The 71060-nt window shown below is 41.2% G+C and overlaps 3 protein-coding genes and 1 long non-coding RNA gene across 6 annotated transcripts in view; 2 read left to right on the top strand and 2 right to left on the bottom strand.

Moving 5' to 3' along the window:
* The first annotated feature begins 4272 nt into the window (after positions 1–4272).
* On the top strand, positions 4273–23861 carry STAMBPL1 (STAM binding protein like 1). 2 transcript variants are annotated; one of them, XM_015866806.2, is made up of 11 exons: positions 4273–4539; positions 13536–13733; positions 14410–14627; positions 16073–16148; positions 17503–17598; positions 18446–18800; positions 19403–19527; positions 19608–19745; positions 20284–20396; positions 21560–21659; positions 23538–23861. In XM_015866806.2, the coding sequence occupies exons 2-11, from the start codon at positions 13650–13652 to the stop codon at positions 23592–23594; spliced, it is 1362 nt and encodes a 453-aa protein (XP_015722292.1). In that variant the 5' UTR covers positions 4273–4539; positions 13536–13649; the 3' UTR covers positions 23595–23861. The 2 variants fall into 2 exon arrangements, with proteins under 2 accessions (XP_015722292.1, XP_015722293.1); XM_015866807.2 differs by lacking the exon at positions 4273–4539 and adding an exon at positions 4699–4820.
* Positions 23862–24284: 423 nt separating this feature from the next.
* ACTA2 (actin alpha 2, smooth muscle) lies at positions 24285–33668 on the bottom strand. The gene is made up of 9 exons (XM_015866808.2): positions 33556–33668; positions 31127–31298; positions 29473–29601; positions 28918–29028; positions 28347–28431; positions 28104–28265; positions 27680–27871; positions 26541–26722; positions 24285–25749 (listed from the first exon to the last, which is right to left on the bottom strand). Exons 2-9 carry the CDS (start codon positions 31253–31255, stop codon positions 25606–25608), a joined length of 1134 nt encoding a protein of 377 aa, XP_015722294.1. The 5' UTR covers positions 31256–31298; positions 33556–33668; the 3' UTR covers positions 24285–25605.
* Positions 33669–48328: 14660 nt separating this feature from the next.
* Positions 48329–62547, top strand: FAS (Fas cell surface death receptor). Of its 2 annotated transcripts, XM_015866845.2 has the most exons (9): positions 48329–48456; positions 54429–54597; positions 55201–55332; positions 57814–57922; positions 58360–58424; positions 58731–58814; positions 58957–59030; positions 59477–59501; positions 60252–62547. In XM_015866845.2, exons 1-9 carry the CDS (start codon positions 48427–48429, stop codon positions 60665–60667), a joined length of 1104 nt encoding a protein of 367 aa, XP_015722331.1. In that variant the 5' UTR covers positions 48329–48426; the 3' UTR covers positions 60668–62547. The 2 variants fall into 2 exon arrangements, with proteins under 2 accessions (XP_015722331.1, XP_015722332.1); XM_015866846.2 differs by lacking the exon at positions 58731–58814.
* A 4183-nt stretch (positions 62548–66730) lies between these two features.
* LOC107315927 overlaps positions 66731–71060 on the bottom strand; it is a 14982-nt gene continuing 10652 nt past the window's right edge. The window contains exon 4 of the long non-coding RNA XR_004307764.1: positions 66731–71060. This exon is cut by the window's right edge and continues 2309 nt beyond it. This is a non-coding gene — a long non-coding RNA (uncharacterized LOC107315927).

Raw genomic sequence — 71060 nt, forward strand, 5'->3', positions numbered from 1 at the left:
TCATTACTCAGAAAAGTTGCTGCACTCCTGCAATGCTGACAACTTGCCTGACAGATTTTAAGTTTTAAACTGATATGTTGACTTCTAGCAATATTTTCTATGTCGGGACAGGCTGTTTTAAGGCTGATATGATATTTCACAGGCAGAAAAATCTTCTGAAGATTTATCAGACACTTTCCATCCACTTATGGTGTTCAAATACCAGTCTGAATTAGGTGAAGTTCTATTCCCAATATATGTTTAGGAAACCTCATGACAGAAAATGAGAAAAATAATAGAAGCGCGTTCAGATAATAGAGGTTAATGTCAAAGCATTTTTTGCAGTGTCTCTCATCAGCCTGTAGACTAATCCTGCATAAAGTTACTTAGCTCAGGGCTCAGAAGATCCCTGCTCTGTGTTTGGTCAGTTTCTCTGTGACAACAGGCAACGCAAGTAGATTCACTGGCTATTACTCCCTAGGCAGCTATGATGTAACTGTCACTGAAAGAGTGCTTGGTTTGACACAACACAACTAAAATTGTCTCTCTCTCTCTCTGTGCCACATATAAGCATGAAGAGAAAAAAAAAAAAAAAAAGGAAAAAAAAATGGGACACACAAACAACATCTCTGCAGTTCTCTCCTGATAAACACAAACACTGCTCTTTCCATACCCCTATCTATGATCAGAATAAGTAGGTGTCAAAGTTCAGGACAACTCATAACCATCCACTGAAGAAAAGCCTAGAAACAGGATGGATTATTCCCTTCCATGATATGTAGGGATTGGGTCTAGGGAAACATGCATTAAGAGAGTGGACTTGATCTCTACTGTTTTCCTGTAGCGAATGGAGAAGAGAAACAGAAGCCTGCACAGAATCATTTTTTTAAACATTTCCCAACATAGCAGCATTCACTCAGATGCCCTCCCTTTCTTACAGACTACTCCTCCTGCATATGAGATAGAGAAGATAAGCACACCCACTGCAGTTTGGAGTGGTAGACAAGACAAATTTGCAGATCCCAAAGACATGTCAAAACTACTTTCTCAGATTAATAATCTCTATTACCATGAGAATTTTCCTTTCTGGGGCCATCTTGATTTTGTCTGGGGCCTTGATGCAGCTGAGAAAATGTATTGGAAAATTGCTGAACTAATCAGAAAATAGCCTTAAAGATTCATACAGAAAGCTCCTTCATCCAGAAAAGACCTCAAAGATTTGTGTTTAGCAGTAGAACATAGGTATAGGGATTGGTATAGGGGTTTGTTTCTTTCTTGCATTGTATTCCTGGGTTTTATGGTATTTTGGTGAAGATGGGTAGGTAGGTAGGGTTAGGTATGTTAGGAAGATAAGAAACATGAGGATGATCACTGGATACACAATTTAGAAGGCAGTGCGAGTTACTTAGGAATATTTTAACAGTTACAGGGCTGATTTTGCTACAAACAAGCTTTTATCTCCCTTGTATATTAGTATTATACATTCCACTCGAGACAGAGGTGTTATCATAAAAACATGAAAATCGGAAATAGTCATTTCTCTGTTTAATTATTACTGATCTTTGCTTAAATTAAATCATTATCCTCTTCTTTAAGTGCTTGGCCTGTTTCTGTTTTCTCATGTTATCAAGAACAAGAAGCCTGAACCAAGATCTTCTGTCATAAGGCTACCCTAGCATCTGAACATACAGTAATTTGCCTTATGTACCTATGTTAGAGAGAAACCACTTGTTAGAGAGATGCAGGTACTTTCTCTTCCTTTGTACCCACATATCAGCAACTGTTTTGTTTACTCTCTGAGTACAAAGTGTACAAACATCTCTGCAGCTATAACCTGGCAACTGAGGAAATGCAGCTGTATGAGGGAGCCTGCACATCAGTGACTAGAGCACCCACCTCAAGAAACATTCCTGACATTGTAATTAAGCTTATTTCGGGATTTTCTAACTTCTCAGTTCACTGTGTCCACATGTTCTGCCATTCACCTACAAAATAATCCAGAAGGTGAAAGATCACACCAAGGGTTCAGCAGTACACCCCAAGTAAGAGTAATCCAGGTACTGTGGGTGATCCTGGGTGTGAGGTTAAGCCCAGATTCCTCAAGCAAGATTTGTGGTAAATGAAATCCATTTGATCGCTATCTGGAGACAATAATCAATATAAAAACAAAATGTATTTGTCCATGTAATAGAGAAAATGTACACAAAGGAGATGAAACACCTCATCTAGCACCTACCACTAGGAACTGAACTTACAACATACAGAGAGGTTTATAGTCCAGAACTGAGAGTGGGTTCTCACCCACACCATATCACCTACCATCTACCAGCACCCTGAGCACCTCAGAGGATTCTGAACAGACCTACTCCTGCTCCTCAGGGGAGCACAGGAGACACAGCACTACCCCTTGTAAGGTGGAATGATACAAAGATGATAACAGATATTCAAAGGGTTATTTATAAGGAAAGACTCACCATTACAGATGCCCTCACTGGAAAATGCTGAGGCAGCCTCCACCAAGGAGCAACCTCCAAGAGATACTACCTTAGTGGTGGTCAGCCCTTAAATGAGGTCTAGAGGAGGTGGAGTCAAGCTCCATCCCTTCCAGGAGCACAGCTAAATTACTCTCACCTGTGCTCCCACAGCTGACCCAACACTTGCCTCAGCTGATTAATCAGAGGTTCAGGCTGTGATTACCAACTTCCCATACACCCCCATACAAACATGAGCTTTGGGTCTGAAGGGCTGGGAGCAAGACCACAAACTTGAGCTCAGGTAAAAATGAAGTGAGTGCCTCTTCCAACATAGCAAAGCCCTTCACCTGTACCCTCACACTCCTTCAGAACCACACAACACACAGACATGCTTCACACTGTGAACTGAATGCCATGACACTGCACAAAACACATATGAGGCAGGATAGAAAACAACAGATCACAAAATCAAACTCATTCCAGCCTCATCAGTGGTGCATTTTCCCTGATGCAGAAGTAGAGCTGAACAGGAGCTAGCTCACATTCTCTTTTGACAGTGCACATGGTTCTGCCCCACTGAAGAAAGCAGAGGGCAGGCAATGGGGACCATGCTTCCTGGGTGACAAAAGAACAAGAATATAGCAGCTCTCCAAAAGCCAGTTGTGTGAATACAGGGCTAAGATCAAGCACACACAGCCCAGAACAAGATGCCAAGGGGCACTCAAGGAAATCAGCTTATCCAGAGAGCCTTTCCATGTTCAACTGGAAGAAGCAGCCACAGGTACGCTCTGAGTGGTCACAGGGAAGCATTTGAGTCAGTGAAGCACTACTCAGAAAAGAAAGCAATTAGTCTAACACCACCTCTGGCCCAAGGTTTATAAAGGGTTGCCAAAATTTCTTACAGAAGACAAAAACAAATTCCAAACAATTAGATAGGCTTGACACTTGATGATAAGGATTCCCACAAACAATGATTAACTTCATATTAGAATCCATCAGGAACACAATCCTGTAATGGCTTGTGTCAGCACAAGAAAGCATTCACCTCTTATATGTCCTGTCAGTAGACTTTCAGCTACCCAGACTACATCCCTGCAGTGCTGTGAGGGGCCCTTGCTCCTGTTGGAAATACCCCAATAATTTTGGTCAGGATGGTATCTCTGATAAAAGCAGTTTTTATTCACGATAGCAATGGCAGGTGCCCTGCTAGCAGAAGCGTGCCTAGGGACATGATATTACAGTCTGTATACCTTGTCTCCCATGCGTTTCCCCTCCCCTGTTTCCCCTTTAGTTGGGTACTCCGGGTTACAATTTTATCCGAGGTTTGCATTTATTAATGACATTCTGACACTTGTTAATTTATGTTCTATCTTGTGCCAGGCAGTCGCTATCCTGCTGTTTGTTTCCAAGATGTCTCGGTACTCTTATCGTGTTGATATGTTGATTCCCTTAAAAGCTTCTTCCATTCTCTCCGAGGGACACTTGGTTAAACAAAAAGCCCCGGGGGGAGGCCAGGGAGGCCAGTCCTTCCTGATATCTCTTCAAGCACATCTTTAGGTATGTCCACGACTCTTCCCTCAGACGGTTAGCGACCGCTGTTGCTCCTTACCTAAAGGAGACTTAGATTCGCCCGAATGAACCGTGTGAGCCTGCTACTACATTCGGGCAGACGTGAACGTACTGAAAAGGTGCCTGCCCTGCCCTGCCCTTTCCTGCCCTGCCCTACGGACCGGAGCTCGGAAGGGATGCGGCTCCAGGTGCCCGGCGCTGGGGGCGGCAGCCGTGCGGAGTGCCCCGCTCGCCTCCGGGCTGTAACGGCCGCCACGGGCGCACGGCGGCGCCCCGGCCGCTGGGGATGCAGGCAGCGGCCCTGCCGCGCTGCCCGGCGCCGCGCAGGCTCCTCCCTTCGCCCCGCACCGCGCCGTGACCCGGGCCGGCTGCGGCAGCGTGGGGGGCTGCGCTGCGCTTCGCTCCTTTCCGCGGCGCCGGCGGAGCGCAGGAGAGGCCCGGGCCGCCTCCGCTGCCGGGCGCCTTCGCTTTGTCTCCCGCCAGGGTCGGCCACGGGCTTGCGAGACCCGGTTCGGCGGTAAGCAGCCGCCACCTTCCCCGGCCTCCCTCCCTGCCTCCCTCCCGCTGCTTTGCGCCGGTGCTTGCTAAGGGAAAAGAGGTCGCGCCGCGCCGTGCCTTTCCGGGGTGCGCTGCTCCATCAGCCCCGCCACCTCCCTTCTGCTCTGCCTGCTCGCAGGTGCCGGCAGCCAGCGGGTCACAACCGCCCCGGGCGGAGCCGCGATCACTGACAGCCTGCCGGGGCCGCAGCGTGTGCCCGGAGGGAGCTGTCAGCCGTCAGTGCCTGGCCCAGCTGCGGAGGTAAAGCACAGCTTGTGCCCATACTCCGTTTGTAAATCCTTCCTGTCTCCAGCCATGTACCTATGAAATATTGTCATCGGATCAGAAGGTGAAAGAATGTAAAAAAGGAAGAAGTGATGTTAATTGGTGCACCCATAACTGTCTTGTGAGGTGCTGCTGCTGCTCTTCCTCATTTTGTACCTGTGTCGAGGTGATCTCTGTAGGATCTCAGGTATCTCTCAGATGCACACCAAGCAGTGTAACTTAATGGTTCTGTTATGTGGATGCATGCTCCCATTTCAGAAGGATGACAGAAAGTCCCTTTGGGAGAAGTCCATTTACTCTGGATTTCTTTTATTTACTATGCGTGCAGTGCAGAGTGTATATCCAAGAAGATCCAAGAAGCCATGGGCAGAAGTGGCATACCTGGTGCTGCGTGGTCTGTTTTCACGTGAGCAGGTTTTTCCTTGTGGTAGGCTGACATGATGGAGTGCACAAAGCTGGAGCTTGCGTATGTTGGAGGAACTGCCTTAGAGCAGCAGGTCCTAGGAAGTTGTATACAGGCCCGCAACCTTGTGAAGTACTCCTAGAAGGTGGATGCTGCTGGGACAATGCATTTTTTTTGTCTCATATATTGCATTTCTATGTGCTCAGGGCACCAATCACTAAACCAGGTGCCACAGCTGACAAATCCAGAAGTTCCTAGATCATGGAGAGTACAAGAAGCATTGTTCCCAAATGCAATACAACACCATCGGCACAAATTACATGCTTGTTTTTTTCCAGTAGTACTCTTAAGAGCCTGAAAGAGCAAGGAGTTTTAGTGCGTGGTTTTAGGTTTGAAAGTAGGAGTCAGTGGCTCGATCAATGAGACTACCGGAAAGGTGTTTCTTGTGGTTCTCTTTATGTGTCTGAATAGATTCTCAGTGAGGCCTTAAGGTATTTCCTGGAAGTTGATCACCATGCCAAGGGAAATTGCAGCTCAAGGTGAGGGATGTCATGAAATCCTCAGCAGCTCAGAGAGTGACAAAGTGATTTATGTGTGAAGACACTGAAGGGAATGCAGTATAAAAATTATTGCTTCATCTGTGTTTGCCCAACTTGTATGCGTAGGGTGTTTCTTTTTCCTGGTCTTATCTGGCTCCCAATATTTTATTTCTGTATCAAAGGTTACAGTTCCAGTTTGTGTTCTGAATAGCAGGTTGCTGCCTTGTAATGGAAGCCTTTTTCTATATCATTTCAATAAATATCTAACACTGGCATTGCTGTGCCAAAAAACAAACTTTCAGGGGGAAGTTTCAACTAGGAGTGTCTGTCCATGGAAGCAAGTGATCTTACCAGTACAGTCCAGATCCTGACTGATCTACATATTTCTGAGTACTGTTCCTGCATGGAGATCTTTTGTATAAAAAAAGTCAGCATTTTAGATCTTACGTGGGTGATGTTATGATACCTCTCAGTGATGCCATGGGTCAGGCACCTGCTCAGACTCATCCTTTGCCTATCACTTCCTACTGGCAGCTCCAGGTGACTCACAGTGTTGAACTGAGCTAGGGAGGCAGTGGACTTTGCATAATCATTGGAGAAGGTACCTGCCTGTTTCAGAATCTCTGGATCACTGTCAGAAGACCTCCAGTGACCTCCAGCTTTTTCCATTGACTAAGAGTAAAGTCTGGATTGGGAGGGGGGGAGGGTTAATATTATCAGATTCATCCTGAAAGGGCAAGTAATTAATTGGGAAATTATTTTGGTCCAGAGATGGACTGTGCATAGCTTCCCTGGGTGAGCTACACAGCACTGTGCTTGGCTTTCAGACTCTGGGTAATCCAGTTGGTTTAAGGGCAGCTGCTCAATTACATTCAGTGCTGCTCTGAGGAGTGTGTCTATTGTCGTCAGCCTTAGAAACTTACAAACAAGAAATTAGAAATCCTTCTTTAACAACAAGAAAAAAATAGATTAAAGCACAGTGAATCCTTCCTGTAAAGGCAAACACTTTTGTTTTTTGTTTCCCCCATCTGCTCATAGCACAAGAGATCCTGCAACTAGGTTAGAGAAGGAGGTCAAAGACTTCATTATGAAATCATGAAATTCATTATGAAATACTTACAGTATTATCTTAACATGTTTCTGCAGCATGGTGCTTACACCTGATTAACTGGTGGGTATGTTAGTTGACCACACTCCATTCCATAGGTAATGGCACTATCAGGTTTTTACCTGCATTTTGCTCACTTAAACATTAGGATGCGAAGTAGTCAGAATCTATTGAACTAATGCTCCAATTTTTTTTATTATTATTATTTTTATTTTTTAGATTTGATGCCACAGGACAGGCATGGCACTGTGCAGATAATTTGACTCCAGGTGGACTGTGAATTTGTGCCAGAAATGTCTGATAAATTTAATTCTCCTTTTTCTCGTCATGTGCATTATGAGCTGTAATAAATAAGACAATAGGAAATTGTCTGCCAACAGAAGCCAAGATGGATTGTTGCGCATGGTTACCCTACTGAAAAGTGTCCTTATTAGTAGTTACAGAATTTGGAATTGTTATACAATTAAATAGCAGAAGAACCATTACCTTTCCTTTGTCTTTGAGACAAGTAGGGCTGCAGGCAGGGAAGCTATGAATCCTGAGAATTTGGAAATAATCCTGCTCTGTTTGTTTCTTGGGAACCTCTAATGTGTCACAGACCGCTGTGCTGATCTTAGACTTTCATTTGTTTCCCTTGGCAACACAGCTTCTAGTCTTCATGATGTTCAAGGTTAGTTTTATCCACTATGACATGTATTGCAGGTATCTTCTCTCAGTACTTCAGCTGAATCATCAAAGAACAAATCTCATCATAACGGCTATTTCCTTCATTTCTTCCCTCTTCTAGTTTAATATACCTTGGTACAGTCACATTGGTGGGAGACTGTTGTGAATTTCCTAGACGAAGGACTGGGTTTTGTTCCTCCATGCCTTGTCTAAATTAACCTTGTAATAGGTCATTGGAGAGAAGCCATGCTGTGCTGCCGGCAGCCTGAAGGTGCTACAGATTCAAGGCATTCTGGTGATACTTTGTTACATCAAAAATGGGGAATGGTGTTGCCGGAAAGAGGGAGGAAGGGAGGGATTAAGTTTTGTTTCAATACAAGAAGCCATTATAGAAAAGAACCCTGTGGGCTCACTGGTCTGTAGTTCGCAGGTGCAGGTTTCAGTGTTCAGAATTTCCAGACTGTTTTTCAGGACGCTGTTTTATAAATGGCCAGTATCATTGCAGGTAGAGCACATTTTGCTGCAACACAGGCACTACAGATCTTGACTTCAGAAATCTACTTAAAAATGAAGGAGAAAACACATGAAGGTCAGAGTCCTTTGTGCTCTGAAGCAATGAGAAATGTCTGTAGGTTCCACATTCACGTTCTCTGCGGCAGCAATGTTTGTCCTGAGGACAATTAATTCCATTTCTTATTCCACATATTCTTACCCTAAATTTTAAGCATATATCAGCACATGGTCCCATCCAGTTGCTAGCCTCTAGCAGCTAACCTCCATGGGCGGCATCAGCATTCTGTGTGCCATATGTTAGAGAGGAACTGAAATAACATCATCCTAAATTAAGATCATGCTAAACTGGAAGAGGATTGAGTGGTGGAATAAATAGTCAGTTTTGAGTGATTGCTCAGAATGGCAGGTAAGGCTTTATTTTGTGAGCTGCCTTTTTGCAGAAGGGGAGCTGATGAGATGCATTTTATTTCTTGTGGGTAAAGATAAGAGAGTTTGCTCATGGATGGTTGAATGGGTTTATTTCTTGCCATGGACATAAAATGTGAATGAATAAAAGATTTTGCTGTGTTAAATTATGAACATTTATTGGGACAATCTTTTACTGAGCCCAGCCTATGAAGAGCAGCTTCTCCATTGACCAAGCTGGGGCAGTCAGCAAGAAGTTCCTTGTGCTTCTCTTCATTAAAAGGCCCTTCTGTTGTTTATTGTTAGCTGCCTTTTTTCTCTGCACAAGAGAATGGTCTTGCTGTGACGTTCAGTGCTTTGTGTTTTTTTTCCAGAAGAGACTACTTACTCTACGGGCTGAATCACTTGCTGTGATAGGAAACTGCTGTTTCAGAACACATGCTGACAGATAAACATGCTGTTTCTTTTTGGAGAGAACCAACAGAAGGCCATTTGCTTTTTAGGCTGTTTTTAGCATATTCTGTATCGAACCCAAGCATGTGTGGAAATGATTATATGCCGTACCAATATGCTTGGTGTTTCAAACAGAGCTTGAATGAGTTAGATGCCTGCTTTTCTAGCTAATTTTTTTTCTCTCCACCAAATTTAGCCAAACATCAACTTCAAAATGCAGAAGTATGAATATTTGCACAATGGGTGACTTGTTGGCATGAAACCATCCTTTGCCTTCATCTAGCAATGACTGGATGTTCTCTATTTCATGTTTCCTGAGATGATTAAGTTCCATCATGGGAAATTAAAAGGGTTTTTTTGCACTTTCTTATTTGACTATTTTAGTGAGAAGTGACCTTCTTGTGGTTTGAGACATCTTTATTTTAGAGTTCTATAACCATCACACTTCATAGAGTAGTAAACCAGAGCTTTACAGAGTTTTAGCTTATTATTGCAGTATTAAAGTAAGCTTTTTTTGTAATCATGGTATGAATATAGAGCATTACTTTTGAGAGTATCTTGTAGAAAGGTGGAACCATGACACATTTTAGCTCTTATATTAGCTAACATCTCTACACCTTGATTGCAAAGAACTGAAGCAAAAGAATCAGTGTGCTTTACATTCTACCAAAGTGTCTAACAAAGGGTGAATATTTCTAAAATAATCTACTGTTAAAAACATGCAGAGAGTAAATGATTGCTACTGCCCCAGGCTTCTGTAAGTTTTAGCAGAAGTTTGGCTTGCACATTAAGACATGCTCTGTAAAGTTTTACTGGTGATCTCTGTAACAAAGCTTTGTTTATTGACAAGCACTGCTGGTGGAAGTCAGTGTAATGCAACTACATCTCTTGAAATGTAAACAGTATGTTACAGGGAGGCAAAGTGAAAACCAGCGATTAAACTAGTAATATATTGAAGTTCAGCTGTTCATTATTTATAGATCTAAAAGATCATTCAGCATCTAAAAATCTCATCTGAAGACACAAGAAAGACAAGCAACCTCAAGCTGGCAATAAAACCTGGTGCAATTTCATCCTCATGCTTCTGCAGCCTTCAAGTGGCAGCAGCTCTCTGAGCTCCTCTCTGCACTCAGAGGCCCAGAGCTGTGTGGCCGCTTCTTCCTCCACAGTGCTTGTGGCTGGTGGCCTGGCCAGTCTTGTTGGCATGCTGCAATCTCACATGGACTGGTTGTGAGGCCCGCTGGTGTTCCAGAGCCTGTCCTAGGCCTGGGTGTAGGTGGCGTGAGCTCCTTTTGCCCAGACCAAGCTGGCTGTGCACAGCCATTGCAGACACAAACCATGTGACTTTGTTAGTTCAGTACTTCACCAGGGCTAATTAGCCTTGCTGTGCAGCCAAGCGTACCACCTGCTGCTACCGCATGTCATGGTTCTGCAGCTTGCCATCTTAGCTAGGCTCAGGCAAAGGAACTTGCTCTTTGTGCTCACACTACTTGCTAAATCTTGTGCAGCTTCCTGTGAGAGTGCTGGAGAGTTTATAATGAATTATGAAGTTTTACCTCTCAGAAAACCATGAGTATGTTCTCCACATCTTCTCATTAAGACTTCTGTCTCGTAAGCCTACTCTTGATACATGTTGATATATTTCATGTAGCTTGATGTTTCAGTATGCTCTATATTAAAAGTGCTCTCTGTTTTTCCTTTGCCTTCCACTTGATTCTGTGCTTTTTAAATTGAACTGAAAGAATAGTTTTCAATAACATTTTAAACAGTATTTTTCTTTGCACTGATATTTCTTCTTAATCAGACATTACCTAAGTCCATCTAAATTAATTGGAGTGCCTGAAACCGTACAGCAGAAAATTGCATGTTCACTCTTAGACTTTAGAGCGCTTTATGCTGTAATAGATGAAGACAGCTCCAGGCTGCTGTTGGCATTTATCCTCCATGCCTGGGGCTGGAATTTTGTTCCCTGTATTAGCATAACTATTTTGTGTTTCTGAATATAAAATCTGTTTCAGTTTCTTGTGTTTCTCTTTGCTGTTGTAGAGTAAAACTTGAAATTGTTTCCACAAGACAAGGAGCCGTTGTTCAGAGCCCCTGAAGCTAAGTTTAAAAAATGCATTTCCTCTTTCATCTGTTGTGATTCCCCTGCTCCCCCATACTCAGTGACCTGGCTGTGCTCGGTGCCTCACTCTCTGCACAGACACTGCATCCTTTCCGAGCGCTGGCACAATTTGAGGAAGTGGGAGTTTCTTCTTCTCTTTAAAATACCCAGTGTCATATGTGGGTTTTTGCTCTTATTATTAATGCTTCTTTTGGTTAAAAATGGCTCAAATAACTTCTTCTTTTAGCCTTAGTATTCTTAGAGGCATCCAAGATGTTCCATGACACTCTCTTACTAGTTCACAAGATTTTGGCTTGGAGATACCACAAGCTTCTTTAACAGACTTTTTTGGTAATGATGGAGGAAGAACAAATGGAAAAAAAAATAAAAATAAAAATGAAACTTACATGTTTCTCAATTGCTGCCCTAAGATTTTCCCATTTTTTGACCAGCAAGGCTGTAAGGCCTTTAAGCTGCGGGATCAATTGAAAGAAGTGTATAATCCATATCTCATCTTGTGCCCATTTCCATGCTAGATTTTGGAGAAGGCCCATAAGGGACATGGTGCTTGAGAAACAGTCTTCCCATCAAAGCACAGACCCAAATGCCAGAATTTAAGGAACATCTGAGCAATGCTCTCATCTCAGACACAGGGTCTGCATTTTGGATGGCCCTGTGTAGAACAGGGAATTGGAGTTGATCATTCTTGTGGGAGTGCCAACATGGGATGTTCTATGACTCCATGATTCTGTGATTAAAATGCACGCTTTTTAGAACCGAGGGTTTTTTTAATTAGTTTTCCTAAGCCAGACAGTATGAATGCAGAGCCTCTTACTGAAATTGTAACTTGTGCTGAGCATCAGAGCTGCAGGGAAAGAAGACTGATGTAAACTCTTCACTCTCCAGGCTGGCAGTCCTCCCCTTTCACAGCCTACTAGGGCTGCCATGATCCAGCTAAGTTTGGGTGGAACTAGCCACAGGGAACTATAAGCTTAGTTTTCCTTTAGCCAAGGCTATTTCATTACTGTGGTCCCGTGAGGCCTCTGCAGACTGTGAATCAGCAATGAATAGGACTCTCCTGCCAAGATGATCATTTGCACCAGAGCTCCATTTGTATAAAATTAAATCATTTAGAGAACATTTTCCATTGGTGCTACCACCACAGCTAATATCGATGTCTTGGGTGTAAAAGCCAAGCTTCATCATTTGTTTGTTTTTTTTAACATCCATTGGTGTGTCACAAATTTTGCAAGGGCTTTGAATGCCTTACACTGAAAAAAGATGGTCTTTAAATTAGGTGCACAGATCTGTGGTATGCCAGATGACATGAATAAAATTCTTGAAAATGGAAAACATGGCAGTAAAGTCAAGCAAGAATAAGTTACTTGAGATTAGGGGATGATACATAAAAACAGGGTAAGACTCATTCAGCAAGCGTGCCAAGTAAGGAATTTTGCAATTAAGCAGGACAATTCAAATTATTTTTAAAGAAAATACATTGCTGATGTAGATTCAGTGTCTCCTATAATGTTTCATTATAACATTAACGGTTAAAACTGAAGGCTGACCTAACAGGTAGTGGTAGTTCCTATAAAAACGAGGAAGACCCAGATTCAGAAATCGATGCTGAAAACACGTTAGGATTGTTCTCCTCCAACCCAGAGCCCTCTGGCTTCCAGAGAGGAAAACTCTGAAAAAAGATCTGTGCTGAACCTACAGTGTATGCTTAAAATATGATGCAATACATATATTACTTCATATGAAGCATCTTTGACATTCAGAATAAAGTCTGTTAGGTTTGAGAGCACAGAAGTAAAAGGCCACATTAGCAGCTTCACGTTTATATTTCCAGTATAATTTAGATAATTAATTTTCTTCTTTTTTTATGACCACAGTGTCTCTAAATATTTGTCTTAACTTGTTCAGAGCTGCTCAAGGAGTAATTACCATCAGTCAACTTGTCATATTTCATTGTAATTTGAGCAGAGTTGGAGTCAACAAGTTATACAGTTTGAGCACGTGGTACTTCATATTGCTGATATGAGTTTGTATGCTGTTTTAATTATAGGCTTAGCAGGAAAAAATATGGGAGATTCATGCTGGTTTAAATAATGCTTGTCATGACATGTGCACAAGGAAATAGACTCTGTGCTTAGTCTTTGAACTTTTAAGACTTAATGCTTAGAAGTTGGTTTATTTTCTTGGGCTTTTTTTTTTATTTTTTATTTTTTTTAATCCAAGTTGCTGTAAAGATTGTAAAGATAATTTGATATGTTGTGTTTGAGTCCACTTTGATAATGCTGGAGTAATCAGCTTGTTCACAAATGTTCTGTGAGACCCCATGCATTCCCTACTTCAAACTTGAGATGCCTGCTAAATTTTAGATTGCTAGTAAGCATGTAAGCACTTGAAACTGAATTAATGAGTGGATACAGGCATGCAAACTGATGCGACATTTGAATGTATTTCTAACCAGAATGATTTGTCCTGTTTCATCCAGCACCTGACCACGATCAGCCTACTTCTGTTCAAGTTTCCCCTGGGCTCTGAGGCAGCTGGCTGCAAATACCAAGCACTGGATTAATACTTGAGGCAACCTGTCCTTCGCAGCCAGATGGAGGCTCTGGAGAAAAAGAGCGACCTCCTTGGTTTGCAAACAGAGGGCAACATGGAACAACCATTCAGTATTAGTTCCTTGGTATGTATCACAAAGTGATGCTTTAATGGCTTAGCACCTCTTCAAGTAGGCAATGGTTTCAGAACAGTTTAGCAGCACTGATGTCAGCTGAAAGAGAATTTTCTTGAATTCTGACAGCTTCTCACCTCTTCTTCCTGTTGGTTTCACTGGAATTTTGTTTCCATATATATGGCCTTTAGGGTTTTAGTTTGTTTCAGTGGTCACAGTTTTAAAGATTTGAAGCAAACATTTAAAATAGAAAAGGTAAACCTTTTCAGCAGTCTAAGAGGAAACAACTTGCAGTAGCCACTTATTTAACCACACAGAAGCATGTAACAGTGATTTGCACCTTCAGGCCTTCCACTAGATTACTTCAATAACTGAAGGAAGAACCTTATCTCATTTTTGAAGATTTCTGAAGAAGACATGCTTTGTGTTGCCTTTGATCGTTTCTGATGGGGTTTACTTACTTTTTTCATAACTTAATTTCTGAGATTTTCTTACAGTTTGAAAAATTAGTGAAAGGATCCTTTCTTTTTTGTAATGCAACTGAGAAACATTGGGACACTTTAACAGCTACTAGCAGTGTGGAAACTGATACCTATTCTGAAGATTTCCTTTGAGTTTCTTGAATGAGATCATTTACTGAAAGTGAAATGCAGTACCTGGTTCTCCTCAATACTCTGTTCTTTTTCAGAAAAAGCTCGTAGCTATTCCTGACCACACGGATATCTCTGTGACCCCAGAAGAGAGAGTGCGTGCCTTAAGCAAACTTGGCAGCAATATTGCAATCAATGAGGACATCACTCCACGTCGTTACTTCAGATCTGGAGTAGAAATGGAGCGAATGGCATCGATATATATGGAGGAGGGAAATCTGGAGAATGCTTTTGTTTTTTATAACAAGTTCATAACGTAAGAAACAGGTTATAGTAATTGTAGCAACTATTCTAAACTACAGTACTATAGCTGCAGTTGTAAGTGAAGGGGAAAAAAATATTTGCAATGAAATTGAGCACCCTTTTAGCTTGGGAGAAGAAAAGCTCACTGTTTTCTTGCAGAATAACTACCTTCTTTTGAGATCTTCAATCTAACTTCAGTCTTTATTATAATGTCTTCTCTACTGCTAGTGGAGTAGCCCTACTTGCTTTCTGACTGCCAAGGTGAATTAACATTATGTAAGGAGGCTGAAGCTTGCAGTACCAGGCTATACCATGAGCACCGTTCCCCACAGGTTACTGTGTATAGATCAGCATGTTGTTAAAATACAGCATAAGCCTTAACAATCAATGTTTGCATAAGATTTGAGACTAATCATTAAGCCCCATGAACCTCAGCAGATTTTAAAGGAGAAAACATGGCACAGTATTCAAAAGGAAAAAAAAAAACCATGGAAAAAAAAACCCAGCTTTTTGCCCCAAAAGTATAAAGCATTATTTACTGCTTCTTAAAGCAGTAAATGCAAAATCCACAATATACATTCATTGTATGATTGTGTTCCCCATCACAAAATAATAATAATAAAAAAATTAAATAAAAAAATCTGGGCAGCTTTCATTACAACTTCCGAAGTAATCAGTTGAAAACTGTCTCAGTGGCAGAGGTAAAATTTAAGTAGCGCTCCTTGCTGTAGCAGTGATCGATTTATTTTGCTGCTTCTAAAATATGCATATAAGAAAAGTCTTTCTAGATTTTTTTCAGAAGAAACCTTCCCTCCCCTTCCCAGTATTCTGAAAACTAAACCAAATCTTTCCTCAACTATGTTAAACACACACATCTGTCTGGAAAGAATGTCTAGAGGTGAACATAGGTGAACAGAGGTGAACATTTCCAATTGCTGGAAAAATGATAGCACCTGTGAATTCCAAACTTTTCTGCAGCTGAGTGTTGCCATAATTTAGATGTCTGGATGGGTTAATAATGCTGTATTTAGCTGTACAGCTTAATCTGGTAGAAATAGCTGCTTTAATGATCGAGTCTTATTTAAGATTCAGCATTTCAGCTGAGGAAACAGATCAAGATGGCAGAAATAAGATTTAGTAACAGTGGCTGGTGTGGAGGGTATTTGCAGGTGCTGAGTGCTACTTAATCCTTTTTTAACCCAGCCCACTGATAATGAGAAACAAAATATATTCAGACAGAAAATAACCTCCTGTCATTAACCCACATGTCTCATACCAGGCCATACAAAAGTTTAAGCAATAGTTTAAACAAACAAGTGGTGTAGAAGTCTGCTCCAAAATTATCTAGAATCCAGTGTTTAACAGCTATAACACGTGAAACTGATTTTTCTGCCAAAGAAAAGCTAACAGAGATATTCCTCTGGCTATCAAGGCAAATATGCATGTTTAATTTTCTAGCTTGTTTGTGGAGAAGCTGCCCAGTCACCGAGACTATCACCAATGTGCAGTACCAGAAAAACAAGTTATTATTAAGGTAGGGTTCCCATTTCCTGAACTTTGAGATGTGTTTCCCCCATTTCTGTTCTTTCTTATCATTCCTTTTCCCCCCACTGCATACTTAGCCTAAGGCAGTCAACAGAGCTTGAAATTCTGATAACTTTCTCTACGAGATGGTTGTGTTTTATCTTAGTTTAACCACTTGGTCATTGCTACACATTCCAAAAGGTGAGTAAGACCAACCTCTGAATAATCTGGTAGATTGCTGAAACCCAGGTACATCTATTTTGGAAAGTTTACTTCAAGAAAACACACTAACCTAACTGCATAGTTTCATTCTGATCCTAACTGTATGAATGGCTGATCCAAACTCCACTGGAAACAGAAGGAAAGAGAGACACCTTATTATTGTCTTCACATTATTTGCTTACCAGCTTAAGAGTCAAAGAATATTTTTGCATATTACCAAATATATATACTTGTATTTTTCAGTTTTTTTCCCCCTCCAACATAGTTTATCAATATCAGATTTCAAATACAGCCTTATAAAGAACTTAAAACATCTGGAGTTACTCACTGAGAATTGTTAGAACAATAATTAGTGTCTTTTCTGCTTTATGCTGCTGTATTTGCATGGATTTTACTACCATTAAAGTTACATAATGTCATATTCAAAGCTAAAATCCTTCTTGCCAAATGTTGATTGTTATCCACAATCCGGGATAACATCCCTGCTGAGAAAGGGGCAAGGGCTCTAATGTATGTTCTCCTCTATTGCATGCAGTTACTTCCCTTCCCTTGCTTACAGCCTCTAACTTATTCCATAGCAGCCTCTGTATCAGCTGTAAACACTGACAGTGCTGGTTTTAAGTTAAGAATCTGCCTGAGTTTTCACAGGACCCACATGTGCAACTATAGCCTTTCTTTTTTTTCTCCACATAGAAATGGGCATTTTATGCTTTATTTCTGTACAGGGTGCTCCAGAGTAAATGAGTTGATCCTACATGAAACACTGAAAGTTAGCCCTGGATTTATTTATAAAAATATGTCTACTTAAAGAAAAAAAAGTGATGTTAGTCATCATACACCTGTTAAACAGGGGTAACAGACTACTGGAAAAACAATCTAACAGTCTTTTCATTACATAACAAGTAGTCTTATAAAAGCTTCTACTGATGTAAATTAATATAGCTTATCAGTGTGCTATGTAACTGATGTGCAATGTAAGTGTAATAAGCTGATTGTTCACTGCGTAATTCCTCTTTGCTTTCCTGGGAGAAGAGTAGGTTTTCTTAATTGTTTTATATGCATATCACAGATGAGTTTGCTTTTCAGGTGATGCTTTTATAAAGTGAAAAGTTAACTTGCGTATCTTTCTACCCTACCCAAAGAAACTGAAGGAGGTTGCATTTCCACGGACAGATGAACTGAAGAGAGATCTTTTAAAAAAATATAGCTTAGAATATCAAGAATACATGCAAAACAAAGTAAGTTTTACTTGGTTATAAAATCACTGCTGTATGAATATTTTTTGCATCTATACAACTTCATAAGGGTAAAGAAATAAAATATCCACCCTGTACAAACCTAGTCACTGCTTAGAGTGACCTAGAATCTGATCAGTTGGACATTTGAAAGTAAGCAGAGCAAGTGTGAGCTTGGAAATAGATGTGCTGTGGTAGCTGCATAATAGCCAAAGAAGTTCAAAACAGATCTTTGATATGCTTAGGTTCAGTTTCATAGGGAGGACATTGTTCAGACACTTGCATGCGTCTGTAGAAAATGCATATTGGCTTTCAGACCAGAGGGATGGAAGAGATGGCATCTAGCGTGTCTGAGGCTGGGGTTGGCATATACACAGCATTGGGGTTAAGCCCCCCTCAGCACAGGGAGTAATTCAGAGCAAGTTAAGGAAAGAAATAAACAGGAGAAAGTCAACCAACCTGTGCTAACATCACTTGTTGCATTGAAAACTCTAAGGAGTTATACTTGTGTCTCATCAATTTACCACTGCTATTCTGAAAACTCTTTTTTTAGTAAACTGATTTAGTGAGGACAGCGATCTCACTGCTCAAGTAAAACACAAACCATCACAGGTACGCAGGTTAGAAGGTTTGTGTTAGGACTTCTTTGTTTACAATACTTCATTCTGTATCATACTACTCTGGGGGATAGGGTTGTATTTGGCACTTCAGCTAACAGCTGCCAGAAGGCTTTTTAAGAAGTGAGTTTTAATATAATATACTAATAATATTCTCTAATACAGTTAGATTGCTGCTTTTCCCTCCTTTTTATAGCTTATTTTAGCAACCGTGTATTTTGCATATGTTTCAGAACAAGTGTAAAACTGAATCTCTGAAGAAACTAGAGCAGCAGAAGCTGATAGAGGCAGAGAAGAAAAGAATTGCACATATGCGACAGCAGCAGCTTGAATCAGAACAGTTTCAATTCTTTGAGGATCAGCTTAAGAAGCAAGAACTGGCTCGAGATCAGAAGATCAAAGAGAGCATGGTTATGTCTGAGCAGATAGATGGAAGTATGCTATCCTGCATTTCTGTACCTGGGAACAGTTCCTCACCTACCACACTACTAGAGAAAAAAGAGAAGAGTGGCATATGTGTCTCTACTGGAGATTCACCTCCAGCAAACCAGGCCCTAAAGCCAGCAGCTGCTTTAAGTGCTGTCCAGAGTAAGTGCACATGTTCTGTACTCCTTATCTGCATCTCTACTTCTTATAGCAGACCATGTGTTGCACATGCATGTGATAATGGTTAGACTCGGAGGTCTTTTCCAACCTAATGATTCCATGGTTTGCACACTTTGAGAGCATCTGTAGTGGAATAAGTACGAATAGGTAAATGCACCCACAACAGTTCTACAGTTTCCTCATTTTAAGAAAGATGTTTACAGTTCTACAATTTCCATCTGAGCACCAGTAGATGCATCTGGAGATGAAGCCTCAGTGTTCCTATAGCATGAAGTCCACTTGAATCTTGAGAACAGAAACAGAACTTGCAGTTGCTTCAGTTAGATATTTTTCAGAAGCCCTGGCCTGAAAAACGAGATCAACTCCGTCACCACAAGAGGCAGGCTATAGCATATCTTATGAGTTGGTAACCTCAGTTTAGCATGATGTACTTGTGTTGGTGTAATCTCGTTTTAGAGATCTGTGATGTGGTGAGATTAATTTCTTAATCTTCAATAATTTCCTCTGTGGATAATGACTTATAGGGAGAGTCACTGCGTAGGCTATATATGCATTTTTATCTCTCTCTCTCATTTGTTTGCTAGCTCAATTGGCTGAAGCACTCAGAGGTGTAATTTTACCCAGGGATCTCTGTCACAGATTTCTGCTGCTGGCAGAGGCGAATACATTGAGAGGAATAGAGACATGTGGAATTCTCTGTGGAAAACTGGTACAGTTAACTTTCACATTTGTATGGGGAAGACGCTCCTCCTTCCACTTCAAGTTACCATCTCAGTGTTTGTTTTACAGACACACAACGAATTTACTATTACTCATGTAATAGTGCCAAAGCAATCTTCAGGACCAGACTACTGTGACATGGAGAACGTGGAAGAATTATTTGGTATTCAGGACCAGTTTGATCTCCTCACTTTGGGCTGGATACATGTACGTACGTCACAGATTCTAGCTTTCTTGTATCAGTTCTGCATATTATGTTTAATCCTGGAAATGATGAACCAAAGAAATAACTGACATGATTCAAATGAATTTCTTTGTTTAATTCTAATCATAGGGATTTGTTTCTCTCATTTTTGGGATATGTTATTACTTTCTAGTGCCATCTGTTTTCCACTGTATTCAAAAACCACTGAAAAATCTGAGGGTATTGTGTGATTTAAACTCATTAATTATTTGGATTTCACTCTAGAGATTTTGAACAATAAAATAATTTCCCTCTTATCTTGTACTTCTTTCCACTTCTTTTTCTTAATAATTGAAAAATGGTTTGTGCATCTTCTTGAGATTAAGTCCCATGAACTGATAAGCCACCCTAACAACCATGAATCTGTATTAATAAAGAAAATGCCAACCTGGGAAGTACCAATGCTTTTACTTGTTAAGAATTATTGTCCCTTGTTGAATGCACGTTGTCCTTATCTTTCAAGAAATATTTCACTATACTGAATTTTCTTTCTTTTTGTAGACACATCCAACACAAACCGCATTCTTATCCAGTGTTGATCTTCATACTCATTGTTCTTATCAGCTAATGTTACCAGAGGCCATTGCAATTGTTTGTTCACCAAAACATAATGAGTGAGTTCTGATTTTTCTAAGTTAATATGGTGTTATATTTGCCTACTCCTTATCTTAAAACAGGATCAAATACAAACAGCACGTGTCAGCTGGGATGAAGGAGTGTATCACAAGTTTGTTTTCTTTGACCTATTTAGACTTGCATTCCACTCAGTCTGTAAAAGCACAATATTTTTTCTGGCTTCTTTTTCCTCCTCCATTCCCACCTCCAGGTTTCAGATTTTGATTTATTTTTATACTCTGCACAAACAAGTACTAATGACAGGAGCTGTTTCTGTAGACTTCATTGCCAGTGGCCTACCACAGACCTATCTTCATTCCATCTGATGGAGGAAGTGGAAGTGTTAGACATACTTCTGTAGGATGGTGTGAAAGCCTGAGCTTTGGGAATAGGTTGTTAAAGGTCACTCTTTGCCTAACAAGATTCTATTTTCTTATTTCATAAAATACAAGCAGTAAGAACCTAGTAAAAATTGAAACTGTAAGAGCAAATGAGATATACTGTTAGAAGATGTCCAGAGACACTGTTAAAACTCCATACTCAGAACCTGAGTGGACGTTGTCCTGGTCAGCCTATTCAACGTGACTCGGCTTGTGAAGGGAGGTCAGACCAGCTAATCTTCAGAGGTTCCTTTCAGTTTCAAAAGCTCTATGGTTATTGTTCGATGTGTGTGACATTTCAAGGCCTCATGGTTAACTTTGATATTTAGGCTGCGCATTTCTTGAGACCGTCTTTCTGGCCTTCTGCTTCCATAGATAACTTCTATGAATCCCATTCTAGTTGGCCAGCTTTTTGTATGAGCCATTCAGATAGCAGAGCTGTAAATACAGCTGGAATGGTAAGTGCACAAGCACTACACAGCAGTGTCTGCATACCTTCTCCAATCTCTGTAGTCTCATAATCTTCATAACTTCAGCTGGTACCCTGTAACTAACTCTAACCTGTTACTCCTGTCTGTAAAATTAATTAATCTGGTGTCATCTTGTAGTTATTAGATTATTACTGTTTCTTGGTGAAAATAAGCATAGTTTAATATGAGTCCAAGGTATCAGAGGTGACTGAGTACAATCCCATTATCCTTTTGTTAAATTATTTGTGCATGAATTTCTGTACTTGCATTACACAGACATTGCATAACAGTAGTTTCATGCTTGTTTTCCAGTACTGGCATCTTCAGGCTGACTAATGCTGGCATGCTTGAAGTTTCTGCTTGCAAAAAGAAGGGATTTCATCCACATACAAAGGACCCTAGGTTGTTTGATGTAAGTATGTAATCCAACATGTTTTTGATTGAGTTCTTGTGCATAGTCCTGCAAGCAGAAATTAAACCTGCTGCAGTTTAGCTTCCTTTGTACATTATTTCTATCCTAATGACTCTTTGCATATATTTCACCATCTAAGGTAGACATCAGGACTTAAGCAGTCAGTAGCAGCCATAAGACTTTTGTTATGCTCTGTCATTCAAATAGCACCTAACCACAAGCAGCTGCCGTCAGTCACCCTGTTTGTCCTACAAAGCAGCAAAACTGCTTCTGACAAGTTCTTTGCAATACCAGGCAAAGTATTATTAGGAATACCAATAATCATAAACAGGAAAAAAAAGTTGACTCACCCAGCATGTAGTGAGGAGCAGTGATCGGGGAACATTCCTTCTCAGGAAGCAGCCTTCATCCAGCAAATGATCTCCTGTCTTAGGCTAGCTCTTAAATGAGCCCAGGGGGATCCAGAGCCCACCCCTTCTAGTCAGGAGGGAAGCACAGGTGAATTGCTTGCATCTGTGTTCTCTGAGTCAGCCACCTCCAGCCCTTCACCAGGTGCTCAATCATCACTACAGGCCGTGACATAACAGCTCCCCTACACACCACTTACTTTCAGAAATAAAAGCCACAGTTTCAATAGTTGTTCCTGAGCCCTCCAGTTTTTAACAACAACAACAAAAAAAAAAATAGCTCATCTCTCCCACTGTGTCATCCCAACACAGCATTCCAGTTGCTGAACAGTTCATTTTCCATTTTTTTTTCTACCTTCTCATAGGCTTTTTTTAGTAACTACTGTTATCTTCTGATGTTTTAGGAGCATAGCATGCTATGTGTATGGCACAGCCTTTCAGAATTATCAGAAATGTCACTGCTATCTGGAAAAAAAAAAACAAAAAAACAAAAAAAACCAGTTGATGCCTCTGGCTCAAAATATGTAACTAAAAGACTTTAAACATTACTTCTTTGTTGTAGGACTCTGGGAATATCAGTACTACTCAGAAAGTAAGAGAGCTTGGGTTCTGTGTTTTGCTTTATTCCTTTACAACTGACTCTAGGGGGACTGAGAAGGTCGTCCAAGTCTGATACAAAATCCTAAAGCTTTTGTTCTAGACAAAATCTTTTTAGTGGTCTTTTACTGACCTAGTGCATGAATGAAATTACTGGGTACTGTTTCATAAACATTAGACATGTTGCTGGCATGCTGAATACAAAACATCCTGTCAAATATAATTCCCAAAACACATTCATCTTCCAACAAGAACAGTAAGAACACAGTATTTTTTTTCCTGAGGGAAAAATATTAGGGGTGCTAATAGAGGAAGCTTTCTGAAACAACCTTTATGTGAGACTCTCTGATTTACAACAAAACCACTTCTCCACAAATCCAACATACGTTCTCATTTTGTCATGGCTGTGTCAGAGGACACAATCCTAAATGCTTTAAAAAACACCCCCAAAAATGTATGGGCAGACACTTCTGCAGGAAGTGAGCAGAGCTCAAGCTTCCCTTGCAGCTGTCCTCCATGCACCTGTTCTAACACAGCACGCAGCTCCTTCCTCCTCCATTTCAGGTATCTGCTGCTGTGATATGCAAAGGATCACACTGTACTACTCTACTGTACACTACACCGTGTCACAACCACGCATGAAGAAATATCCTCTACTGAAATTTATTTCTTTTTCTATGTTACAGTCCTTGCTTTATACAGCAGTATAGGCAGTACACAGCTGTGAAGACATGGTTTGTCTGTCAACAGACACAGTGGTAGGCAGAGTTAAGGATATATAGGCAAATTATTAAGCAGACACAGGAAGAAATAGTCTGAAACACGCTACTAATTTACTGACAATGGTTTGTGAATAATGTATCTTCTTCCACAGCCATGCACCCATGTGGTTGGGAAAGACATAAAGATAATTGTGCTGGATCTGAGGTGATACGGATGGACAGTCGCAATGTTGCTATAAAGTGGCCAAAAGAGAAAAATGGCTTCCTGTTTTTCTTACGTTTTCAAAAATGACTTTTATATTTATACATTTTAGATTGAATGGTTTGGTATTTATTGCTTTTTGCCTGTTTTGGAGTTATTTTGTTGCCCTGGCAAGATGGAATTCAGTGGCGTTACTCCTGAAACTGTAGATGTATCATCTCACTAAAAACAACAATAAAATGAACTTCAAGTTACAGTAACAAAGTTGAAATAAGTAATGCTCCTTTTGTCTTTTGTTATTATTAACTGAGAATTACAGATATTTTTAACCGGGGTTGGCTTTTTATCTATTTATCTAATTAATCTCTTCATAGCTTCCCTGAATTTACATTGTATGTAGCAGAAGCAAACACATCAATTCAGAGATTTTGTTTTCACTCCTACATATCTCAAGTTTCTGCTAAGTCATTAACAGAAGACATAGTTAAGTCCTTCACCTGAGTGCTGACTCTCATTGTATCCTGGAATAGTAGAGAAGAATCAGAGTCCTTTGGATAACTGTGTTTTTTCCAGCAACTCTCTAGCAGAAACTCCGATTTGAAATCAAGCTCTGATCCTGACAGTGATTTCCCGGACATGGCTAGAGTTAGGTAAAAAAGATCTATCTAGAGTTAAAAGGAAGAACCATACAAAGGTATTTGCTCTTATAAGAGTTTATTTAGTATCTGTTCCAAGAACCTAGATGATCTAGACTTTAAATAACAAGGTTAGTAAAAAAGAGTATGGAATATGCACTGAATCTGAAGATGGACAAGATCTGCAACCCAGCAGTTGTGCAGCTGTGGTAAATAACAGGTGTAGCTGCAAAAAGCTTGCAGGTTGAAAAGTAAGGAGTAACAGGTAGGTGAGGTAAGTAAACAGTTGAGTTTAAGGCAGAAAAATAAGTAACAATAATAAATAGTATCCTTTATCCTGAACTCTAATGAATATGGATTGCAGCAAGGTCCTTAGAACTGACCTTTTTCAGGTCTGTCTCAATTAATTCTTTGGTCATAAACATATATTTATTTATTTATATATACTTCTAAAACAGCAGTATTGGCTTCAACATTTATGCGTATGCTTCTCTTAAAATCAGTCTCAATGTATTTAAGACAATAAGTGGAATCAGAAAAGACATAGAAAAAGAACATTGTCTAAAACCATTTTATCTGCTCTGATTACATTACATCCTCCCCTCCAGAAAAACAAACAAACAAACTTCTGAAGAGCAATTGTATTAAGCCAGCTTAATTACCCTTTAGACTCTGCTGAAAATCACAACAATGTAAGCTACACTCATTCTGAGGACATATAATAGCAAAGTCACCTATTCAAGCTAATATCAGAACATAGATAAGCTCCCAGAAGGTTTAATTTCCATTAAAAATAAAACAAAATAAAATGATCATTGAAAAGATATGTCAAGCATCATACACTTCTGGGCCACAGAATATAAGAAGTGCCTTTTTCAGCACAGTAGCTGTGAAGTGCTAAGTGATGTGGACAGATAATATTTCTGCAGAGCAGTTGCAAAGCAGAGCACACGTGCTCCTCCTGGTATCAAGCAGATGCTGTTCCCCTCTGGTGATGCCCAGAACTTTGGGAACACCATGACTAGTTCTGCTTGCAGACTGAAATGCATACCAAGGCTGAACACTGGCACCGTACAGGCTGGGAGCTGAGTGTTTTCTGGTGTTGATACCATTGGGCAACAGGTACCACTTCTAAGCCCACAGCTCAGTAACAACTTTACGCCACAAGATGGAGCTTCACACCAGCTGTAATGGCAACTCCGCAACTGCATCTCTAAAATAGGAGCAGCAATTTCATTTGGATATTTAAAATTTATTCCAAAAAATACACCATATCCAATTAACCAGCCATTACGATGAAAGATTTATGGAATGAAATTTAAGAATGTATTTTCCTGAATACATTCACAGTAATATCTAAAAAGAATACAAGGATAAAGCGATTTAAAAGCATTTGCGGTGAACAATGGATGGTCCAGCTTCATCATATTCCTGTTTGCTGATCCACATCTGCTGGAAGGTAGAGAGGGAGGCGAGAATAGAGCCTCCAATCCAGACGGAGTACTTACGTTCAGGAGGAGCAATGATCTGGTAAGAAATGAAACCATTAAACACAACGTTAAGCTATGAATTTGTTACACAAAACTATTAAAGCAGTAATGCTTTATATTAGTGAAAACACTGTATGCAAGCACTAATGTCAGTTAGCCATTGCAGCAAGCCATGAAGTTACAAAGTTGTTTCCTGAGTCTGAGCCTATACCCTTAGTTCTTCTGGTTGAATCAGACTGCCCAACACAGCAACATATGTGTGTATGTGCATTCATGACCATGAAAGATTAAAGGGGAGGCAACCACTGTCATGGCATGAGACAAACATTAATGGTAGCCCAGGGGGGACTGGAAGAATGAAAGACCAACGGAACATTCCTAGTGGTACAGCTGACAAAATGTTTGCAAAGCAAAGAAGGGGAGAGCTGAAGCAGCAGAAGGACAAATAACTTGTTAGTCTTTTTCTTAACTTATAAGCCAAGGACAGAAGCAGCATTTCCTACACCTGAATTCCATTAGCCAAAAATTGCTGAGGAAGTTGCTGCTCTACAAAAATGTATGTTGCTGATTCCATGCTATTTTTCCTTGGCCTTGCTAGGTCAGTTTGCAGAACACAGCATGAGGAAGGAAGGGAGAAGAGAGAAGGCTCCTCTCTTTTTTCAGCAACCAGGGTAACTAGTCCAGTTACCAGGAGATGATTTAGTAGAACATACAGACTTGACTAAAAATATGTACAAAGCCCTTTGTAAAGAGTTGTTATTTTTTTGTTAGATTTTTGAGGATTTTTTACATGCCTCCTTAAGTAGTTTACAAATAATTGCACTGTACCTTGATCTTCATGGTGCTGGGAGCTAGAGCAGTTATTTCCTTTTGCATCCTGTCTGCAATGCCCGGGTACATTGTAGTGCCACCAGAAAGCACATTGTTGGCATAGAGATCCTTTCTGATGTCTATGTCACACTTCATGATGCTGTTGTAAGTGGTTTCATGAATGCCAGCAGATTCCATCCCTATGGAAATGACAGCAAAACTCTGAGAAAGCAACTCCGTACAGAGATTTAAATTGTTAACACCGAACAGACAGTGTGAGCTGCAGTTTTTCTTTGGAAGACAACAGTCTTCAAGCCTGCTGAAATATGAAAAGTCATTCTGCATCTGTTTGAATTATTTACTAGGGAGCTCCTTCAGGAACAGCCTTCCTTCACCACCCCTGTGTACACACTCAACTCCTCACTGAGAAGAAACTCTATGGGTATGGAGCAATACAGTTTCCAGTAGGCTTTTGCAGACAACCTCATATGTCCTGAGAATTCCTTATATGGTGCTGGAATAATTTGTTTTCTTGTTCTTACTTTTTCCCCCTTTTTTTCGCTCTTCTTAAACTGAGCCAGCTCAGAGACAAAACAGTCAAAACATGTCCCAATGCTTCTCATTATTCAGTAACTTAATCTATTTCTGAGCTGATATTCTATCAAATTGGACTTTTATGTGACCTTGCTGCAAGCTTGCATCCCTGACCATTGATTTGTTATGCAAATGTGATGCACTCTGGATTCAGATTTTGGGACAGTCTATCAGTAGAATAAAAGTAGTGATTTTTGTTTGTTTGTTTGTTTTTTAATCCCTCTCTGAAAGCACATTCAGACTATAACCCTCATACTATTTAGAAAAGTGTTTCTGCTGCCAAAAGTTTCATAGTAACCAATACATAATATACAAAGTGGTGTGGGCTCAAAGCCAGAAATAAACACTCAGGGTTTATTTTGAGAAAGCATTTTGTTTTACTGCTTGACATAAAGTTCCTCCCAGTGTATTAATAGTACTGTTCTGAAAGATTATTTTATAATGGGCACGGGGACATACTTGGGTATATATCTAAATGAGCAAGAAGTGGGATACAATCAGAAGAAAATAGAGACTCAATATTTATGAGCAGCTTAGCAAAGCACAACAGTCATGCAACCTACCGATGAAAGATGGCTGGAAGAGAGTCTCTGGGCAGCGGAAACGTTCATTTCCAATGGTGATGACCTGGCCATCAGGAAGCTCATAGCTTTTTTCCAGAGAGGAGGAAGAGGCAGCAGTGGCCATCTCATTTTCAAAGTCCAGGGCCACATAACACAGTTTCTCCTTGATATCACGGACAATTTCACGCTCCGCTGTTGAGAAGATTCAGTTTTTAGAATGGCACTCAGCCACACTTTCATTCTCCAACATCCTCTCCATTATAACACAGATCCTCTCTGCCAGTCCTGCAGAGAAACTACTTTTTCCCTGTTAGATTCTTTCTTGATAATAAAACAACCGCAGAACCACTGCTATTCCTTCTAAGGCCACTAGAAACATTGCATGTTAAACAACTTCCCTTCTCATCTAGCAGAACGTCCTTACCAGTGGTCACAAAGGAGTAGCCACGTTCTGTCAGGATCTTCATGAGGTAGTCTGTCAGGTCACGGCCAGCCAGATCCAGACGCATGATGGCATGGGGCAGGGCATAGCCTTCATAGATGGGCACGTTGTGGGTGACACCATCCCCAGAGTCCAGCACAATCCCTTTGAGAAGATAACACACGATTACACTCAGACGCTCACACACAACTGTTTTGAACACCAGTGCCACCCCCAGAAGCCTACCTGTGGTACGTCCAGAAGCATACAGGGACAGAACAGCTTGAATAGCTACATACATGGCTGGGACATTGAAAGTCTCAAACATAATCTGAAATGCAATTAACATAATTAGCTTAGCAGTAGGGATTTTAGCTTAGTTGTAGCATTACAACAAAGAAAAGGGAAAACACAATTTTTTCATATTTAGTGATGGTTGGTAATAACAAGGAAGGAAAATACATTTGAATAAAATGTTTGTCCTTTCAGACCCCTCTGTATCTGATCTATATCTACGATGTATTAATACAGACACATTGAAGATCATTTTATAGTAGGCCTGGACACACACACAGAAAAAGATGAAAGTGACAACACTTGGACAGACTGGAGTTCTCACATCCAAAACTGATACAAAGACTTTCTCAAGTAAATGGAATAACACAGAAAACAGATACAGAGTCACTTTCTATTTTCCCTTACTGAGAGATAAACACTACAGAACATTCAAGTCGTCACAGCTAACTGAAATGATGATGTTCACACTCTGCTGAATCTACAAACTTGGAATTATTCCATAGCTGCAGGATGAGATTACCTGGGTCATTTTCTCTCGATTGGCTTTGGGATTCAGTGGTGCTTCAGTCAGCAGAGTTGGGTGCTCCTCAGGTGCAACACGGAGCTCATTATAGAAGGAGTGATGCCAGATCTGAGGACAATGACAGAAGGCAAAGGAGAAAAATACCATCAACTAGCAGCTCAGCATGACTTTCAGGCAGGTTTAATGCTCCAGCATTCTGCTTATAGGACTTTAGAGAATGGTAAGGTATGTTTGGCATGCATTTGTTCTTACAGCCTCGGTAGAAATTACCAAGGTACCTGGAAAAGGAAACACTCAATCCTCAGGTTAGAAATATCATTGCTAATGATAATCTATATCTTCAAAGGGCACAAAAATGAATGAAAATAAATAGAATCTTATAACAGGAAAGGGAAATGCACAGGCTTAATTACAGCTTGCTGCTAACAAGCTTCTCATTAAACCACACCTGACAGCACAACACTTTCATCTAAAATTTACCAAGTAATGTGTTAAACATTCTGTTCAAGTGATTGTCTACCAATGATGCACATTATTTCAGTACTGATGTACCTTCTCCATGTCATCCCAGTTGGTAATGATGCCATGTTCTATGGGGTATTTCAAGGTCAGGATTCCTCTCTTGCTTTGAGCTTCATCACCTACATAGCTGTCTTTTTGACCCATACCAACCATCACACCCTATAAAATAACACAAATAGAGTTAGTCTCTCGAGGAGAGGTGCCACAGAATAGTTACATCAGCTGAGATAAATTCAGTTGCCAATAATACAAATTACCAAATACTTCATAAATACTAATGACTGGAGAATCAATTGTTCTTTAATTTCCAAAATGGAATATTAAGCCAACTCAAATCTCTTGAGTTCATTTTTCCACTACAATTAAAGTAAACAGCAAACAAGTACATTTTTTATAGGATATTCAATTGTATTCACACAGAAGAAGTACAGTGTTAAATTCATCAGGATGAAATAGAGTAATAGGCTTGTTTTGTTGTTACTCAGGGATAACCTGTCTGCTGAAGTGTAAGACATCGGAAGGGGACACTGCCATCTAAGGGCCAGAATGCGGCAATACACAATTCAGATTTTCCAAGTCTATGTACAGGAAGTTGGAAACTATTCTGGATGTACGGTAGTCTCTATGCTTTAAGTTATAAATACTGTTAAAAATAGTATACTGTAGGATGCTTTGACTACCTAACACTCTTACCAGAACTTCAGTCATTTTGTGCTCCAAGACGCTAGAAATCTGCTGTATATTTTCCTTTTATGACTGTCTGATTTATTTTTGAGCAATTAATATAATTAATCCTGTCTATAGAAGATAACATTTGAATATTTACTTTTTAAAATCATGGTAATGTTCAGAAGCTTCAGTTAGAAGCTATACCAAATTCAATTAGGCTATACCAAAAGGCACGTACTTCACTTGCCCTCAATGGCTTGAAAACTTATTAGCAGGGTGCATAAAGTGACTCATCTTACAGCCTATCTCTTCTTATTTCAACATGTCCTTAGGTGACACAGAAGATATGGATTTTAAAACCCAGCAGCCAGCTAAGTTTGTAATGACCAAGCTAAGCTACTCTAGGTCTCTATAATGTTGATATGGCTCAGCAACCTTGTGTTTAACAACTCAGCTAATAAGTACAATTTGCAAACTATTAAAATTGATGGGAATGTATCATATGCTCAAATGTAAAACAAAACAAAACAAAACAAAACAAAACCAAAAAAAAACAAAAAAAAAAACCTAAGAAGAAGAAAATAATTCTTAGAAACCCCAGAGAGGTGTCTGTAACACAGTTAAAAGTAGAAGGAAGGTTGATAGGAAGCAAACTGACAACTTCTTCTTCCTCCCTTAGTTCCCTGCATTTCATCTATTGTCAGTTTTAGAGCAGTCAAAAATTGGAGATATTTCTCCAGTATCCTTTGCTTTTAAACTGCCTGTACTCCCCAAGTTCTCTGGGAGATGCAAAGTAGAGGGAGAAAGAGCATAGAAGGAAGTGCAAGAAACTGAGGATTCCTCTCACAAGGCTAACTAATCTGCTTGGACTGCTGGACACATTTTGCCTATAAATACCATGTTACTCAGACCGTCTGGTTAGCCCCAGATGCAGGAAAAGGTAACTCTGGGATGGAGAGTTGGGGATGGGGCACGTGTCCAAGCCCAGTGTGGAATAACTAAAGCACTTCATCACCTGGTGCCTGGGACGACCCACGATGGAGGGGAAAACTGCTCTTGGAGCATCATCCCCAGCGAAGCCGGCCTTACAAAGCCCTGACCCATTATCACAGACAAGGGCAGTGCTGTCTTCCTCCTCACACATCTTCTATGTCAGTGTCTGCAGGTGCTCCAAGCAGAAAACAGCCCTATGAAAACAACAGGAAAAGAATAATTGAAAAAAAAACCAAACAAACAACAAAGTGAGGTATCACCATAAGAGTGAATATGGTATAAAAAGAACTGATGCTCAGGAGGGTTGTATGCACCAGACATAATTCAAGGTATTCCATAGAACAATTGCAGTCCTGCTGCATGGACAGACAAGTAAATAACAGCTTTGAGACAGCAAATGTTTATCTAAATTCAGTCACGGAAATCCACCGCTGGGGAGTAGGTGGGAGATAAAGATGACTGCTGGACTGACAGCTGCATAAACAAAGGTCCCATTGCATCAGAATCAGCCTGATGTCCCCTGCCTCTATCATCCTGACAAGACTGAAGCATGTAGAAAGATGATAACCTGACTTTAAAATGCAGTCAAGGACAGCGTGTGTTTTAAAACTGTCCATAGTATGTGCTCCATCATCATTTCAAACCAGCTAATAAGCTGCATTTGTAGAATAACAGAGTAATTTATGCTGGCTCCCTGCTTCACTAAAACAGAAATTGCTTTTCTCCTCAGGCAACAGGAAGATAACAAGGGTAATAAAAATGCTTTAAAGGGTTTGTATTAAAGTCAATTATGGAAACAAGCCCTGAATACCGGCACTTGAGAAAAACTATTTGCCCACAATTTATAGTGTGTCAGGGAATCACTTGACTAGCTGGGAACCCGGACTTCCATGCAGAGTTCAACAAATTGCAATGTGTTAACAGCTAAAGGAGACAGATGTCATCCTGCAGCCCAGCTGGCTCCTCATGCAGCCACTCAAACCTACTGCCATGGGAATGCTGAAAGCGCAGGACAAAGCAGCAGTGGAGTCAGTGAGAGCCATGGCTGATGAGTATGGGAGCACGAGGCAGCGTTCGGACTCCACCATAGGTGGACAAGCAAGGACAGCCTCCACCGAACCCTTCGCTGCTGACCCTTCACAGCCACAAGACATGGCTGCTGGGCTGCCACTGCAGGCTGCAGTTCTGTACAGGCATTGTAGCTCCCAGGAGAAGGCACAGACAAGGAAATCCCACCTTGATGTGCTCCAGATATTTTGTCATTATTCCCAGGAAAGGAAAATAGGTTGCAATTTTTGCATTTATTAAACTCTTGGGAAAACAGGCTCTTTATATTTAAGCATTTAGTCAATGGAGTACAATTGTTATCTAACATGAATGAACAGAGTGGTTTAGACAAACCATTTCCTAATTAGGAAATATGCTTTCCAACAGTCTGTTTTTGGAACAGAGTTTGAGGTCAGGGGGTTTGCTCAAACCAATGCAGAGAATGCAATGCCAAAAATCACTTTGGGGAGGGGGGAGGAGGGAGCAGGAAAGGCTACATTTCTGAGCTTGGTGAACTCTAATGAAAACCATATTTAGTAATAAAGTACAAAAAGCTGGAAAACCAAAACTGAATCATTCAGGCAGGACACTGCTTCCAAGGAGTGAGTTACAGCTCAGGACTGTCATGGTATGCAGTAGTAACATCCTCCAGCAGCAAAAGTCACTCAGCACTGCAGAATAAAGGAAAACATTCTCCCCAGCAATTAATACAGTATTTAGCCTCTTACTTCTATCTGCTGTACAGTGAAAGATAATCATTCACTTTCCCAGCCTTCACAGCATGCTATCACGAGAACAACTCCAGCCTCACAGGGAACGCTGTGTGTAACACAACCTTTAATAAAATGTTTGGCACTTTGTAGAACACAGTTTCATATATATACATAGACAGATGTATATATATATGCACATGCACCCTCATCGCATCAGACTAGATACTGCTATTTTTCATCTTCCAGCTCCTCTTACAGTCACACTCCAAAACACTCATGTCAGTTTAAGCTTTATTTAAGAGCACTAAAGCAAAGCTGCTGAGAAACCATTACACAGCATGCAAATTCACCCATTCAGGAACTCTGTTCTGTCCAAAACTAACTCCCCAAGGGCACACAGGTTCACTTAAATTCCAGCTGTGCCATTACACAGTCTGTGTCTTAATATTGATGTTGGAGTGTTGGTGGAATCGGCAAAATCATCAGATCCATTTCCCTTCAAAAAGTGCTATAAAACAAATACAACTCAGCGTTGTACATTAAAAGCATTCTACCAATTCAATTCTAGTAAGAAATGCCTAAGCAAACTGCAGCACAGCAGTACATCCTCCTGAATAGCTTCCATTTGACATTACATAATTAAAGTAATCCAGAAAACCATAAATCACACTGTTGGTTCAGTGCCACTTACCCTGACAGTGCTTGGCTGGGGTAGCAGCTCTAGGATGGTGCACTGTATCCAGATGCACCAGGGTTATATAGCCCCTTCAGCTCTTCTCCTCCCACCAGCCTCCCAAACAAGGAGCAGAGACGAGAGAGACAGAGCTGAAGTCTCTAACAAAACCATATAGGGACCTTATTACAAAAACCTCTAATCTGGGTGGCCACAGGCCCTGAGTCCCTTCTACTGCATTCCAATGCAGAGCTCATGAAACAGGAGGAGACTTTCAGCTGTGTAAGATAAACACTGCAGAACGTCAGGAGTGTTGCTAAAATGCAGCAAGAAAACCGTGCCCATGGCAGACACTCTCTGGCAGAAAGAGCACACTTTCGAACAACAGAGAGAGGTCCAGGCCTCCACAGTTACATTCAAGAGGCAGTGAAAACTGAAAGAGCAGACATTTGTAACAGGGAAGGCATTTTTAAGGAGACACTTTGCTTTTGTCAAAGGTTTGGGCCAAAGCAATGAAAATACTTTTGGCAAGCTAAACAGCTGCCGAATTTTGTCACAAATTCACTTAAAAGGTCCTCACTTAGGGATACTGAAAAAGGTACCTGCTGTTACATAGGGTTCATGGCAAGGTCTTTGAAGGTTGTGTAAGTGTTCTCCTGACAGACTGTTATGGTGCCTCATAGCCTGTGATGGGTGAAAATCAATATCCTGTCTCCATCAGCTTATTTCCAAAGCACTAGGAACTGTGGAAGAGTTTTGTCCTAGTGTCAGCTCCACTGATGGACACAAATTGTAAACTCCTGTCTCAAAACATTTGTAATAAAGTTGTTGAATTTCATAACTTCCAGCTAACTTTGCCCCGAGCATATTTTTAGTAACTAAAGCAAAGGTTCTCAATGTATGAGCTATTTTCAGAGGGCTGGATTTCTATGGCTACAGCCAGCTGTTCTCTAGGCAGACTGTGTCTCACAAGCAGCCCTTTCACAGTCAACAATACATTGCCCTTGAGTTATCACTGGAGATCAGAAATTAGCATCTCTAAGCTCTATCACTAAACCACTACAAATTCAAAAATGGCCTACGCACATGAGCCAAGGAGGACACATGAATCTAAATGCAATCCTTGCTTTGTGAGTCTTGTTGCAACAGGGAGAAGCATGATGTGTTTGCTTATGGAGTCCTGCCTAACTGAGGTCTTAATGCAAGAGATTTCCCATACAACAATTCTGGGATTTCTTCTGATGCAGAGATTTGAGTACAAGGCAACACGTAAAGACAGCAGATAGGAAGAATTATGGACTGGACACCAAAAGGAATTTAACTTCTAAGAAAAGGAGCTTCTAAAGAATGTAACTGCCTTGGAGGCACAGATACAGAAGTTAACAAGTGTTGGATCATGAGCCTCACTGGGCAGCCTGTTCCAGGACCTAACCACTCTTCTAGTAAAGAACTTTCCCCTAACATCCAACCTAAATCTTCCCTCCTTCAACTTAAAACCATTTCCCCTAGTCCTGCTATTATCAGCCCTTTCGAAGAGTTTACTCCCCTCCTGGGAGTAAGTTCCCTTCAGGTACTGAAAGGCTGCAATGAGGTCACCCCGCAACCTTCTCTTCTCCAGGCTGAACAAACCCAACTCCCTCAGCCTGTCCTCATAGGGGAGGTGCTCCAGCCCCCTGATCATCTTTGTGGCCCTCCTCTGGACCCTTTCCAAAATCTCCATATCTTTTTTGTACTGAGGGCTCCACCCCTGGACACAGTACTCCAGATGGGGCCTCACAAGAGCAGAGTAGAGAGGGACGATCACCTCCCTATCCCTGCTGACCACCCCTCTCCTGATGGAGCCCAGGATCCCGTTTGCTTTCTGGGCTGCCAGAGCGCACTGCTGGCTCATGTTAAGTTTCTCATCTATCAGGACCCCTAGGTCTTTTTCTGCCGAGCTGCTCTCAAGGACAACTCCTCCCAGGCTGTACAGGTGCCTGGGGTTCTTCCGGCCCAAGTGCAAAACCTTGCACTTTGCCGTGTTGAACCTCATTAGGTTCACCCGAGCCCAGCTTTCCAGCCTGTCAAGGTCCCTCTGAATGGCATCTGTTCCCTCCACCGTATCGACTGCACCACTCAGCTTGGTGTCATCAGCAAACTTGCTGAGGGTGCACTCCATTCCCTCATCGATGTCATTAATAAAGATGTTAAAGAGCACCGGTCCCAAGACAGACCCTTGAGGGACACCGCTCGTTACCGGCCTCCACCTGGACATAGAGCCATTGACCACCACCCTCTGTCTGCGGCCTTTCAACCAATTGCTTATCCATCTAGTTGTCCACCCATCAAATCCACCTCCCTCCAATTTGGAGATGAGGATGTGATGGGGGACCATGTCAAAGGCCTTGCTCAGGTCCAGGTAAATGACATCGGTCGCCTTCCCTTCGTCCACCAACGCCGTCACTCCATCATAGAAGACCACAAGATTAGTTAAGCATGACCTTCCCCTGGTGAAGCCATGCTGGCTGTCTCGGATCACATGCTCGTTCTTTATGTGATCAAGCATGTTGTCCAGGAGGATCTGTTCCATAATCTTCCAGTTGGGGCAATAGCTGCTGTGAGGAGTGGTTGTATGGGTGGGGAACATACACCACTTTGAAATACCTTGCATGTCAGAGGCATCAAAGATTTGGGAATTCCAACTTTCAGGGTTCTTGTGAAAAATACAGGTGACACAGAAGCTTACCCTGAGAAAGCAGTTATTGATACAGCAAGGAGGACACAGTGTTTAGTTGGACTGCTTCCAGGGTATCTGCTAGAGTTAGGACTGTGCAGACTGGAAGGGAGATGTAAGCCCAGAAGATAACTTAGCAGTAGTTGTGGATAAACAGAAGCAGCACAGCAAAACTCTCAAGACACAGCACAACCATGCCTCCAGTACACAAAGGAGAGCCAGAGCACTGCAGACAGCTGTCTCTGGGGTGTTACACTATGGAAGGTCCCGGGGCAGGAAGGAAGGCAGGCAAACAGGTAAACTATGCAAGGAAATGAGCTCAGTACAGCTTGAGGGACATTACAAAATACAGGCATTTCTTTTCTTTATAGTGATTCCATTGCTTAAGATATGATCACAGATATTGCTAAATAAAAACACATGGAGAATCAAATGATATTAATAGTTTATACCTTTCTTCTCAGAGACATAGGTCATTGTCAGAGGGGTGGGAAATAGGGAGTGAATGTATGTGGCATGAGATAGGAATAAGAACCTAAATAGAACAGGGCAGAACAAGAATTCTGAGAACCAAATCTAAGTGTCGGGGATAAAATCTCTGAACTTTCCTCTATGGCTACAGACACATACCAGCTTAGCCCAGTCATGTTTCTGTTTTCACCAGAAAAAGAACAAATACCAAATTATCACTTCTGAAAGCAGCCGAGCTCCCCCTGAGGAGGCCACTTCCATCACCACTTTTTCCCCTCTTCTTACAGTAGTACAAGTACTTACAGTGCTCATTTGTATAGAAACCACCAAGTACAATTTGCCTGGTGTGTTTATACCCCAAGGCTCTCTTCTTTCACCGCAACCATTGCCAAAAACTGTTTTCATGTTGTTTATCTGTCCAAAATGTTGTCCATCAGAGGAGTATGTCTGGAATACACTGAGAGAAAGGAAAATAACTGAAAAAGCAATTTTATTGCTTTTTTTCCATATACTTTCTCCCGATCTTTGTAGTATTACGAGCAAAGCTCCCATGTACAATGGAAACTTCTTCAATGTCTATCTTTCAAGGTGTCAGTGGAAAGTCTTAGCTACGTGCTTCTTAAGAAAAGTTCTTCATTTTTTAGTAACTCGCACATATTTTCATCTGAACAGAAAATATGCTTAGGACTGCATGCCAACAGGAGCTGCATTGCTCTGCCTAGGAAACAGTCTTTGGCTGTCCCGAGGAATGCAGGCTCAAAGGCCATGCACTAGCTTGTAGATGTCATACTTTTTTGGTAAAGAAAGGCAGAAGCTGAAGTTTTATCACAACTGCTATAGAAAACTGGGAAAAAAGTACCTCCTTTACTCATAACATTACAACTCATTACTTTATAAGGGAAAACAGTGTCTCAGATGTGCATGAAAACCTTCCTGCTTAAATCTAATTGGCTGCTTAGGAATGAGACTGCTAAATATGTCTCTGACTCCCTTTTATTTGGGGATTCCTTTCATCTTCTCAGCATTAGCAGAATCCCAAAATGTTTCTGTTTGTCTGGCTTCAGGCCCTCTCTTCTATCTCACTGATAGGCTTTACGCTTTTCTTCTTCCCCTCCCCCCATCCTTTTAAGAATGCCAGGAATAAATAAGCTTTAGGAAGCAGAAAGTCCTAATAACCTGATTTATTCCAGCTGTCATGTGGTGCACATCTGTAAAGCGTCAGAGCAACCATTACCTGTCAGCTACACAGACTGACTTGCTCTATCACTGTTAGGCTCTAATATCTTAAGACAAAACAGCTCAAATCTTTCTCAAGACAGTAAAACACAGGAGTTTTCAACTTGCAAAATTTGGAAAACAGTTTTGTCAGTGCTGTTTAAGAGCTAAAGGACAAGTGCTTGCCTGCAGGGCGGGGTGATGAGCATTTTAATTCACAATTTCATCTTCTTAACAGGGATCTTCCTCCATGATAACATTAAGTAAAGTTGCCCCTCATTCAACAATCAAAAGAAAATACTCAAAGTAAAAATGAGCTAACAGCTCCCTCCCCCCCCCCCCAATCCTTCTTTGATAAATAAACAGACCATAAGAATGAGTCCTGCTTCATCAGGCTGATATCATGTCTCTGTGATTTCCTTCCATCTTAAGCAAAGTTTCAAGAATGAAAGGGGACAGTGATAATTTTCTTTCTGTACCCTTCCAGCTTTCATATGAGCAGCAGAAGGATTTCTCAAGACAAGAGTTTGTATCAATATCACCATGTGTAGTAGCTGCTGACAGACTTTTTCCCCCAAAAATGTGCTCAGTTTAAACACAGTTTTGGAGAGACATTGTTCTCCATGATTTGCTCTGGAAAGAAGCTCTACGTTGCATCTGCAAGGCACCACCCACATCTCAAATAGCAGCTGGAGTGGACATACCTCACGTCAGAAAGAAAATATCAAATATATCAGAAGCACAGCCAAAGGAACACTGTCTCTGTACCAAGAGCTGCAAATCCACCAGAGATCCTGGATCAGGACTCAAGCCACTAGCCAAGGCTGAGTTCTGCCCTACTGTGTCTTAGCGCAGCAGCTGCTCAGTAGCTAGTCCACAGTTCATGAAGACTGATCTTCCCTAAATGACACTGCATACAAGGGTTTCTGATAACATTACATAAGCACATTTCCTAAGAGTCATGAGAGAACAGATTCCCCCAGAATCAGAACCACTCTGATAACACACTTGAAACTTGCCCAATACAAATGACATATTCCCCACCACATTACTGTGAAAAGCAAGCACTGGACTTGTAAGAAACTCAGACCCACATGACATGTGTACTTGGGCAGGCAGAAAGCAGGGGTTCTTCCTCCTCTCTTCATTCACATACATTCTTAGCTCCTTAATTAGCATATTCCTGTGCTGGCAGCAATAAGAAAACCAAACAGCTGCGTGGAAGAGAAACCCTACTGTTCTCTCACCAAAAGAAAAGTTTCAAGATGAGCTTGTGCACTATGAGAGATCAGATATTTCTCATCAGAAAATATGTTCTGGAAGCAGGTTTCATAAGGCTACTACTTTCATTGGATTCATTGCATGTTTAGTCAAATCACAGTTCCACAATGTACAGTGCCTGTATCAGCCAGTCAAGATGCCCCTCCAGAGAGCAGCAAGGAAAAGGACCACTAGAGGGCATTTTTTTTCCGCAACTGAATGTACCAATTCTTTTCTGACCAGCACATAGCTGCTCTGCATGCAGGCTCTGGCTGATAGCAAACTGTGGAGTTCCCCTCAAGACAGACTTTCCCAAGCAGGTAGTTACCTCTCCCAGGTGAGCTAGCCATGGCTTCAAACTCTTTTCTCCTGGCTCCTGGACTGGGCACATGCAGCATAATTAGGTGTCACTGCCAGGCAGGACCAGGAAACCTGTCCTCACAGCAAATTCCTGGATCAGTTACTCAGCACAACTAACAAACAACTCCTGAGAGCTGAGTACAGTTGAACTTTTTTGTTTTTTAAACTTCCACGAGAAACACTATGTCACAATGAAGAGACGAGCATCAAATATCAATAAACTGAAGAACATGAAAACAAGTGGAAATATACAACCAGTAAGAGTGAAATTAACACATATTTTTTAAATATCTTAGGAAAAAAAGGAAATGCACTTTTGAGACCAGCATAGCACTATGTGGAAATAAGTGCTCTTACATGTAATTGTAAAAAACAATGCACCAAATGCAAGCATGTTTAACACGTGTGTTTTTTGTATCAGAAAAGAGCCATGTGGGAATTCAAAGCATTGTAAAATGGACTGGGGCTATTTCATCTCCACTGCAGGAAACTGAAAGAACAGGCAGTAAAGTTAGGCATGTGTAGTGCAGCAGTTCTGGATAGCCCATATCCATCCAGGTAGCCCAAGACAATAGGCTGAACTGAGCAATTAATGCTTCTTTTCATTAGCCCTTAGAAGTGATTAAGGGGATTTTACAAAACAGGAAGAAAGATGGCTTCCCCAAAATGCCCAACACGTAACAGGAAAAAAGTAGCACCTTACAAACTTGTCAGGTAAACACATTCTAAGTGCCAGAGCCACCAACACAAAACAGAAATAAGTAAAAAAGTAAAAGGGGATGTTACAATAGACAGTGAATATGGCTTTATGAAATGACTTCTCAAACATCTTTTTCTTTAAAGAGAAATATTACAAATTCAGGTGTAAAAAGTTATTCCTAAAGTTTCTAACTTTCTAAAACATAGTGCTGTTAAAAATCAGGCCAATACAGAATTGACAAGCAGATGTTTGTAAGTCTCACAACACAGCAGTGCAGGGATGTCACTGCTGAGTGGGTGTGACTGTGTGGGACCTTCCCTTCTCATCACTGGTTATGACATTTAATGATTTTAGCAGTCGTATGAGTGATAACAATTACAGATCAGCAAAGTGTCTGCAAGTATATTTACAACTTGGTATAATCTGTGTTGCAGATCTAGAAGAGTCCTCCCCTGCAGGATACTGTATATAATATGAAGCCCTGAAAAAAACCTTTGCATCTCTGAACTGTGCAAAGGAATTTCCACCTCTATCTGTAGGATTTTTGCTGGGTGTCACTTTGGTTGATACAAACAGGGTGCAGACAAACACACCTGGCAAAGGGGTGCCTAACTCAGTGCTGGTGGTAGGAAGGACAGAACAACACTAGTGCCACTCTCTGTCCTCTGAGCAGTGTCCAACTGCCTCTGCGACATCTCCCCACAGACATCTTGACCTCTGCTTGGGCCTAGAATATCCTCTCTGTTATTCTCTGTAGTGCTCCAGTCAACTGATGGCCAAAGATGGTTTGGTCACTTAGCCAGGATAAACTTACCACACAGCTGTTGTTCCTACTCCAGCACTTCCAGTTTATGAACTCCTCCCCAAATGACAACCAAGTCTCACAAAAAGACTGAGGTAAGCAGGTTTTCACCTTTACTTTGCAGATGCATCTTTTTTTTACATAAGGTAGGTCTTCCTCTTTCATGCAGACAGTTTTGACAACTACTGAGAAGCACAAGATAATGTCATTTTTGTTTAATAATTTGCTTGGTTTTCTGAAAGTGTATCACTATTTTCCAGCCAAATGCTCCGTTTTCCTTTCCCACTAAATGTGTTTTACATCCCCACCTTTATTTACCCAAATTCTTTATCAGACCAAAGAATATTTTACTGTTTTCCTTTTATGAATATAAGAGAGAGTCAGACATAGATTTCTGAAACAAATGTAAGAGAAACAAACAAACAGAACTCTACAGAGTTTTCATTCATTCTAGCCTATTTCAAGGTCAGTTTTTCACTGGAATCAATGGCAAGACAACTTCTGGCTTCTTAAGGGGTGGAAAACGAGAGGACTTGGATCTGATCTGCTGGTTGTCCAGCTGCAGTCTTCTCTGACCTCAACTGCTTTTCGATGTATTTCTTAACAAGGAAAAGAACACAGGTACTGTTCTGTAATGCCCATACACATGTACTGCACACATACAGACTGTTATAGACACAGCTCTTGCTGCACACTGGTCTCTGTTCCACAGATGGAAGGCTAACATCTGCCCAGTTTCACTAAGTTTATCAGGACTTCATGAATATCCCAAGTATTCATGAGCAGAAAACAATATAACCTCCTTGTCCATGTTCTGCTCTTCTAACAAGTCTAACAGCACTAAATAAAAGAAAAGCTTTTGTATACTTCTGTCTCGGAATTACTGTTTCTACCACGTTGTCACTGTTTTGGGTACTTCCCAGGTTTTTCTTTCAGTTCCTCGCTAGTAACTCCTTGAACAGACATAGTAACTTCTTTTGCTGCTACAAAATGCTGCTGTCCAGGCATCTGAAAAAGCCTGGATAGCTTTCACAGGAGGATACCAGAACTACACACACATCTTTTGGCATCCTAATTAGAGTCTGTCACTTCCTGTATTGTACTTAGCTGTCTCTGGGAATTCACTGACAAGGCCAAATGCTCATACCTCTTCAACACAACATAAATCTTTCCTTTGCACTCTGATTGGTCTGCATTACACAGCATGAACATATTGCTTAACAAAAGGAGAAAATTCTATAATTAGCAGGTCTGCAGCATAAACACGTTTCCCTTTCTGGACTGTATAAAAGTAAAGCAGTGTAGGCATAGTAGTGGCATCATTAAAAACTCAGCACCACTCCCATTGCAAACAGCCTGGCCTCCTCAGAAACATGGGCTGCAGGGGGGAGTGGGGGACAACACCACTTGGGAAAAAGGGCTTTCATTTGTTTTATTTTTCTCTGCTTACACCATACAGACTGTTGTTTCCATGAAGTTAAATCTTCCCTGTCTGGTTCATTTTTAATAATTTATATTTATTCTTTGGCAGACTTTTTTGCCAGATCCCTTTTTAAATGTAGGCCCTCTAAAGAGAAATCAACGTGGTGGGTTCTGAACCAGGTCACCCAGGAGTAGAGGAACTGTGGCTGGGAGAACCAAGAAGATGCTCCTCATGGTAAAAGTCAACACACCAAGCCAGGATGGTCCAGGCTCTGCCATGTGTGAGGCACAGGGCAGAGCATCTGCCCTCTTGTGAGGCTGAGGGAGAAGGGAGCCAGCCCTGCCTGCAGAGGGAGGGAAGTCCCCTGTTACTAACACAACACATCTTGACATCCGCTTAGTGCACATGTGGTAAAATCTTAGCTTCGCTGAAGAAAACATCAAAATGACCACTGATCTCACACATGGCTCACCAAAGTGACTCAATAAGAGTGGAGAACCTTTCTGCTTGTTCTCCTTCAGGATCCTTCATCCCATCCATTCTTGAGGGAGACAGAGGCTGGTGGCAGCAGGAGAGAAGGAGATCCCATGCAGAGTGGAAAGAATGCCATTTTGGGAATGCTTGGCTTCAAAGAAGAATGTATATGAGAAATGAGTCAGCTGAAAACTATCATGAACATCCTATCCAGGAACTAAACAGACTGCTTCATCAAACACTAACATTACTGTATCCCTTGTTACAACCACCCCTGAAGACATGCAGGATTCTAAACCCATCATTTAATTGCTGATGAGACCGACAGAAAACAATCAACTGTTTTTTCACAGAATAATAAAATAGTCTGTACATACTCCTTTTATCTGCTTCATTCTCACAGAAGCTCAACTCAGAAGAGCTTGTGCAGCTGAGCAGAGGAGATATGACTCATCCCTGTCGCTGTGTGATCTGCCCAGGCTTGTTTGTGCAGATGTGTAGTGGATGTGGGTGTGTGGGTGAGGGCAGGGAACGGTGATAGTCCACCAGGTCCAAACCTGCTTCTGCCACAAGTCCACTTTACCAACATTTCGCTCTTGATCATCTCCCTGAAGCTCAAACCCCACTGAAAAAGCACACATCAGTGCCTGGAGACTAATATTCAGAGTGAGAACACTGCATCCTGTTCTCACTCTGAAGAATGTTTGATGTTGCAGAGGATGGCAAATTGCATCTGAGATGCTAGTGGGAGGGATAAAATTTTCCCCTTTACTGTTCCACCCCCAGAAGAATTTTAAAGGTTAAATGATATTAAAAACACAAGAGAGTTGGAAGCATCAGCCACCAGGCACTGCATTATCCAATGTGCTAATCTTACTTGTCAGATGATATCCCCATATAGGAGCATGACAGAATAAAGTGGACTGGAGGTCCTAATCACAAAGGCACAGTATTTGCTAGTTTTAGAAGCTGTAATCAAGGACAGTATACTAAGATCTTTCACTTTTAGTTTCTCTTCTTCACTGTCGCCTTTAATATAATCTTTGTTAACTTTAAACATGTTATGAAGAAAATGCTTTTTCCCAGTGTGCAGTTGGTTTTGTGTCACTTAATACCTGAAACTAAGCCATCTGCCAAGCTTATTACTTTCACCTTTGGACCAACAGTTAAAAGCAAAACTAGATACCTCCTTTTACACACATTTACCCATTGACTCCAGACATTTATCTACAGATATGTCTGTCTTACTGTCACTGTTATGGTTCAGCCTTGGATATAATTCACAGTTGTAGGAAACAGTAACAGAAATCAAAGACCAAATTATGCCAGGCAGTGCTCAAAAAAACAGGCTTAAGCACTTCCTCACTCATTCCCTGGAAGACATCTAGACTGCCTTGCACGTTATCTCTTGAGCATTTACAGTTCATCTGTAACACATTTGATAGTTAGCATTTGCTTTATACCAAGCTTTGCAAGAAGAAAATTTGATCTCAGTATTACTACCTGCAAAAAAAAGCAGCTAAGAGAAAAAAACCTGCCAGCAAGACACTTGAAGCTAAGCTGCCAGCTGCAAACTCTGGATAAGGACAGAGGTCTTTTAAAAGATTCCAAAGAGATGCATTTATGATATATGGGATAGTCACAAAGTCAAACTTTATCTGAGTGAGTGAGATGTGCAAAATATTTGCTAAGAAGTGCAGCTTTCAGGATCTCAGCACTCGCAGTTGTAGGGCGCACACCCAAACAACTGGGACGGGACAGTCCCAGGGCTAAAATAAAATCAATGATCAACCCTAAGATAGAAATACATCTACATTTATGGTAAGGTTATAGTGATTGGCTGTGAGAGCTACCAGGCATCCAGCCAATTTGCTTTTCCAGTCTAAAGAAATGCTTGGTTTGTTTGAAAAATGATTTTTTTTTTTTCCTGCTGTGAAGAATGCATTGACGTCATCAAACCGGGACTGCTGAACAAAAGCATGGAGCAGGAGTGGCATCAAGAAGCTGAATGGTGGGAGTAAGGGTACACATCTATTTTAGCTTTCAGTGCCAGGGACAGTTCCCAGGTTTTATTCATCCCCTCTAGAAGAGAACTGCTAAAGGGACAAGTGACTTGTAACAAGTTTCAGTTTCCTGATGTTTTCTTACAGCCAAACACAGCTGCAACCCTGAATCTCACCCAGGTTCAGACACCATCTATATCCCCCATTCCAGCAGTCCTACTACTGATACTTCTGTCACCAATGAGATTTTTTACATTCTACTCCCTTCCCCACACCCCTCCCCCCTCCCCCCACCAAAAAAAAAAAAAGTATATTTTTTTTACTTTTAAATATACCATAATCTATGGCTCTACACACCTGATTATCCAACTACTATTTCTTCTGGCAGGAACATGCTGGAACTCCCCAATCTGTTTGATTGACACCACACAGCAGCAGCCTTATAGAACACAGGAAGCAGTAAAGTTTACAAACTTCTCTGTTGATACACTGCTTTCCCATTTCTATGCTGTCATGCTGACAGAGTGTTTGGGGCTTTGCTACCACATCATCTGATAAAGAACCTTTCACTATACCACCAACCCAAGTGGTTATCAGTATCATTTTAGAAAGGGTGAAGAGCGATCCTGACATTTTAGGAACAGGCTACATCACACTGCAATGTAGAAAACAACACTTACAGTCATTGAATATTTCTAATGTTCTCTCACAATTTCCTCCCTTTTCATCCAAATCAGGTTGTCCAAGTAGAACTGTTGTCCTCCTTAAATTGTGTTTTAGGGCAAATCTATTGTCTACTGAAGAACAGGGTTATAAGTCAACATACACAAACCAGAGAACACAAAGTTAAGATGAAGACAACTGTACTTGTGAGCGTAGAACAACAACAAACCCCAAGCATAAATCAAAACAGCACAGCGAGTAGGTCAACAACTTCATCTTTGGTTCAAAATCTTTCATTTTCAAAGGCAGAACTGCGAAGAAACTGAAAAGTCAGGTTGTTACATGGTAACTGTTTCTGGAGTTGGATCCTTCAGAAATCTGACCTCAATTTGCATAGTAGGAAACACGCAAGGACATCTGCTGGTAAGGAAAATAATGCAGCCATCCAAAGGGACTTTGATATAACCAAAAGGTGGGCCCATGGGAACTTTACGAGAGTCAACAAAGCCAAATGCAAGGTGTTCTACTTAGGTCAGAGCAATCCTAGATATGATTACAGACTGGAAGAACTCCTTGAGAGCAGTCCAGTCAAGCTGAACTTAAGCCAACGGTGTTCACTTGCAGCCCATAGGCCAGCTGTAATTCTGGGCTGCATCAGAAGAGGAGCAGCCAGCAGGGTGAGCAGGTGGTTGTCCCACTGTACTCTGTTCTCATGAGGCACCACCTGGAGTATTGCACTCAGCCCTGGGGCCTCCAGCACAGGAAAGACTTTTGGAGATAATCCAGAGGAGGGTCATCAAGACACTCAGAGGGCTGGAGCACCTCTCCTGTAAAGACAGGCTGCAGAAGCTGGACTTGCTCATTTCTGGAGATGAGAAGGCTCCAGGGAGATTTCATTATGGCCTTTCAGTATTTAAAGGGACATTATAAACAGGAAAGAAACTATTTTTTTATGAGTAGATAGTGATAGGACAAGGGGTAATGGTTTTAAACTAAAGGAGGGGAGATTTAGGTCAGATGTCAGGGGTAAATTTTCACTAAGAGGGTGATAAGGTGCTGACATGGATGGCCCAGAGAGCTGTGGATGTCCCATTACTGGTGGTATTCAGGGCCAGTTTGGATGAGGCCCTGGTTAGCCTGATCTAGTGCTTGATCTAACAGTTCACAACCCTGTCCACAGTAAGGGGCTGAAACTTGATGATCTTGAGGTCCCTTCTAACACAAGCTGTCCTATGGTCTCATACTTTAGCACAGAACTCAGCTGACATATGAATTAAGTCTTAGATGGTGGGTAAGTAAGGAATATGGTCAAAGCTGCCACTTCTGCCAGATCAAAAGTGCTGCTACAGCCCAAAGAAGAGCACAAAGCAGAGCTGTGCTTTCATCAAGACCACCTCGGAATAACCAAACAGCAAACAGAAACCTTCCAAACACACTGCACTCTCTTGGTTTGCATCTATTATACAGGGAAACCCCAAACAGCGACAGTTACCAGCTACAAGGCACGACTCCAACTCATGGGCAGTCATTCTCATTTTCACAAGAATGTGGTGGCTTCTGAAAGATCTCTTAGAGCTAACTACCAAGAAAAAAACACTCCACCACAAAGATCTACTCATGCACTCAGTTACACCTCCGGGGGGGCAGGCAGGAAATCAAATGATTTGCACCTAATAGATGTTCCTTACATTACTGGAAAATATGCAACAGTTAGGGCAAGGAAATACTTAGGTGCTGTTAAATGCTAAGCAATGCTTGGTGAAGGCCCATTCATGTTAGGTTTTGTTTACAGGATAAACCACAATCCTGCAAGTGATGAATTTGGAAATAACTCTACTGAGCTTTCTGCTGCAGAACTGTAACCTCTCTACCCTTACGCAAGCTTCCGCTAAAATAAACAACCCTGAGCACACACCAGTTTGTGTTTGGCCTGTAGGAATGATGGGCACATAGCATAAGTACTGCAACGAGGAGGGGTGTTTCCCCCAGTTTCTCTCCATACTGCCACTGGGAAGGAAAAGGAAGGAAAGGAGACAATTGCTACAAGATACTCCAGAGACAGCCCCTCCAAAAACTGTGTCGCTGCTTCAATTTGTTTTGTCCGGAAGTGGTCAAAAACCTGAAATATTTAAAACTTTTTTTTTTTTTTTTTTTTTAAATGATACACTGAACTCAGTTATCTGCAAGCATGGCAGCTAGGAGATGAACCAGTAGAAAGCTGAAGAGGTGAGTCATAAACTACTGAAAAAGGGAGCTTAAAATGAGAACACCAGCTCAATTACAGCCTTCCGAAGGTAGCGGTATCATCTCAAAGATCAGAAGATGCGTTGGTAACTGTTACTGTCACGTTAATCCTAACACTGCTGAGGAGAATGCTGTTACATGGGAACTTTGAACCACTGAAAGTCTGTAGGAAAAACAGAAGGACGCTGAAAATAGTTTTAAAGTCAGAGCAATCCTTCCAACGAGATAGCACAAGAAAGCACAATGCACTTAACGTGGTCCAAACGCCTGCCGCTCTTCTAAGGATTCAGGATAAGAATCACTCCCTGCCCCACACTACTCGAACAAATACCACACAGCAAGAGCACAGCACAGCCTCTACCCTGGGCTGGCGTTGGGCTGCGGCAATCAGAACCATCAGAACCATCAGAACCATCACACTCGCGCGGCGTAGGACGACCCGGAGGGGCCGGGACTGGGCGGGCTGGAGTGATGTTTACTAACATGGGAGGAGCCGGGCTCAGTCAGAAGCCGGGCGGGTTTCGCTTTGCAGGCGGGTGAGAGACGGCGCTGCGCGGGGATATGGCTCGGGGACTCTTCCACCTACTCCTCGTAAGTGGCCGCCGGGCAGCGGGGTGCCAGGACGGGACGCGGGTTGCTGCGGTAGCGGCGCCGAAAGCGCTGCTCGGCCGCCAAAAAACAAAGTTGTTTTATTTCTTTCGGGAACTCATGTGATTGATTCAAGTTCAGACTCGTCGCTATGCTATAGTCACCGCGCAGGGCGGCAGGTGCTGAGGAACAGCGGTGGGAAGGAGGGGACGGGTGTCGGTGGGGCTAATGCGCGCAGCGGGGCTGCGGAGCTCGTGCCGTCGCGGTGCGGTGGAACGTCGGGCCTGGCCGGGATGGCAGAGCGGAGGGAACGGCTGCGGCGGAGGAGCTGCGGACCGTCAATAGCGGTGAGCCCGGAAAAGCTGGAGACGCTGAACGTAGCACCCTGGGCGCTGCGGCACTTACTGAAAAGCGGGGCAGGGCGTTTCTTTCTTGGGTGATTCATTGCCCCGTGCAGAGTATGCGTCTTGGTATCCTCAGGGCATGGGTCAGCCGCCTACGTTTATTACCACCGATGAAAGTACCTTCACATTCATTTTGCCACAAGGTGCAGCGCGGGCAGCCTGTGGCACAGGGGCGTTAAACCCGAGGGCCGGAGAGAGCTGGGTGCTGGCTGCAGCTGTGCCCAGCGTGGGACATCCAGCCCTGCGCCACGGCAGAGCTACACCTGCCTACCCCTGCGGACATGGCATACGTCACTGCCCCAGCCTGGCCCTCACCCCTTGGAACGTGCTGGGATTCACACACACAATCTATTCATACTGTGGTTGTGCTCCCGCTGAATATAAGTTGCCTTGGGTTTGGCAGGTGTTAAGTTAGAAACTTTGCAGATATGATTTATAAAACAGGTAGTAAACAACTTAGGGGGGTTTATAGTGTGATTCGTAAGTTTCTACCCACACCTTTGCACAAACCATCGGTAAATACGAGAAGCCGCTGACAGAAACGTGTATTATCTCTTGGTGAACATGCAGCAAACAAGCGGCAGAAATATCGGCCTAGCTATCAGTGTCTTACAGCTATTCAGAACATAAATTAAGATTAAGCAAATACATTCCCTTACCACACCACTTCCAGAGTAGGAAGATCATTCCTATTCTTACTTTCCAACTGTTTCCAAACAGCACTCCTACATGCATTCTATTTAAAAAGATAAATATATATATATTTATTAGCACATGTTTCCACTACTTATAATTCAGTAAGTCTGACAATATTTGACCTACCAACTTGATTAAACCAGAACGTGAAAGGAGTCTGCTGAATTAAACCTCAATTTTGCAAGCAACCCCCTGTTGTGCTAAAGTAAAAGCAGTTGAAAGGATATTCGTGCAAAATAGCAATGACTCACAAAGCTAGAAAGCATCTAACTTCACCCTGTAAAACAATCCACAAAACCACATATTGTTCAGAGACACACTGTAAAGGAAGAGGCCAGCTTGCAAAATGTTATCTAAATATTTTGTAATGATTTGTTACAATTATTTACAAAGCAGGCAGTCTTCTGGGAGGTTAGGAGATTTGCCTTTGAAAACAGTACCACATGGCTGTGCTGACCACTCTTTCTTGCTTTACACAGGACCAATACAAATATTTAAATGTATGCATATAAGCAGCCATAAAGTCATGGAATGGCACAGGACTCAACTGAAAAATATAAGCACTTCAGCTTTGGAGGAAAAGGGAAAAAAATCCTAAATTTCTACCCTGTCCACCTCTTAGCCACAGTATCATCGAAGTGAGATGGGAGCTCGTAACACCCTCCAACTCACTTAAAGTCAGTAGTGCTCCTAGAAAAGGAAAACTAACAACAGTATTATCCCTGGCCCCAAATACGTTGCGCTGTGATTGGTGTGTGAGACAACTGAGACATGAAATAGTAATGGATTGAATTTGGATAGTTATTTTAAGATGCAACAGTAACTGAGGGTTGTTGCCATCACAGGCGCTGAACGTGTGGATCTCACTTAAGATTTCAGGAGGTTGGGATGCTTCAATTTGTGGGGAAATAGCAACTCCCATTGCTAAGCCTCAGAAAATAAAACTGCCTTCTTAGTCCTCCTCTTAAAAGAATTTAGAACATGATGAAATACTACCTTTAGTGCCCACTTTGGTGCTAACTACAAACTTATGCATTAGTGAGGAAAAAAAAAAAAAAAAAAAAGAGATGGTGAAAAAATGATACTATGATACTGGAAATACTGGAAGCAGTAATTTTCGTTGTACTGAAAGAACTGAAGCAGAGAATACTTGTAACAAGAAGTATATCATTCCTTACTCTGAAGCAGCCATCTCAAAAGGGTTTGCAAAAGCAAGACTTCTTACATGGAAAACTGTACTAAAATGGAGCAAATGCTAGAAAGTCAAAGAAATAACAGAAGCAAGTTAAAAAGACAAAAAAGAAAAAAGGAGCTAAGGTTTTTCTTAGGAAAAAAAAAAAAAAAAGAAAGAAAGAAATCCTAGAATCTTCCCTCCCCCTCCTGTCTTTTTTTTTAACACTTAGAAAGCCCCTGATGACCTCACACACATTACCCCATGTAACAAGTGTGGAAGGAAAATAGTCACCAACTTCTGAAAGCATCAGCTCTCTCATCTATAGGCATCTATGGCTTAGGAAGGGGAAAAGTGGCTTAATAAAGGTCAACAGTATTATAACAGAAAGAAGCAGTGACAATTTTTTTGCATAGAGGATGAAATATCATAAAGCTTTAAAGAGGCCTGCATGCAAATAATGGATTCATGCACTTCCAAAGTCATTTTACAGCCTCGCAAGGTGTGTCTGCTGAAAGGTTTCCAGTCAAGGAAGTTGACCCATTGTGAAGAACATTCGGATACAGGAAGAGTCTGAGGACTGAGAGTTACAAAACCACGAGTTTTCAAGGGAACTGTAACTCTTGTCACTGTCTTGGGAACACAGATTGAGACAGATTTTCTGCCTCTCATTCTGGTTGCTGAAAGCCTTTTGGAGGAAGGAAAAGAGAAGAGGGAGAAGATAAAGGTCTCAAATTCCTATGCGATGCAGAAAGAACAAAACCAAAAAATATAGGCCCCTGCAATAATTCCTACGGAACCTGTTAAGATTAGATATTCCTGCCTGCTACTAAAACTGTTGACTGCTCATTTCAGTCAATCTTTAGATATGGAAACTGTTTTTTAGTTTAGGATGAGAAGCATTTGTGAGTCATTTTAGACTGAAAGCAAACAGCCTCCATTTGAACATACACATCATAAAAAAACACCTATCACCCCACCCCTGCCTCTCTGAAACCCCCTAAAATGCTTCCTTTCTGCTAGCAGCACTCACTGCTCAGCAGCAGTGAGGATAGGAATTAAGCTGTGTTCTGAATGCTAGATAACAGTCCAAAACTTATAGAGCAAGTGAAATGATTTTAAGAGGGTAAAAAACCAGGAGGAAAAAAAAAAAAAAGTTTTTAAAATCAAAATGTTACTTTGAAAGCTAAAATTCTCAGACTTTTCTCATTATTCCTTATGCAGGAAGGCTCTGCATGGAGCCCCTGCAAGCAGAAGCTATGTAGGTGTTGGGTGCTGCTTAAAGTCAGTTTCTGAGAAGTGATCCCCACTTCTTGTAAGCATACCAGGAAGTTCACATCTGCAAGTGACAGTGGAGGGCTTCCATCAAAAAAAGGCACATTTCTATTTCTCTTCACTCTATCAGCTCAGATTGTCTATATAAAAATGCAGACTAGAGTTTTGCTTAATGGAAGAGTGTCCATGTATGCACTGCAATTGCAGTGGTTTAGTAAACCCTAAAAGCAACTCTACTAAATTTTACTGACAGTAGTCATCTATAAAGAAGTTTCCTTCTTTCATTTTTTCCCATTTCCTATGTGATTCTATGCACATTTTCTTTCATGGTGCACATCCTGTTCTTTGCCAGTATCATTCAGTTCCTCTGCCTTGCCTAAAAGAGGTTTACAGATGTGTTAGGGATGCAGTAGGGCTGTGGTAATCCTCACTCTCTATTACTGTGGCTTGGGGTCATCCTCTTATTCCCTCAAAACCACAAGTACTGCTTCACAGCTCTAAAGTGGGAGACTTGGGTGCCAAAAGCAGGATGGCAGCTGCTCTCCAGCAGGCACGGTGCATGGTCAGGAAACAGGTGAGAGCAGATGAAGAGGAAGGAGCTGGCTTGGTGCTATGGTGGGGCAGAGAGTGCTCAGATACAAGTGGGTGCATCCAGGAATTGGCTGCACACTCAGGGCTGGTGCTGTGCTGCTCATCACTGCTGAGTCACAGTATCTCCACCAGAAAGGAGAGAACAACCAGCCACTTCCCCTTGTCTTCCTCATGCTGCAAGCACTGCTCGCATCTGTCCTCCACATGCACAGATGGGGGCTGAAATCATGATGCCATTGAGTTTCCTGGAGCTGACTGCCTCAGAGCTGCCAGGTCTTCCAGATCCTGACTCCCTCCCCCATTTCATAGCCTTCCACAAATGGACGCTTTTGGTCCAGCTCAACAAATGGTGCACCCACCAGTTCCCTCAGCCCAACTCCACACGAGGCAGAGGAGTAGAGACAAGGGGCTCTGCCTTCATCCATGGATAGCCAAACCAGGCTGATGACGGTGATGGTAACCCCTGCAGGGCTGCCCTAGAGGCCTGGCCCCCAGAGGCAGCAGCATGTGGAGCAGCACGCATCACCACCACCTGATAGAAAACTGCCACTGCACTGCAGGGAGAGAAACCTGCTTTTTGGTAACTGCCTTCTGACTGGACTTTCTATCCCAGCTGTTAGACTGAGCTCCCAGGTGAAAGGAAAACAAATAACATTTGGCATATCAGTTAGAGAGTTTCTGTGAAAGCTTACTATATGAACACCTTTGCATGCAATTTCTGAGAAGCATGTTCTGAGAGCTTAGGCACCAAACAAAGCCAGAGTGCTGAACAAGAAAAGCCATGCACCCGGCTCGAGCATTCAGTTTTTTGCCTGCTGAAACCCCTCCTCCGGGTGCAAACATTCCTAAATTCCATCTAGGAGCTGATAGGAAGAAAAGGTTCTCCCAATAGCCTAGTGGATCAGTTGAAGTGGCTACTTGTAGATGTCTCCAGACAGTCACTGTATTGATTACTTCAGTCCATTAGCTACAGATAACACATAAGAAGCCAGTCCAAAATCCAACTCCCTTCTACAGTAATTTCATACAGTTTTTTGCATCTAACTAAAGTAACAGCACTGAAGCAGTTTCACACAAAACCATGAGGAATGCATGAATTAGCCACTAAATAACATCCTCTAGCAGACAAAACCAACAAAATCTAGGCATTATACAATTTAATTTGAGAATGCATTCAAAGAAATGGAGCAGTGTGTAAATTAGAATGGAGAATTACATTTCTTTAGGATTGTATAAGCATCATCAGTGGAAGAGGAAAAGGAATTGAAATGGAAAGCAAAATAAGAAGGAGATCAATTTAGAAATCAGGTATTTGGGGTGATATTAAAGCACAATTATTATTATTATTATTATTATTCTTTAGAGAATCATTAACATTCAGTTTGCAAGCAACACTAGAGTAACAAAAACCTGAAATATACCATCTGAATTAAGGATATTCTGTAAGCAAGAACATTACCACAGACTCAGAAAGGGCAGATTTAGGAACAGTGATGTGATGCACAGAAAGCTCTTGAAGAAAATAATGGGAGTTTCTTTGCTTTGCACCATAATTAGGCATATGAGGTTATCTTTTGCACCTCAAATGTATGGGTCTGTTCTCATGTACTACTTTTCAAACAATCAGTGCCTGCAATGGTAGAGTTGATAGCATTAAATCTAATGTGTCTTCTCATTATCCATTAACTCTTTTGACCCAATAAACAACTTCAGTAAGGGGGTGAGCATCAACATCTTTAGCAATGGAATAAGAGTGCTAATATAGCTCTGTGCTAGCAGTAACATGTACCTGCAGTCCTCGGTAATTTCCTATATAATGTGCTGTTCTTCTCTCCTAGATCGTTTTTTTAGTTATGGAAACATGCTGCAAAAATGATACAGAAGTTCCCATACACATAGCACATAATAAATCTATTACAAGGAAGAGGAACATTGGTAAGAGAGAAATTAACTGTACGGAGAAGGAGTACAGTTTAAATGGTCAATGCTGCATGAAATGCGGACATGGTGAGTATTGTTGTAAGACTGTGCTGAAAAGTTGTTAAAGTGGAAAACACAACACACACAACTGCTATCTTCTGGGATAGTTCAGCTATAGTCTTCTGGATGCACTTCATTCTAGCTGCATGTTTCTATGTTGCAGTATATCAACACTGCAGAAGTATTTCTTGATTCAGTGCACCTGTAGCTTTTCACTACAGGTCACACATTAAATGCTTGTTGAGAATAATAATAATAACCCTACATTACTTACACAGATTTAAGAGAGGTTAAAGACCTACAAATATGAGGCTTTGCCAACAAGATACTCTATATATGCATGGGTTTTCCAGTTTTGCATGTACAGTTTTGTTCAGTGTGTTTTCTTTCTGTCCTAGACTGGAGAAAGGGGGGAGGATAATAATCTCTTATGTACACTGCTTTCCTGAAAAGAACATAAGTATGCATAATGAATATGGATTCTACCTGTACTTGTAAATTCAAAGGTATTAGGAATTAAAAAGAAGTTCGACATAGGTCTCTAAGCTGATAGCCTTTGTCCAAAGGTATTATGCAGCACCTTGTATTCCCACAGTATTATGTTTTTCTTGTTTCTCTGTCTCTCTGCAGGTCATGTCAAAAGTGTTGAGTGCCCAAAAACTGCAGCACAATGTGTACCATGTAAATCTGGAGAGGAGTACATGGACCATATCAATGTTTTGGACAAATGTATGAGATGTCGATCATGTGACATAGAACTTGGTATGTCTATAGAAACCTCAACTCTGTTTGGAGACAGGATTCAATTGGAAGATCTCTGCAATCCCCAAGTAATGGGTAGCACATAGATTAAAACATTTTACGGGTTTGACATGAAGAAATGTATGACAAAATCTTAAACTAATCCTTTACTAATCCTCTGGTTTCATTTCTAAGCACAGAGTAGGAAGAGGAACAAGGTATGTTGCTCTATTATTTCTCCTTATACCTGTTTTTGCTCAGTCAGGAAGCATTTGAAGAGTAACATCCCATCTCTTCCACACTTGCCTCTGTAGTGTCTTTCTTTGCACAAAGGCAGGTAACCCAACTGTCCTGAGGCACTCTGTTTCTGGTTCAATTTACAGCAGTTAACGCTTATGCACTAACCTCAACTTAGGGTTATGATATATTCCTATTAGATTATCTTACAAGCACTGTATTATTTTTTGAGCTATAGTAAAGAACCCTACAGGTGGTGATTTTATTTGGTATGTAGTAGCCCAATTGCTGGAAGCATGACAAATGGCTTCACTCAGTAACTTCACTGATAATAAAGAAAAAAAAATAAATAGAAGACTAACAGAATTCTGTACCTTATTTCCTTCATCAGCCTTGAGATGCAGATAGCTTCTAAGTTCTCAGAGGTCGTGTGTTTCCAGAAGCCTTTGTTTATCCTTAACTGTCCTCCAAGTACAGAGAATCATAGAATTGCTCAGGTTGGAAAGGACCTTAAAGATCATTAAGTCCAACTACAACCTGCCCATGCTACCATAACTAACAACCCTCCACTCAATCATGTCCCTGAGCACCACATCCAAATGGTTTTTAAATACATCCAGGGATGGTGACTCAACCACCTCCCTGGGGAGCCTATTCCAGTGCTTCACAATCAGTTGATGTTAAATAATAATAATAAGAAGAAGAAGTAAAAAAAATAAAAAATAAAAAAAAATAAAAAAAATGTTGATTGTAGTTTTGAAGTTATTGTGGAGATGTGAAATAGGATGTAAGAATCAATTCAGTTTTAAGCATGGGCTTTTCTTCTCAAAAAGACCCAATACAGAGTGGTTAGAATCAGTGAAGGAAAGCTTGCTCTCCTCTTAACCCCCTATTTTAAAATGAGTGTTGTAAGAAGCAGACAAGGGAGCATTCCCAGTGATTTCCTTTGTAGTCTTTCATGCAATTAATATTATCTGAAATTTCTGCATCTGATAGAGTGATGCTTTTTATACACTCAATATGCAGCATGTCATACAGGATCAAATCAGAATACTGTAAAGCATGCTCTCCTATGACAGACCAGTGGTCCCTCCACCCAATAGTCACCAGACAAGAGATACTATTTTAGGGAAGAAATACACAAACCTGTATAATTTCTGTGTTCTAATTCCTGCAAAGGCCGCTAGCTTCTGCAGCTGTGGGAGAGGATGCTTGAAGGTCCATCTCTACCTCAACAATTTTATATCTATTAATGAGCCCTTTGTGCATTTAACTGCTGGGGGACATCAAGTCATAAAAATCCAATAACAGTCATAGATTCATTATTATATTTTTTAAATCCACAAAACACATCTCCTGCCAGTTTCACCAGGCATCTGGCATAGCTGGATATAGGGAAGGATAGTTCTACATTCATCACATCAAAAATCTGGACTGGTAAGCAGGGAGACAGTTTTTAATTCCAATATGGTGGAAGGATAACTGGTCACATTATCTCATGGAAAATAGTGTTGAAGAGAAGTCAGTTAGAAAGTGGTAGGCAGGAGAAAAATTACCATTTAAGTTCCATGAGAATCATTCTTAGGATCATTTATGTTTGGTATCTTCACGAATGGAGTCAGCATCAGTTCCACAGTAATAAACTTTTAGTGATAACATGGATTTCTGTTATAGCAGGGAACTGAATATGGTAACTCAGAAGATTCCTTCTATTCATACCCTAGAAAATAGCTTCTACAGTAAATAGATCCACTTACAATGTTTTTTAATGCAAAAATATTTCTTTTTAGATGGAGATCACCTCTTCATACGCATTGAGGCCAGGAGAAAATAAAATTGGTTTGAAACTTATGCAGGGAACATGTTAGATAGGAGGAGTAGAATTCCTCACTACTGAAAATCATTAAGAAGAGATAAAACTCGTCTGACAGACAGACAACCAAGAGATGGGTTATGTGATATCCTTTGGTCCCTTCTGGCTTTATGCTTTTCTATGGGGAAAAAAAGCTGACAACATATGGCAATGCTAAATGAGTCCTTTACTGTGAGATCAGCTTTTTGAGCTCCTGGCCAGCAGAGGTCTCTTTCCCCTTTTTGGTATTTCCAGTACTCTCAAAGCAAGGTTCGCTATGAAAGCTACGCTGTTGTTATCAAGTGCTGCCAGCACCAGCCACGGTGGTGCTACAGATACGCAGGTCAGAGGATGAGAGCTTGTGAGAAAAGCCCTGCTTTTTCAAACTAACGAACTTCAACAATTCATTTTAGGTTTGGTGGTTGTAAAGAACTGTACCCCAACAGAGAACGCAGAATGCTCCTGTGCAAAGAACCATTATTGCAGTTCTCCTCAATGCGAACACTGTGAGTCATGTACCATGTAAGTGGATGCCTTCATTGTTAAATATTACATTGTTAAGATCACATTATCACACTTTTACAACCAGTTTCAAGACAGATGCTATGATAATATATAAGCTAAGGGAAAACAGACTAGTTTTGCTTTGCACTTATCTTATTCAGCTGGCTTTGCTCAGTCTAACCAACGTATGTAGATAAGCATAAATACACCAGCTTTGTATTTACTCTTCAAAACCTCTAAGTATTTAAGCTTTCCTGTTGCTTTTGTGTGATCTACTGTTACGTCATTTCCATACTTTGTCCCATACTGTTTTCATACTTCTTAATTTTCCAATTCCAGCATCCCAGTGTATGATACCATTAGCTGGTTAGAAAGCAATAGAAGATTGTGATTTGCTCTTTTAAGCAATTTGTAAAGAGAGAATCAAATTCCACAATCATTTCTATTTTCTGCAGATGCGAAAAGGGCCTAGTTGAAAAGGAATGTACTTCAACTTCAGACACTGTGTGCAGAACACAAGGTATCATTTTAAAACCTAGTATGGTCTACCATCTGCAATGTTTTGAGAGGCTATTGGAATTGTACTGTCTTCTGCACAGTGCCCCATAGCAATTCCTAATGCTGTATCTGCTGGGTCTTGTACTAACTTAAGGAGCACAACTACTCTTTTGATCACAGTGGAGATGGGGTGGCTCAAGTGCTGGTTTCTGCTATTTGGAGACAATAAAAGGGTCTCTATAATCTGAAGAAACCTTCTTAAAATTTTCAAGTGTGTTGCTGTATTACACTACTTAACTTTCATGTAATGTTTCTAATGTTCCAACAGAAGCAGGAATGCCACCTTGGGGCACTGCAATTATTGTCATATTTGTGATAGTATCAGGAGTTGCACTAGGATTAAAATTCTACCGTAAGTGATTCCCTGTTCCTTGTTACTGCCATACTCTGAATAAGATATTCAGCTGCTTACTCAAATGTAATTTTATATTCTTGAAGTCCAGCGAAATACACTGCCCTGGATTATTAAAATGTTTTGTGTTCTATTGTTTTAGGCAAGAAAAAACAGAAGAATTTTATTACCCAACGTTACACAGTTGAAGCAGTCACTGGAAAAGACTGTTCTGGTGTAAGTACTGTTGCTTATATCAGATAAAATGCAGCTTGGCATGGGGAAATTTGCTGCATTTTAATTACTTTGTGCGTGCCTCTCTTCTATGACATCAGTGAAGTAAATTTCACTGCGAGAAATCTTGGGAGAAGCAAAAGGGAACTCCATATCATTCCTTCAGAATTTGCTGTTGCACTAAGTTACATGACCAAGATCAGTACTTCACTGAGCCAATATCCTACCCCATGTATATTTTTATACAATAGCAATTGTGAGGCGATTCCCCAAACTTACTCAAGCAAAAAGGGAGTCCAGTATGATTCTATATCTCATAAAACAGGAGAATCATAGAGAAAGCTAAAAGAAATTTTCAGTAGTGTTATGGCATCTGTTTATCCTGTTATATGATGTTGGCCTTTTGTCAAACATTTTTGCACTCATTTATTGCTTGCTTCTCTTTTCAGGAGACTTCAACACTCATATGCATAGGTAAGAGACAAGTAATTTCTCAAACTGCAGTAAAATAAAAATACAGACATAAGTTCTATACTAAAGAAAAGGCATTTTTTTGTGTAGACTTCCACTTTGTAGAGCTGTCACTCAGGCATAACTGTGAACACTTATTATAGAAATGCCAGGTCAGAATGTGCTTAAGGCATTTAGTAGGGCCATTAAGCTTTTACCTGAGGAGGAGTTTCTGTTGTATAGGAAGCAACTACTGATGGACAACAGGTAAATTTCTATTCTCTATATGGTACAGACACTAGGAGGCAGCAAGCTTGATTTCTAGAATCATAGATAACTCTAATAATTGAGTAGCCCTGCAGCTAGGAGTGGAATCACAGAAACAGAACCTACCTTACGTTCATGGGCAAAAACACAGTGGTAGTACTCGGCAGGAGAACAATACAAGCACCAAGACGATATAATAACAAAAGACTTGTCTTCCTCTTTTTATCAACACCATTCTGAGCAAAACAGGTAAATAAGGCATGACAAGGTTTTGTAGGGGTTAGGATGATGAAGGGGTTGCAGAGGAAACAGGTTCTATTTCAGGTGCAAAAATCACACTTAAAACGTACGGAGTCATGAATATCCAAAACTTGGTCTGTTTGAATAGAAGTATCAGCTCTGAATATAGATGATTAGAAAGAAGGAGAAAAAAATAAAATTAAAAGCACACAAAGCCAACAAACAGATGTCAGTGACAAGAGCAACAATTTCTTTTTCTGCTTCTAGATGATGACCTGAGCCGCCATGTCCCTGACATTGTGAAGGAGATGACACTAGATGAAGTCAAGGCATTTGTTCGTCATCACAAACTATCGGAACCTACCATAGATGAAATTATCCGGGATTACTGCTATGACACATCTGAACAAAAGATTAAGCTCTTTCAGAAATGGTACCAAAGGCATGGGATAAGAGGAGCCTACATAACCCTAATAAGCAGCCTGAGAGATTTAAAAATGCGTGCGGTAGCTGATAAGATTGAGCAAAAACTGAAGGTAGCTGTTTCCAGCCACCAGGAAAGTAGAGAGTCTCACAATGATAAAACTGAGCAAAGCAATACGTGCAGTCAGGAAGTTGGAAAATCTTACCACGATAACGCTGAAATAAGTAATACCTACCCTGAGAGTTTGGAAGAGACATAGCATAGAACCATATGAAAATTGTTTCTGACTGAATTAGTATTTTTATTAATAGTACAAATAGCAAAGCTTCTAAAAGCCATTTTGTTGGCAGCTCAGGGAGTTTTTCAGAGTACTTACAACACAAGCGAGGAATAGTTAGGATTTCTGTAGAGGTATGTTTCCTTAAAAAAGAAAGTCTTAGCTGTTTATTTTGATTGTTCAAAACAGGACAGACTTATGGCTTATTAAACACAATAATGGAAGACTTCAGCTACAGGACTTGTTACAAAAAGAACAAAGCATTCACTGGCAGAAAGATTTAACTCAAATGTGGTAGTCTTGAGTATTGACTCAATGTAGTGTTAATAATTATGGGATGTTACATTTTTCAAAATGAAAACTCTGGTGTTAAAATTTATGAAATACACCAGGAAGAATGCTTCAACAACACCACAATAATAAACTTTGTATAATATACACCTAATTAGTTCTAAATAAGTATCTTAATCATAGAATGGCCTGGGTTGGAGGGGACATTTAAATATCACCTGCCAGGCTGCTAACCCCTAGATCAGGCTGCTCAGGGCCCCACTGAACCTTGTGGCAGCACCTCCAGGCATTGGGCCATCCACAGCTTATTTGGACCACTTGTTCCAGTGCCTCATCACCCTTTGAGTAAAAGATTTCCTCCTAACATCTAACCTAAATCTCCTCTCTTCAGGTTTAAAACTGTTCCCCCTTGTCCTGTCACTATCTGCCTCTGTAAAAACTCAGTCTCACTTCTGTTTATGACCTTCCTTTAAGTACTGAAAGGCTGCAGTGGGGTTTCCCATAGCCTTCCTTTCTCAAAATGAAACAAGTCCAGCTCCCTCAGACTATCTCCACAGCTGAGGTACCATCTTCCTTCTGGATCCACTCCAATGGCTCCATGTTCTTCCTGTGATGGGAACCCCAGGCCTGGATACAGTACTCCAGATGGGGCCCTCACATCCTTGCCCTCAGCAAAGAGGGGGACAACCACCTTCCTCTCCCCACTGCCACCCTTCTTTTAATGCAGCCCAGAATACTGTTGGCCTATGAGCTGCAAGCATCCACTATTGGCTCATGTCCAATTTTTCATCCACTAGGAACCCCAAATCCTCAGCCAGTCTGCTCTCAAGGAGTTCTTCTCCCAGTCTGTAACTAGTATCTGAGACTACCCTGATGCAAGTGCAACACCTTGCACTTGTCCTCATTGAACCTCGTTATGCTCACGCAGACCTACTTTTCAAGCCTGTTCAGGTCCCTCTTTTCTATTGTGTCAGCAGCACCACTCAGCTTGGTGTCATCAACAACCTTGCCGAGGGCGCACTCAATCCCATCATAATTAATAAAGGCGTTAAAGAGCACTGGTCCCAAAATGAAATCCTGGGGGATGTCACTTGTGACAGGCCTCCACCTAGACATAGAGCAACTGACCACAACCCTCTGGTTGTGACCACCCAACTAACTCTTCATCCTCCTAATAGTTTACCCTTCAAATTAATTTGCCTCCAATTTAGAGATAAGGATGTGGTGTGGGAAAGCACCTATAGTTTTGAATGCCTATATTTATCTGAATGTATAGATGCGTTTTTTTGTCAGAGCCCTCAGTATTAAGGAAGAATGTTATTTCCTATATTCTCTGCACTGACAGCAAAACTATTTTCATGTTAAAAAAAAACAAACACACCACAAACCTTTAAAGAATCAGAAATGAGGGATAGAGTGGCACAACAAAGCCATCACTATTTGAAGGCAATCTGCACAAAATGTGAAGTCTCCAAATCCAGTTGTGTAACAGTCAGCACCATGTTTTTTATGAAGGAACTGATACAATAAAAATTTCATCATGATGAATTAAAAAAAAATATTTCTATGTAGCACATGACTTTTCTTTCCTATCATGTAACATATAGATATTGTTTTTAAATTTTGTTTTATCCAGGCCTCTAAATCACAAACAGGGAAATCATTCTCCTAGAGAAGAACAAATAAAAACAAAAAACAACCAACCAAAATCTTACCTTCCTTTCATCACAGATTCCAGAGGGCTCCTAAATTCAATGATCAGTAGCACTGAGCTGCTCTGCAGTGGGGCTCTTCTTGCTCATGCACAGATTAATGCTGTCTCACAAAATCTTTCAGCAAAAGACCTTTACTGGAAAGGTTAGATTTTTTTATTCCCAGGACCTTCTTTAGCTTTGTCAACCATTCCCTAGAAAGAATTTCTAATTGAGAGATAAACATCAACAAAAACACAAAAAAACCCACCCAAAAGCTGAAGGATGGGGTCTGCAATCAGGCCCAATTTTTGCCACCTGGCCCTAACGTGTAGACAGAGCAGACTGGGCATACAAGCAGGGAGCCAGGTGCTGGGAATCAACCCCAGTGCAAGGCTGAGTGCCCTCAGGTGTAATAGGAATGCTCACAAAGGCTATGCTGCTGGCAGGGCAGAGCTTAGCCCTTGAAAAGCAGTTGGGAGTGCAACCAGAGTTTTGAACGTTGTTCTAAGCTGAAATGAAGGGTAGGGCTTACATTTGCTTCAGAAACTTACAGCTTTTCATAAACTAACCAAAACCTGGCTTGGCTCCTTCTCAGTTTTCTAACACCACAGAAATGCTAAGAGCCTGGAAAAGCCTTCAGACCTGCACTGGAGCCTCTTTCCTCTAAACATTCCACTTTTTCTACATGACCTGATAAGTCAGCTTGCCAATACTATGCTACCAAATTCCCCACCATGCTTCCTTTGGGCAGCCATAGCTGAATGGTTTAGTATCTATTCACTTGGATGTTTAAGGACTCTATGGTGTGATTAAGAAATAGCACTGTATAACTGTGTTTGTGCTCTCTGTGTACAGATCTGATACTCTGGTACAGAGTGTTACCAATTGCCATGTTTTGGTCAGGGTCTGAGTGTATAGGAGAATAAAATGTCTGCCTTTTGGAAAAGCAGCACATCAGCAGTGTAGGCACTGCTATAATTATTTCCTGGGCTACAGTTATGCAGAAATAGAGCCAAGACAGGAAGGAAGGAATGCTTTATAGCTCCAGTCCTGGTAGTAGGGCGCTCCCTGTACCACGTCCCACCCAGGAAGGTTTGCAATATAGCTTAAAGGTACGTTGGCATTTGCTTGACTTGAACCTTGGCTTTTCTTGGTTTGTAGTTTCATCCTTCAAAGATGGCATCTGGCCACCAGGAACCAAAGTTCTTAGGGCTTGTTAAGGTGTCTTTTAATATAACTGGTCTGAATAAGACAGATGTTAAAATGGATGCACCAAATCTCATAAAATATGGCAGTGAAATAGAATGTGGATTCTATCTTTCAGTACACTGGAATTCCCCAACCTCGGTATAATGAGGATGGTTAACTCTAAAAAAGCCCCTGAACAGTGAGTCATTTTCTCCTTAGGAGATGTCTACAAGGCTGAACCCAGGCATCCACGAACTCAAATGGTCAGCATACATTCTAGTTCTTTTTTTCTTTACCAGAACATTGTGCAACAAATAAAGAGGATTGATGATATCATGCAGTTGTTTTTTCAGAGTACTGCATATATGTCTACACTGCAGTCTAAAGCTACCTGTCAAGCTTAAAGAGGCTGTACCAGGGACCAGAAGAGATTTAGTTCTGCTGAGCCACACTAACACATCAACATTTCCATTGCCTCCTGCTTCTGGCCTCATTCTCAAATTCGGGCTGTACAAGAAAATAACACTAGCATGATGTCACCTTCTGCTCTCACCTTTCTTTCTCAAAACATCTGCAGTGAGTATCATGCTGGTGAGGAGATGGTAACCACCACAGCTGCTGGCTGAAACTTATTTCTGATATCTTTATTCTATGCTCTGCAATCTACATACAAGAAATAATCTATCCCCTCAGTGACAATGCTGCGTAAGCAGACAGTCATCTAAAATGACACTTTTCAGATCTAAGGGAAAAAAAGAAAAAAGTAAAAGAAAAAGAAAAAAGAAAAAGAAAAAGGAAACAAAAATGAAAGCAACAGAAATGGCTTTGACTAACACAACTGGACAGTTAGTAGAAACCCAGCACCAGAAAAGCAAGTGGAAAGTGAAACAGAAATTAATCCAGGGAATGAGTTGGCATGTTTTGAAAAAGGGGAAGCTCCCTCTTCAGGAAAGGAAAGCTTTGCAAAACACCTGCATTTGTTATAGAAAAAAATAAAATAAAAATGGAAATAAAATTAAAAAGCAGAACAATTGTTACTTTAAAATGCCAACAACAGAAGGACAGGAATATAGGAATGTAAGGCCCGAGAGATGAAGTTCAGTCCCCTGCAAACGGAAAGTGACCTCGGGAGAGATGGGTTTGCTCAGAAGCCCAGGCACTCTTAGCAGTGCACACCCAGCCGTCCCCTCACCCATACTGCAAACAGTATAATGGTTCATGCAAGCAGACCTGACACCTGAAGGAGGACAGGAGAGAGATCACAGTGACAGCCTGGCAACAGAAAAAAGCAAGATGGTCCCAGGATGCCTGCAATATGCAATACTGCTGTAATAGCTGTTTTAAAGTCATACTGCATGCTGCCAGTTTGTGAAAATGCACAGAAGAGAAAAAAAGTGCTTAGTACAGAAACCGAAATGCTTCTTTGCAGCCAGTACAACAAGCATGCTAAAATGTGAGAGTGCCATAGGTTTATTTCCTGCATGGAGCAGACAGAAGGAAAACAATAAAAACAAATTTGGAAGAACAATAAAACTGTGTTGCAAGAAGCCTCGGAGCTGGACAGATGTCTCTTTTTTAAGGAGATACAAACTTGTAATTCACATCCCTCTCTTACTGTTGTCAGGACTTTGATTCTGGACTTGAAAGGGGCACTTCCATTCCTTCTGTCCCACTACTAGCAAGCAGAAAAGTGCTTTCTGCGTGCATCTGGCCTCCAGCATGAAGCTGTGGTTGAGAACTAAGAGAGATGTGGGAACAATGACAAAACCTAACGCACAAGCAGTATGTTCTGGATAGCTTTTTCAGTGGTTTTAGTTCCTTTCCAAACTGAAAGCATGGTTTTTAAGGCAGACAGTGCTAGAGGGCTCTTTCCCACAGCTTTAAGCCAAGGCTTCCTGCTCCCCAAGTGAACCGGTGACTGTGACAGCGCTGTTCTTCACTGAATGCAGGCACAAAACACTCTGGTGATGGCAGCATTCAGAAGAGAGGACACTGAACAAACTCAGGGAGGAGGTTAACTGAAAGCCAAGGCATGAGGGAGCCAGAGAACAGTGCTGGGGGGGCAGCATTCAGCTTCCTGCATAGTGGATCACACAGCACACCAGGGCCCTCCTTGCACCCCTGCACCCGAAAAACTGGCATATTTCTGACTGTGAACATCTCACCTATTACATTTGCTTTGGCCTTGTCTTGCTTCTTCCTGCACCCTGTACAAGTCTGGAGGCTATGGGTTTACCTCTATGATGCAAGAACAACAAGTATTTGCGTACTTGAAGGAGCTGACTGGGTTTTTAACAGTGTTCTCTTTTATATGCAGAAACAGATAGTGGCCACTAAATAGATGGGTAATTTGAACCTCTCAATCAAATCTCTTCACTTTTGAATTCCTCTAAACTTGAAACTTGCAAAAAGCAGAACTTCCCACTGAACCAGAAGGGCAGTGATCAGGGTCTGGCAGGGGTGGCTCAGCAGGTGGCAGCCCATCACCACACAGCCCACACGTGGCCCCTCACTGGCAGGACACTGCCATCTCACCCACTGGCTGCAGCAGGGCATGAGGCCTTGGCACGGCTGTACAGAGCCAGGCTGGACCAGTTCCAGCTCCTCGTGCTGCTGCAGCAGCTACATCCGTATCCTGAAGACACATTCCACCGGTGTGCCACCTGCATTGCCACAGAATGGATGCTTACTGGCTTGTCTGGTATGAGGATGGGCACGGCCTGGCTCCCTTTCAACTTACACAAGCACTAAGTGGCTCAAGGAAGTCCCACGGTGCTATGCCAAGCTCTAAGGCAGCACAGCAATGAATGGTATCATCAGATTTAATGCTAACGACACATGGAAAGAAAATGTAATAGTAAAATATTCCGGCTGCAAATAGAGCACTCCAAAGCCTGGAATTGGCACCATTAGTGAAGTACGTGCAGCTCTACCTGTGCCAGCATGGATGTATGCTGCAGTGAAGCCCTAATAAATGTTCAGTTACAAGCCATCTGTGAGTCATTCACTAAATTGATGCTTACACAACATACAATGCAAAGGTTGGTGTTAGCAGCAGCTGAAAAAGTCAAGGGAATAGGGGACAACTGTCCTGAAACCTGTCCCTCTTAGGGGCAATCTTCTATCATAACAACTAATTAGGGAAGGTGGGAGGAGAAGGGGTGGACAGTGTCAGTTCGGAGCGACTGGCTTATGAATAACACCCTTAATTGTTACAACATGCTTTTGTAAATGGTTTCGTCTTCCTTCCCTTTCAGACTTGTAAGTTAGCCTATCGTTTTAAATAACTCTGCATTAAACGTAGTTTTGATTTCTGTTCTTGCAATAGGAACTTTGGGAATAGCAACCTCAGGGAGCTTGCTGCCAAGATTTTTTTTTAGCATTACAAGATCTGTGGCTGTTGCTTCAATTAGAAAAACTGGAACAATCATTACTGCTTAAAAATATACAATTCTGTGCCATGAGATATAAGAGCTTGCAAAGTACTCCACATATTATGCTTTTTGTTAGCATAAATAATTTAGCAAAGAAGCTTTTTTTTGGTGGAAGGTACACAGTTCCCTCACTGAGATGTTCCTCCCCTGAGAAAGGGCCTTCTTGTAGGAGTTCATCCCAATCTCCCTGCAGCACTCAAAGGCCTTTCCCTGCCATCAGACATGCTGCTATAAGGAACTTCGAAACATCCTATGAGGAAAGTAATGAGCAGTGCTACTCAGTGCTGTGTAAGTAATAGGTCACAGGGACAGGCACTCTTAGGCATGCTTTTTGGAAGCATGTGTTAAGTAACTTGTTGAACAGTTATGCTAACAGGTGCTTTCTAGTCTCCCTAAGCTTAGGCCTCCCTTCAAGGTACTTGCATCTCAGTGCCTATGGAATGCAGGACAGCATCGCATTCACCTGGTGAGCAAGGGGATATACACTGCAGGGGAGAGCCAAGGAGGTGCACAGAAAATTTGTGGGGCTGTTTCTCCTTCCCTCATTGCTTTCCTCTTCAGTTTGTGAGACTCTTAGCTGGCTGTCAGTGCAAATTCTTAGGTATGTTTTTGTTCATTTGAGAATGAAAACAGGTGAGCAAATTAATGAGTTGGAATTCTGAGGCTGGACACAAGATAAAGGCTCTGTTCTGCATAGGGGCTGGAGTCAAGTCTTTCAGAGACCAGCTCCTTCCACTAAGGGCATCCCTACATACTTCACAAGATGTACAGATCCTCCAGGAACTTCAGTTTTCAATGTCCCTGAACTCACTGAAGTCCAAACAAACTACCAACAGAATGTGCAAAAGTATTTTTCAGAAGGAAGTTGTGTTTTCCTACTTTCTTCTCAGCTGTGGAACTATTCCAAAGAAAGAGGGTCGTGTATTCATTTCTTAAATACATAGAGGAAATGGTTCTTCCAACTGTGACTGAAAATGTTGCTGGTCAAAGTAAATCATCATGTTTGGACAGCAACCACCTCCAGAAAACTTCAGCAAAGAAAAGTAAGCTTTAGAAGCTGTAAGTAGTTCAAAATAGGAATTCATGTGAAATCTTTCTCTACATGGATTCAAGTCAGCAATTGGATCAAAGGGGCAAACTATCACTAAAATAAGAAAAGAGAACTTTTTTTTTCTTTTTTTTTTTTTTTTTTTTCCTAGGCAGCATTTCACCTGAGGATCTAATCAGTCATCAGCTTATACTGTTAACAAATCTGGGCAGACTTACAGACAGCCTTAGAACAAATAAATCTACAGGGGGAGTCCATGACACAGCCAAAAAGCAAAAGCAGGCTTCTTAAATCTAAAAAACTCAAATAACCTTCTTGGATTAGAAGTCACATTCTAAAATGGGATAATGCTCATCATGTTAGTGTCTTGCCACAGACACAGAAATGCAAGTCAGATATTCTTCCCCATTCTTCCACTCTAACCATATGCACATTGGCACAGTAGACTATAGAACTCGTAAGGTGTAGCAGAACCAGGCTGGAATCCCCTTCCTTGGTTTGGAGCAGAAAATTGCATTCAAATCTCCCACCTTCCAGAAGAATGAGTCTGGGCTACCCGAGGACCCAACTTGAAGCTGTTCCATCACATGAAATCAAGTATTCATTGCTATGTACATTTGAAAATGATTCTTTCTATTCCAGCAAATTCTTATTCCTCTGTTGGGCTGTCATATTATCAAGTAGTTTGCATGCTGCAGGTAAGGCAGATGGGGAATTGTTTTGTGAACCTGATAGGCCACAGGAGATCAGTAGCTCAGCACTGGGAACTCACTTTTAGACACTGAAATACAAGGTATCTACTTTATTCTGAGGGCCTAAATGTAATTAATTTGGATCAGATTATAGTTGGTAGCAAGAGGAAATAACTTGCTAAAAGGTAGTGTTATACTAGAAAGTTTTTTACTTTGTCATACTGCACAGTTCTTTGGGTTTTTTTTGAATGTTGCTGTTCTGTTCTTTTTTTAAAATAAGATATCTGGGAATTTCTTCTCTGCAAATACAATATTGTTTATGATATCAAACAGGAAATTAAGTCTTCCAGCTAAGGTGAAACTCAAGAATTTTTCCTGTTAAACAATGAACCCCAGTGCGAGTTCCTATTTAGACAAAAAAGAGCTGGAAATTGCAGCCTCCTTAAAACAAACATAGACAACCCTGCCTTAAAAGCTGCTGGTTGCTTTCTCAGAATCAAAGGACTTTAAAAGGTCACTTATCCCAGTCCCTTGCCCTGAAGCAAGATGAACTAAAATATTTTTGCCCTATCTCCAGAGATGGAGACTTCAAATCTCTCCAGGAAATTCATACTGATATTTCTCAATCTCCACTGTTAAGTAGTCTGTCCTAACATTAGAGAATCCTTGGCGCAGATCCAGCTGTCTACACGTTGCCACATCCACTACAACATGGAGAAGATACTGTTCCTTTTCCTTTTTACAGCAGCCTTTTACATAGAGAAGACGACTTATGTCAATCATTACGTTAGGAAAGGCAATAAGCACAAAGAAACACAAGCAGCACAGACTGAACATGAGGAAAACCTTTCTGTAAGGGTGACTGGAATGATGTTGCACAGAGAGGCCGGAGTCTTCTTTAGTGGAGATATTCAGCACCTACCTAGGACTGTCCTTCACTTGTCCATGAAGACAAGGTCAACTGAACAGACAATTCATATATGTTCATAGCATTTTTGCAAGTAACTTAGGAAAGAGAAAAGATATAGCATTGCTATATAAATTGTCTGCTTTTGCTAACAATCAAGTGTAATTGCAATACTATATTTTAACTCCATACTGTAATTTGCAAAAATGCTGGTATATTATTAATGTCAGTCCTTGCTCCCTTCAGCATTTTGGACGCTCGAGTCAGTCAGTAATTTTAAATATAGCTACAATTCTGCAGAGGTATTATTACCATCTCAACAAAGGAAGCACTAACTGCATAAATTCTGCTTAAGTACCAAAAATAGTTGCCAGAAAAATAATAAATTGGTTGAAAAGAATTTCCTTCATCCCTAACCAGGCGCCTTTTACAAGTATTTTATAAATGGCAAAATCTGTTGTCATAACTAGGTCAGCCTATTCCAGCACATTCTTTCATATTCTCTAAATACTGATGTGTGAGGAGCCCCATGGAATTGGGCTCTGCATGGGATTGTTGGGGTATTACAGTACCTGGGATTTGAATTTCCAGAGGAAATGTTGGATAAATCAGGATAAATTTTGTGTTCCCCTAGGCTTATCTATATGATACAATATGATATGTGTTTCCTTTATTTTGCTGTCATGCTAGAGATCTGCTGAAGAGTTCTCTTTACTGATTCATTCTTCTTGTAATAATGCCACAAATATTCAATTTACTTCTTTAACTGGATGTCCTTTACTGTCCTCATGTTTGAATTGGAATGCATTTCTCAGCTTCTACTGAATTATTAAATCACTGGATTTCTGTTACGTATTACAAGAGTAAGATATTAACACGCTGTGCTAACCAGAGTCCTTTGACCCCTGCCATGACACCTTTGCTACTTTATCCATTTTTCTCAGTATTTTCATAGAAGATGCAACCAGACCATTGCCAGAAGAACTGATGTAGCTACAATTTTTCTAAAATAAGTTAATTCCTAGAATTAGTCTACAAAATTTCATTTCAGCATAAGCCTTATTCTTCTTGTGGCTGCAGCTCCTTGTGAACCATTCTAATGAATTTCTTAATCATTAACC

The sequence above is a fragment of the Coturnix japonica genome, chromosome 6, assembly GCF_001577835.2.
Source record: "Coturnix japonica isolate 7356 chromosome 6, Coturnix japonica 2.1, whole genome shotgun sequence".
NCBI lineage: Eukaryota > Metazoa > Chordata > Aves > Galliformes > Phasianidae > Coturnix > Coturnix japonica.

What these genes read in the sequence shown, in the direction of transcription:
- FAS (XM_015866845.2), top strand. Translation starts at nt 48,427, where the DNA reads ATGGCTCGGGGACTCTTCCACCTACTCCTC. An exon ending in ACTAGGATTAAAATTCTACC is followed by an intron (nt 58,815 to 58,956) that starts GTAAGTGATTCC and finishes CTATTGTTTTAG; the next exon opens with GCAAGAAAAAACAGAAGAAT. An exon ending in CTGGAAAAGACTGTTCTGGT is followed by an intron (nt 59,031 to 59,476) that starts GTAAGTACTGTT and finishes TTCTCTTTTCAG; the next exon opens with GAGACTTCAACACTCATATG.
- STAMBPL1 (XM_015866806.2), top strand. Translation starts at nt 13,650, where the DNA reads ATGGAGGCTCTGGAGAAAAAGAGCGACCTCCTTGGTTTGCAAACAGAG. An exon ending in TCACTTTGGGCTGGATACAT is followed by an intron (nt 19,746 to 20,283) that starts GTACGTACGTCA and finishes TTCTTTTTGTAG; the next exon opens with ACACATCCAACACAAACCGC. An exon ending in TGTTCACCAAAACATAATGA is followed by an intron (nt 20,397 to 21,559) that starts GTGAGTTCTGAT and finishes CTTGTTTTCCAG; the next exon opens with TACTGGCATCTTCAGGCTGA.
- ACTA2 (XM_015866808.2), bottom strand. Translation starts at nt 31,255, where the DNA reads ATGTGTGAGGAGGAAGACAGCACTGCCCTTGTCTGTGATAATGGGTCA. An exon ending in TGGGTCGTCCCAGGCACCAG is followed by an intron (nt 29,602 to 31,126) that starts GTGATGAAGTGC and finishes GTTATTTTATAG; the next exon opens with GGTGTGATGGTTGGTATGGG. An exon ending in CCAGCACCATGAAGATCAAG is followed by an intron (nt 25,750 to 26,540) that starts GTACAGTGCAAT and finishes ATTTCTTACCAG; the next exon opens with ATCATTGCTCCTCCTGAACG.